This window comes from Eucalyptus grandis, chromosome 1, assembly GCF_016545825.1.
Source record: "Eucalyptus grandis isolate ANBG69807.140 chromosome 1, ASM1654582v1, whole genome shotgun sequence".
NCBI classification, from domain to species: domain Eukaryota; kingdom Viridiplantae; phylum Streptophyta; class Magnoliopsida; order Myrtales; family Myrtaceae; genus Eucalyptus; species Eucalyptus grandis.
Genome location: NC_052612.1, coordinates 34,275,705 through 34,347,179, shown reverse-complemented (window position 1 = coordinate 34,347,179; position 71,475 = coordinate 34,275,705). Strand labels below are relative to the sequence as shown.

Genomic DNA, 71,475 nt, shown 5'->3' with positions numbered 1-71,475 from the left:
CTAAGAAATTATGTAGACTCTGAAACAGATTTTCTTTTTTCTTTTTTTCCGCTGGGGAATGTCACGCTAGTTGTATCATTAACACAGTCCACAATTGTCCTAGATCGCATAGACACCCTTCTTGCTTAATTTTTAATAATAATCAGGTTAAGAGTGCTGAGAGCAGCCTACATTATAGTTTTATAGTACTTTGACATTCATTAACAAAAATTTAGTGTTGCAAAACAAGCCTTATTCATTTGAAATGATCTCAATCCTGTTGAATTAAAGGAGTTGCTTGGAGTAAAGTGCAGATTGGAGGTTACATTTGGCTAATGTCTCTGGACTTGATGTCATGTGCTCCATCTTCTCTTTCATATGTGGTTGCAAAAGTGATGATGGAATTTATGTTGTGCCAATACTTATAAACTAGAATGTTCTATCCAAAAATTAACATTTCTGATCCACTTGTTTATTTATCTTTATATTATTCTTTGTAACAGGACAATTTGTCCTTTCCACTTCTATGTCCAGGCTGGAATGCAGATGAAGAAATGTTACTTTTGGAGGTGTTACTATTGTTTTTTATTCTACTTCAAAATAGTTCATTGTTTTCAGCTCATTATATTCACAAGGTCGGTTCTTTCTTATTTAGGGCATCGAAATGTATGGATTTGGTAATTGGGCAGAAGTTGCTGACCACATTGGATCTAAAAGCAAATCACAATGCATTGCCCATTACAATGCCATGTATATGAACTCCCCTTGCTGGCCTCTCCCGGTAAGGATTTGTCACTTAAATTTATGATAACTAAATCACTAATACACCTTTTAGACAAAGTACTTGCAATTATGATATGTTCCACATATTCATCTAGGACTTGTCTCATATTATGGGCAAAAACAGAGAGGAGCTTCTTGCTATAGCCAAAGGACAAGAGGAATTAAAGGAAGGTACTTTCAGGATTAGTTGATTAATGTTGTTTTTTAATCTGGTTTATCTTCTATAGCTTGAGAGAGAGTGATTATGAGCAAGTTCATGCATGCAAGAATTTCATGGTCTCTTTAATCATATAACCACATTTGAAGCTCAGCTGCTTTTCCCATGAGCAATGGGCACATACTGGGCACAAAAATACTCTCTCTCAGAGTTGCAGATTCACCAAAAGCTCTTATCTTGGAACCAAAAATTGCATGTGACTTAAGCTCTTCTTTTACAGAGTCATCTTCAGTTGGGGAGCCTCTCAAAGAAGAGTCAGCTTCTTCTACAAAATTCAAGTATGGCTAAACACTGTTGTTTGTCGACTATTATTTTATACCGCAGTTTGCTCATTCCTCTGTATGTGTTCATTCAGATCCATGGAATCATTAAAAGAAATTCCAGTTCATGCACCTTCATCCGGCTCAATTGCTGGGAAGAGGGGATGCAACATCTCACATGCCAAGGAAGAGATTAAAGATGAAGGTAATACTTTTATGGAACTTGTTGACATGGTTGTTTGTCAAGTTGAGGAAGCATCATCCTCAATTGGCTTCAAGAATTGCTTTAAAATATTACTTGGTAGTTAGCCTAGGGCTCATTTAGAGAAAGAATTACAAGGAATAGGGCTTTAGTAGAGTAAGATTGGAGTCCATGCTGACTTTGTGTGTTTTATCTGGTTTGCTTGTTATGCATAAGATAGATTACTGAGGTTAGACAACTGTACTTTCAATTTGATAAAATATGCAGAAGTATGATTCATTTTGCATTATTTCTTCTCTGTTTCACAGAATCCCAAATAAACAGGAGCATTGGAGAGAAAAAGCCTAGAATTTCTGGGGATGAAGGTCCATCTGCAACAGAGTTCAGTGGTTATAATTTCAAGAGGCAGGAATTTGAGGTTGAATACGACAATGATGCAGAGCAGTTACTAGCTGATATGGAATTTAGGGATACTGATACAGATGCAGAGCGTGAACTGAAGCTGCAAGTGCTACGCATCTATTCAAAAAGGTATGGTTCTATGCTCTCTTCATGACGACTCCTAAAGGGAGCTTGTTGCTAGACATGCACTTGTGAGAGGCTGATTTAAACAGCATACGAATCCAAAATGACTATAGGGGGTGGGAACTGCATGTTGAAATAATCTTTATAATGCTGTTGACATCGCTGATCAATTAATGGATATCAAACTTCGTATTGCAAGCATTATCTGGTATTGATTAACTTAACTCAACCAAACTGTCGAAGCACCCAGCTCAAATCTCTTGAATGAATCTATGACTGACTGAACTTGACAGATGCGTTGAGTCATGAAATGATGGAATGCATCACGTGAACTGACTAATTCATTGATCTAGTGCCTGGTTCAGTCATGCATCATATTACAGCATCCAGTGTCTGGTTCTGTCATGCATCCTGTTGCAGCTCTGTCTTCTCAAAAGTACTTGTTGTATAGCATGATGGCTTTTTCACATCCAAATAGAATTTGTTGAATAGCCATTTTTTTCTAAAAGTTTAAGTTATTAATAAAAGTGTCCATAATATATCAGCTAAATAATTTTACACTCTAGCTTGTTATAAGCTGGAACTTACACATGAAACAAAAGATGTATATGTAGTTACGTTAATGACAATGGGGGGACAAACAGGAGTAACAGACATAATGGCCAGAAGAGTGTCAACATTCACTTGACGCTTTGATATTAGTTGACTTGCCTTTTTTCTAATGCAATAGATATGAAGTTTATATATGAATGTTATTGATTAAACAAATTATGCATCCTGATATATTCTTCTGTTTTGGAAACAAGTTACATGTTATGTTGGTGCTTGGACAGTTTGGTTCATGAATTATGCACTTTGACCTGTCTCAAATAGGTTTATTAACCATTTACATTTAACATAGTAAAATTTTACTGATTTAAAGTTTTAAGTATGAACATTGATTCTGACCCTAGATTTAGTTTTCTTGTATCTTGTTAAAAACTTTCCATTAATGCTGCTACCATCATTTGTTTAAAATTGCTAAATGAATTTGCAACCTTCCTTTTACCAGTTGGACTTTATGTGGCATGTAATACAGAATGATACTATTTATTTGACCCTTTGTTTTTGTGGAATCTGTCAGTACTGGGTATTAGTTCTGTTGAGAAGTGTTCTTTTATCATTTGTTTTGAGGTGAGTAATTTCCCTTTCTTGCCCTTATCTTGAATATTTGACAGGCTTGATGAGAGGAAACGTAGAAAGGATTTTATACTGGAGAGGAACCTGCTATACCCTGACCCATTTGAGAAGAATCTCTCTGCAGAAGAGAGAGAGATATATAAGCACTTCAAGGTCTTCACGCGGTTTCACTCAAAAGAAGAGCACGAAGAGTTTGTTAAGAGTATAATAGAGGAACATCGGATTGTCAAAAGAATACATGAACTCCAGGTCTGATGCATGCCTATTAATAGCCTGTCCTTTCTTATCTTCTGATTCATTCTGTGAGTTCTGCATCTTAAAACCAACAAATTAGTTTATAAACTGGGTACTCCATTTTTGCAGTGCCGCATCTCCTAATTCTAAAGGGAAAGTACTTTCTCCGTGACATAGCAATGTGCCAATGCACATACATTAGTGTCATGCCACATTTAGAAACTTTGTTGCATCATGAAGTTTATTTTATGCAAACTTGGTTGATGGTGGATTAGGCTGCTTGACCATTTTCTGCTGAAGGTCTGCCCACTGCCATACATTGAGCTAGTTCCTTTCACTATAATCCACCTGAAACGCAGTTTATGCAATAGAGCCATTTGGGCCTAAAAATACTCCGCATTTATGGTCTTCATTTTCTTTATTATAACTGCCAAGGTTTGCTATACTTTGTTTGAGTAATTCAGATCATTGGAAAATCACAAGATTATTGCATATTTGCGGAGAGAACTCGCTGAAGTTTGACTCATTGGATAGGAAAAACATCTAATCTTCTCCAGTCGAAAGTTTCCATCTCCTTACCAACCTTTGATGGAAAATTCTGATGCATCTTTACAATTACTACCTTTACTTTGATGCACTTCAATCTGCTTAGCTTTATATAGTGGTGCTCGCTCTTATGTTTCTTTCACCAATGAGCATGTAGGATGCCCGAGCTGCTGGCTGTCGAACGGCTGCAGAGGCAAATAAGTTTATTGAGCGGAAGAGAGAGAAGGAAGCAGAAGGAGCCCAGAGAATGAAAGAAATTTCACAGGCTGGTCCAAGTGGTAAAATTTTTCCAAAGTCTAGTCATGTCAAAGTTGAGCCGGAGAGCAGCCCTCAAGGACTTGTCAGGAGCTCCTCGAGCCTACAGTCCAGTGGCAAGGATGCAACTTTGACATCGCTGGATACTCTACACAGCTCCCTGGATGATTGGGATATTAGCGATTTTCCTGGAGCTGATCTATTATCCGAAACTGTAAGTACTATGAGTGTGAGAACAATAGGTCTTAAATTTTCATTTGAGAAGTGATTCTACAGAAACTAGTCAAATCAGTTGCATTTCTCAAGCTAACATCACTATTTCTTGAGAATCTCCCCCCATCGAAAGATGAACTCATGCGACTCCCATGTGGGGATCTCACTTAGCAGGACATTGGAATTTAGAAAAATGATAGTGTCTAATGCCAGCATTTTTCACTGTTTCTCTAAAGCAGAAACTTTTACTGTTTTGAGTGCTCTTCTCTTTCATGTAGGAGAAACGTCTTTGTGGTGAGATCAGAATATTACCAGCGCATTATCTGAAGATGCTACATGTTATGTCGATAGAGATGTTGCGGGGCAACCTTACCAAGAAATCTGATGCCCATGGCCTTTTCAGAGTGGAACCAAGCAAAGTGGATAGGGTGTATGATATGCTTCTATCCAAAGGAATTGCTCAAGCATGATTTTGTGTGGGCATGCTTGATGTGTAAATAGCTTGTGCTGTCTTTTCACCTTTTTCTTAGATCTATTTTATCTTCTACTTTTTCGGGTTTTCAGAGGGAGGGAAGATAGATGTTTTGTTTGGGCAATTGTTTGCTCATATAATAGCAATTTTTTAGTATCGAGCGGTTTATATATGCCCGCTAGGAAGTCAAGTATCGAGCATTCAAGAGTTCCCAATATTTTTCTGTTCGGCAGTCGTGCAAGAAACTGGAAATGTACTTTGCCAAAAGCTTCTGAACAGGCTAGATCCGGATTATCGTGTATTGAAAGGTTATGTTAAGAAAGAATCGAGAAAACTTTAGATATCCTTTTTGCTTTTGTCTGGAGTTGTGCCATGAAATGGCGGCGATTGATGATTCTAGAAGGCCGAAGTGAAACAGAAGCATGCGCCCTGCGGTCCTGTTACATTGACGACCTCAAGTGCGGTGCTTACCTCCGGAATATGCGAACAAGTAGCTTGGTTTAGGTTGGCATGTTGAATTTTCCTTTTATTGTGAATGCTCCAAACAGCGGATGCATTGACTTCATTACTAGGCCAAGGCCAAGTGGAGGCTGGAGAACCGGAATGAGGACAGTGTAATCCACGTTCAATTTACGGAAGTGATCGACATACTAAAGAACGCGAATGGAGTTTATGGAGACTGCGAACGGTGCACAGGCAGAAGCTCGGATCAGAGGCGAAGATTTGTTTAACCCCTACGATCCTAGGCAATGCTAACAAAAACCCAGCAATCCAACACATCTATACGCATTCCATTTGGGAGAAGGTTCAGGAATTAGGACTTGCACGTCAACCAAATTGGAATGCAACAACGAAACCCATTACAAATATGGAGTCGACAATGACTTCTGCTTTACCGAAAAGAATACCCTGAAGATTGATTGGAAAGTCGGAGAGAAAGCTACAACGCCCGTAGAACAACATCAACTACACCAAGTTTTCCCAAATTTCGACCTACACTTTTCCTACCACCCACCCTCAGCAGCAGAAACAATTACCCCCACCTAGACGTATCTACTGCCCCCCCTAAAGCCTAAAACAGAATTGCCTACACAAATTGCAAAAGCGGTAGAACTAAAGAGTGTCAAATGCACCCGCAAAAGATAGGTTATTTGCTCCTCCCTCTCGCTTTACAGACACAAGCGAATCACTTCACTGTTCCCGTGTGCCCGAGACTGTACACCACCATAGCCCCTTGTAGTCAGAATCAGTGTCAAAATGGTCCCTAAAACGACTCCCCAAAACGGCGTACCTGCCCTACCTTCCAAACTAAGAAAACACTGTAGCACTTCTGCATATCCCTCCCTTAGGTCAGTCCTCAAGTTGTAACACCTGAGGCGTTAGGATAGTGTCTAACCCTACTCCGCGCCGAAATCCCATAGATGTATGGTCGAATCATTAGAGTATGCCGCCACATGGCGCTCGCTGGCCACAATCGCGCTGACCTCGCCTATCCCCACCGCAAGGTCGTACAATTGGGCCCCGCGTTCCACCTCCCAGACCCTAATCGCACCCGCTAGGCACATTAGCGCGTACCCCTGGTTCATGCACCCCATGACTCGACTGTGCGCTGCCCCCCTCACGTTCAACCTACATATATCCTCCCGCCTGCCCACATGGCGCACAACGGCAAGCCCTCGCGTGTCGACGACAATGTAGGCATCTCCATCGGCGTCGACCGAGGTCACAATGAGCCCTCTTCTAGTGTAATTCAGATCGCGCAACGGCGTCCCGTGGCCACTCAGGTCGATGACAAGTACTCTCGTGCTCGTGGCCGCCACCGCTGATTCTTGCCGCGTGACGCGGAGACGACCCACGATCTGAGTCAAATCAGTCAGCATTCGCCACCCCGCTACCGATTCCCCGTCGGTCAAATCCCCGCCCACGTAGACTTGCTCCTCTGTATTACTGTCCCATATGTGGAAGGCCCTGCCCGGTACGCCCGCGTAGAGGCCCACCCACCACCGGCCGCATCCCGCAAATTCCACCAATACCCCGTCGGTGACCAGATCACCGACGTGGGCCCCACGCAATGGGGCTCCGCCGTCGATCATGACCACGTGGATATCTCCACCCAGCGTGGCAAATACGAGTCGCGAATCACTCATGACGATGCCGGAGACTGCACGTGAATGTAGACCGAGTCCGCCCCGGTGGGGGGCTTGGTAGGTGGCAATGTGGAGGCGCGTGGCGAGGTCGAAGAGGCGAACGCTCCCATCGGCAAAGCCACAAGCAAGGTGGAGTTCAGACAGAGTGAGGCAGCGGCATATAAGCCCATACGGATCCCCGTTCACCTCCGAAGGGTCGAAGTGGAGGGTGGCATAGACGGATCGCCGAGACCGGAAATTCGCAGCCGTCCGATGGCAGTAGATGAACTCGTCGCGCCATGTGGGATGGGTGCGGTGTGTCCGGCCCCATATGCGTTGGGTGAGACCGGCCCACAGGAGATCCGAGCTCGAAACATTTCGCCACGTGGAGCACACCTGCACTTCGCATTAAGGCATAGTTATGGCTGGTATGAAACTACGTAAAGGATCTGACAAATATCAATAACTACGTAAAAGGCGACAGTGGAACTTCGGCACCATGAGCAACCGGAATAGTTCATATAATGCATGCATGTGATTCCGATTCGTACAGCACAAAACACAAAATCAGGAGCTTAAACATCAGAACCTGGGCTAGGTGACAATGTTCAGAAAAGAAACTTACCATTTCCATGAAGTTACAACATCGTCGAGGTATTAAAATCTCTTAAATCTCAGGCCTTCCAACATTCTACGACTATAGTGCTTCCTTCCTAATAATCATAATCTCAGCGTTCACCATGTTTATTTATTAACACGTCCAAACTTACAATCGCAGAGGAAGGCTCGAGTCTGTAATCCTTACTAATATATCATCACTTCTCTCCCTAATGAATTTCGAGTTCGAAGACAGCCGCCCCCAACCCAAATGACGACCTTCAGCTAGTAAATTTTCAATCATAGACAAGTCAACGAAGAACACGCACATTCTCTTCATAAAATACAGATGAAATCACTTAGCTTATAGCATGAGGTCTGGATAATAGTGCTATCAACATCTCATATCTAGATAATTCTCATAATCCTTCGACAGGTCTATCTTGATTTATCATCCCAGAACTCGTGATCATAAGTTCAACAGAAGTGAAAACTACATGAATGCCAATTCCAAATTCAAAAATGATAATCACAGAATAAACGACGAATTCCAAGTTTGCTATATTGAATGGATGTTCTCTTCTTTATACGTATTAAAGTTAACCATAGGAATTTAAATTGTTTGAGAACTACACAAATTTCATACATAAAAATTGGCAGGTAAATCCTACTAAACAAATATCGATCTTGATTCCAAAACATTAATTTCTCACTGAGAGAAGATTTTGTACTCAATATATTAATTAGTTAGTTCAATCTCATCCAAAACCTTCTTTTTGTCCAATCGAATCCCTGAACAGTAAACTATTTTGTTCAAGTTAATCTTTCCATCAAATACATGAACGGAAAATGTCGACACAGAAGACCAAGATCCACCTCAACACTGTGCTCCTCCAACTCTTTGCTGACGCAGAACTAGAAATAAAAACAACACAGAGAAGAGAAAAGAAACAGAAATGTTGGAGGAAGTGCTCGCCGGTGGAAGAGAAGATGGAGGTGGTGGCTGGGTGACGGTGATGCAACCCAGCCACCAGCAAAAGTCCACGGACCCTCGTCATTGTTTAGGCCCATTCCCACACGCAGGAGAGGGAGAGGTGAAATGCGATACCCACCACAGATATGCGCGAGGGCCGTGCCCTTGCGAGATCAACAGCCCCAGCACAGTCCGTTATCTACGAACTCACCATGCAATCATGGCCTAGTTGATTGTAAGCCAGATGATTCAACAAACAGCTTCTTGGAAATTTCTGTGAGTTCTGCTGTGAAGCACGGGCAGCGTCTGGGGACCTTGGAAGTTAAGGAATGAATGGTGAAACGAAACTTTGGTCGGCGGTCCTCGTGATTTGGGTATATCGTGAATTCTTCTACTGCTGAACTCTGACTATGTACATAGTCTGGGTCATACATCTTGGGCACTACGTGGTATTTGAAGGGGTCAATTGCTTGTGCCGTGCTCACTTGGTTTTCAGACGTTGCTGTCTCGATAAAACTTAACAAGGACATGTAGCACGATGTTGCTGGGGGCTTGGTCTTGCTAGAGTTGTTTGGTATCGGCTATTGTGGTCATTTAGTTGCCACCAAGAAGGCTGCATATTTTGACCCAAAAAAGAGGAAGGCTGCATATGAGCTTGGACCTTCGCCAGAAACTGGCGACGGATAGGCTCAGGGATATGCCGGCTCTTTGCTGGAGGTGGGTGGTGCTACCACCTACAGTAAAGCTTGCTCTTCCATTCTCGTCCATTTTGGTCTTTCATTTTGTTTTATGTGATGCCATTTTCTTCTGAAAATCTAAATATTTGTTATGCTTTATGTTTTGACTTAATAGCAACTTAACGGCCAAATTAGGATTTCCCTAACTTCTTTGACATAACCGGATGACTATCTTGAACAGAAACTTATATAGTTCAAGGACCTACTCCGACTAAAATAAATTTAAGAATTAAATTGAATAAATTATTTTTAAAAAGAAATTGTTCAGAGGCTATCGTGCCTTCATTACTCCCAAAAAAAAGTACATAGATCTGCTTGAGGTAATCTGATGGAGAAAATCACTTTCATGCTTCGAAGAACGCTCCTAAGGCACTCCAACCACTAATTCGTAATCCAAACCTCGTCTGGAAAAGGAGACGTTTCAGCCTAACGATTAAAGATGGGACTGGGTTTCCGTGCTGAGCTCAGTGAAAAGGGCTGAACATTGCTCAGTGATGGTATTAAACTCGAGGAGAGGGTCTGAAGCATTTGGTTCTATTTTGGCTGATGACGCAATTAACAAGCATGAAATGAATGCGACAGTCATAAAAAAAGAGTGAAAAACCCTAGAGGCAAAACACAAAGATTAATCAAAGAGCACATTAGATACAAAATCTCATCGATCAGCGAGAAGACTATGGAAAAAAGCTTAAAGTTGCATCAGCTGGGGGGCAAAAAGGCTGAAGTCGAAAGACGAGACGAAGCAAAGCGAAGCCTTTCAAAAGGCCGAAAACCCTGATCACCCAAAGGAAATGCCGCTCCTGGGGGATTAAATGTGTAACACTGTAGCGGACACTTGGACGGGACCCAAAACCCTCCACCCAAATCAAAACAAACCAAATAAAAATCGACTTTCAAAATCAATTCACACATGGGTTTTTTCTGTCTGAACATTTGTGCAGAAGGGTTTTGTATCTTTTTCAACCCTTAACCCTTGACAAGGATTTTTCTTCCCTTTTTCCGTCGCAAACTTGTCAAACTCAGAAAAAGTCAAAGAGAGAGAAATGTACAGGCCTCAAAGCATCTCTGGTTGCACTTCAAAGTGATAATCAAAGATTCTTAAGAAGTTCGAACTTACTGTACAAACACAACAACAAATGCCTCAAAAGCAATAACCCAAAGATGGGAAAAAGAGAGAGAACATAGCAAATGCAAAAAATGCATGCATGCATGCGCGTGGAACCGTGTTTAAATGAAATTTTCTTTTCTTTTTTTCTTTTTCTTTGTGACGTAGACAGACTAGACTGACTGAAGAGACTAGGAGCTAGAGGCAGCAGGAAACTAGTGTGTACTATAGTCTTGTACCAGTCGCAGTATAAGTAGATTTTTGGCAGGTGCTTGTTTCATCCTGATTTGCCTTCTCCTTTATTTTGTGTGTCAGTCGAATAAATAAGCAACAGAATTGCAATTAATAATTCATACATCAAAATATGTTTATATTTTGTTGGGGTTTTACGACAGATAACTTTTTCCCACTGTAAAAATCTATATTTGTTTTGTTCTGTATATTTTACCGAACAAATGAGTTATACAAAGACACCATCAAATCTCCTACCGTCTATATCTAACATCCAGCCCCTGTAATCATACATAAGCTGTGGCTACGATCTATCAGAGTTCAGTTTCTAGAGCGTGACGACCTACGCAGTTACAAGGTACATGGCTAGGGCACAAGCCGCACGACAGAGGCATGTTCTCTACCCACACATATACGGTGGTAGTGATTTTTTCCAGTCACATTTCAGTGAAGGAATAGCTACTCTGCATTCAAGATCCGTCTCAGATCATTCACAAAACTAATATTACCAGTCAATTGCCATACATAGTTGTTGTACTACGTGAAAGGAGGGACGAGAGATCTGAAAAAAGTTCAGAGAGCCGTAGGAAACGAACTACCGAAGTCGCGTGATGCAGAAACGAAACCGTAACAAAGTATAAGTGAGAGCTGCACGTCTCACGAAGACCAAACTCAAAGAGATCTTTATCCATTCAAATAAAATTAATGTGGGAAGGAGGAGATCTCAATGGTTCATGACCTCTTCGAAAATAGGACTATCGGTGTGGTCCCTTGGATGTTCGTATACATGGGAGGCGAAATCCCTGGGTATTTCTGGAGATTTAGAGAGAAAGACGGACAGAGAGTGTGTGCAAAGACAACATATATACAACACAAAGCGTGCTCTCTCTCTCCCTCTCTCTCTCTCCACCCCCCAAAATTTTCTCTCTTTTCATTTCCAAGAAAAGAGTCGGTGACCCCAAAAGGCCTGCGTCTCTCGTTAAAAGCAGCGAATCTTCAATGATGCTCTCTCCCTCCAACTTCGCTTCTTTTTTCCACCCTCTCTTTGACCATCACAAGTCACAACTGCCCAGTGTTCTTCACCTGTGTGTCCTCCCGTTTCTTTCATTCATTTTATTTTTAAGCGATCCACTCTCGTCAAACGGTGAAGAATTTTAACTAATAAGAATACTTGGGGCGGGAAAGGGTTTTGATGAGGATAAAACCCTCATCGAGAAAACCCTACTTGCACAACACAACCTGCCTCACATAGTACTTCACCCTGTACACCATACAGCGCTAAGCTTGACTTTCAACTTGCTAACCCTATTATCTATAATTTAAGAAGAGCTTTTCAATTAAGTGCTGGAGAACATGACCGAAATATATAATGAAAAGTACTTACGCCATCCAGTGCATTTACCAAAAATGGTACTTTAACAACACGGATACTTTGAATCTAGTTGTGGGGTGCCCTTCAATTAAATTGCAAATTCATTAATACCTCCATGAATTTCTTTCTTTCTTTTTAGTGGGGCATCGAATCCTACTCATGACATGAGACCTGTTGGTCAACTTAAAGAGTTGGGTGGGTCAAGAACTCGGTTAACCCGATCCCTTGCCATCCCTATTCAACACCCAGGTCGATGGTTCAAATGCAGAAGCATCGACTATGTAGAGGACCGAACCTATGTATGTTACACGCTTAATCTCCACCCGACATGTACTTCTTTTATCCCACTAAATTAGATTCTAAGGAACCCATAAAAGAATGCTCTCCTACCACTCCACTAGGAAGAATAGGATGAAACAAGTTTAATCAGAAGAGGATCACAAAAGAGGATCTATGGGGATCATGCATGAGAAGGAACAGTCCCTCATCAAAAAATTAAGCATTGGGCTCCATGTGCCTTTTGGCATTTGCTCATTGCACTCGCACATGCTGGCTTTTGACCGTTCCCTACTCGAGGCTCTCCGACAATCCAAACCTATGGTAATGGATTCCGAAATCACCCAAAATGGAGTGAAAGGGGCAATTCGTAATGGAGAGATGTACGTGGAGAATATGTGCACCATATCGTGCAAAGTTGAAAAGGGAGAGAGAGGCTTCTGATCTGTGTATCCTAACTAAAAATAGAAAGGAGAGACTTACGTAAGTATGGGGCTCAGAAACAAGACTGAGGTCTCACTCATTAAAAAACACCCAACAAAGCTCATGTTACAGTAAAGTTCCTCCGTCTCCCAATGGATTCTTCAATGGGGAGGGACCAAGAAAGTTCAGTCAAAAGGCAGTTAGATTTTCTAGAGCTTAGGGAAAATTACAAAGAAAAAAAGACAAAAGAAAAGGAAAAAAATCAGATCCAAAAAAACCCTTTTCATTGAGATACGGAAATAGGCCCGGAAATAGGCATTTCTAAAGCAGTGAAAACGAAGAGTGGAAAAGGACAAAAAAGGGGAAAGAACCCATCACCATTTTTCTACGAAGAAGAAACGGCAACCCTCAGAAAGGGACATGGATTAGTTAGAAAAGGACCCATCGAAAGAAAAAACCACTCGCTTTATAGAAAGATAAAAAAAAAAAAGGAAAAAAGCAGCTCCAATTCAGTTTCTTTGGATGCCAAGACACATCAACATCATATCCCAAATCCAACTATATTCTTCCGAATCCAACTTCTCCATATAGAAGCTCGATCATAAAACCCCCCGTACTCATTCGAATTTATCGCGTGGAAGAATTGGTCAACCGGCCACTTTAGTTGCTTTTTGATGTTTCTGCTACTCGACAACTGTTGATACCTAATGCTGAACTCATAAAAAGGTCCCTTCTTTTTCTCCTCCATTCTTGAGCAAGAACGTTGACATCTTTCGAGATTGGTCAACAATGCGGATGTTTCGAGAGAACTTTACGTTCTCTTCTTCTTTTCAAGGGGATCCAGTGATAGGTGCGGAGAAAAACGGTGACTCGAGCGACGAAACTTAAACCAAGAATTGCGTCCTAGCTCACGGTACTCGTGATCACGAACAGATTTGGTTCCATACGACGGAAATAGAAAGGAAAAAGAAGGGCGTACGTACCAGAAATAAGTTGACAAGCGAAGGAGCGACGGCGAGACGTCCCCCAGAGCGCGCCTCCTCGATGGCGACCTGTGCCGCGAGGTTCTCGAGAAATGGCTCGGGCCAAACTTCGTTGACGCCGCGGCGACGCCTCGAGGTCGAAGGGCCTTCGTAGTCCCCGCCCCTCCTCCTCGCCGCCCCGCCACCGTCTTCCGACGAGGACGACGTCGAAGACATTGGAGCGCTGGCGAGAGAGGACTGGGACTCGAGAAGGGGGAACGAAAAAGATGGCTTTCTTGGATAAAGACGCCAAGTGAGGGACCCAAAAAAGAGCAGCGAGTGATGGGTTATATGTGTGTGTGGGAGAGAGCCAATGCGAGATAAATATTCGCGACGTTAGTTTAATATAATCGTATGTATGTAATTTTCATCTGGGATTGTATTGTAATCATTTTTCTTTTCCAAATTTCTGTAATATTTTTTAAATTATCTCCTGGATGGATGGTGATGAGTGGGGCTCTGGAGGTTTCCCGCTCTGCAATGACGGCGGGAGTGGACGACTGATGGCCGTGAGTGATGGGCATTCCATGTTGTCGCAGTTGGCTCAGCTCGCTTTTCCTTCGACTTGGGGCCTCTTCGTTTGGAATCGAGCCAAAGCAAAAAAAAAAAAAAAAAAAAAAAGTACTTTTCTATTCTCGACCCAAATTTTATATATAAATCAATTTACATGTCGATATTTATATATTGCACAAATTTCCAGGTGCCTCGAATGAAAAAATAGTTAAAGCGAGCTAGTTCCAATATTTTGAGTAGAAGATATTAAATCCATATTGATTTGTTAATTTTTCATTTAGACATGTAGAGGAAAAGGAAAATCCGCTTTCTCGTTCATTATACAGCTGGATCTTTTCCTAGAGAAAAAAAAAATGATGGTAGATTTCTGTCTTAGAAAAAGATATCTACAAGCAAAGTGGTCAATTTAGTTACGTTTTCACACAATTCTTGTTGAAGTTTCTAATTCATGGGCTGCAAATATATAATTTTGATTATATTTATATGTGAGTGGTGTTTATAACTTATAAACGCTAATATTTTCCATAACCATGATAATTTGTTATAATGGTTGTGATGTTCATCTCATTATGGGTTGTCTGTTTGGCCTAAAAGTCATTTCAAATAATTACATCCAAAGTTTCCATTGAAGAAAAAATGATTAAATTTTAAAAATATGGAAAAGATAAGACACTTTAAATGAGAAATATCTATAAATTTGTAAAACTATCTCAAATAGTCAAAAAGGGAGCACGAGAAAGAAAAAGGCTAAATTACATATATATATATATATATATATACGTAATATGTATGTACGCACGTATGTATGTATGTTGAGAAGGAGGGACCCGGAGATTACTTTTCTCTGCAAAGTTTTTTTCCCCTCCAGGTGGTAAGCAAAGCATGCCTCGATGAATAATGATCAGATTAAAAAAAGCTCTTTGCTTTGACTGGCACAGGTCAAACTTTCATTAATTACGGGTAAAGAGACAAAAAGTGCAACTAACCGAAAATCATTGAATAACGTCGCATTTTTCCATGCACAGGAGTGGTGGGTTCGCTTTCTATATATATATATTAAAGATAATATATGTAGAGAAGGAAAATAGATTCTCAGTATATCAAGCGCATATGCGTTAGATTATGTCGCGTTTTATCAACTGAGTAGTACAGCCATGGTCATGCTGCTGCTCGACCTGCTTTCAAGAAATCCAGCGAAGCTAATCAATGCTCGATGCTTTTTGGACTCGAAAGAGAGATCAACGTGCGCATTCATCAAGATAAGTACAGCGTTAGAATCAAGAAACTTTGTCCATCCTTTTGGCCACATCGACAGGCGAATCAAGAACGAGCCGATAAGAACCCTTGCCTTGTCGCAGCAGCGGTCTCTTGATGTTTCTTTCGATGGCGAGGGAGAGAGAGAGAGAGAGAGAGAGAGAGATGAAAGAGCCCAACTGCAGATTTGCCCCTCCGGCTATCATCCCGAGCAAATGGGCGTAAATTAAGACAGCAGTTATAAAGGGAAGCAAGCGTGCAGATGCTGTCTCTCATTTTCATGTCGCGGCTGACCCGTCCATATAATTTACATGATTATTAGGTTTACCACAACTTGCTCGGGGCGTTCCTGCGCTCTGATGATGAGTGTGCATGGAATTGGGAATATGTACTGGCTTATGTTGGAAACAGAATCAAATCGACCAAAAGGTTTCTTGACCATAAAGATCATGTACTTATAGATCCACTAAAGAGGAAAAAGAAACATAATCAGCATGTCGCTATTTCCGGCGAAATGAAAACATTTTCAAACCCACACTCACAATGTAATAGACATATGCAAGGTACGTATTTATACATTGTTATGTAATTTTATCGGATTTGTCATGTGTATCACTAGGAACACATATTAATATGATATTTGCATGAAGTTCTTTCACAGACAATGTGTGAAAAAAAAAAGGAGGGAAAGTTTTCATGAATATTACAAGTTATTTCTCGTAAATCATTTAAGATAATACTTTGCTTTAAATTCTTGAGGTTTGCCGTTACACCTAAAGGTCAAAAGGCTAATCATCTCTTCTAAGTATCTTTGCTTACATTAAAGGATAGCTCTTTTTAACAAGTCCCAATTTTTTCACAATGATAAAATTCACTTTTGGTAGATAAATTTTTAGGTCATAAATTAGCATCTTAAATAAGTAAAGCGTGAATTCAAAACTGAAAGGGTGGTACAGGAATTGTTTTTGTATCGAAGGTCAAACTCATGAGTCCATTCCACTATTGAGTCAATCCATATCATTAAACCTACGGCATTTATCAAAGCGTAAAAGTTACACTAAAAGGCCCAAATGCAAGAAGCATCATAGCATGTACAATTGGTATTTTCATATACCGTGTGTAAAGAGAAGAATCGTGTGGTTTTCAGTAACCATTCCTCAAGAAAAAATGCCAATAAACTTGCCATCCGATAATCATTTGATTTTTCAAGAAATTACATCGAATGATAAAAAAAAAAAAAAACACTGCTTAATGCTTTCGAAATACTCATGATGAAGTATTTCAATTTTGAAAACTATAATCACGCTCGAAGCAAGCCTGCCTTTCCTCAGTTGCTTATCTACTCTCATCAAACCCCTTTTGTCACGAAAATTGTCACTTTTATTACAGCATTTTCAGGGTCGAAAAAGGGAAAGATATAAAAACAAGAAGAAATTCTATTTCCGGAGCGTGGAGACCACGGACCTGCAGGAGAGCGTGAAGGGAGAAGAGGGGGGGCATGACAAAGAAGTGGGGCCTACATACATTCTTTTTCATGGTTTTTCTGAGTCAAAGAGGAGGGAAGAGTGGGCATGCTCATGTCTAATCAGCGATTCTCTTTGGGCTCGAAGATTTTGTCTTTTTTTACTTTTTTCAATTTCGAAAGTACAAAAGGCTTTTCTCTCTCTATGTCTGTCTGTCTGTCTGTCCGTGTCTCTCTCTAGAGGTAGGGATAGAGTAGTAGGCCTCTCTAATCGAAGCCCATGTATCGTCCCTTTGACCACAGAGAAAGAGACAAACCCCCTGGCGGGATTAAATGTGATTTCGTTCGATTTTCATTAATTAGCTCGAAAATGACAGGGAAAGCTGCCCCTCCTTTTTATTTAAATGGATAATTGGGGGCCAGCGGTTTTCTTTTCTATATATTTTTATTTCTGACTTTTACTTGCTTTATATTTTGTTCGAAATTAAGGATTTTGGGAGTCTGTTTGCGACTCCACGCGGCTCGATTGGAACCTCTCGAAAGGATTTTAGGTATTTTGCATTAAATAAAAAAAAAGTCCAGATGTATGTGCTCCAACGTTTAAGAAATTTTGAGCACCACAGTCAGTCCTAATAGAAAGAATTGATTAGGACTTTCTTGCGATCGATGACGAGCCCTTCTAATCGACACGGCTAGTCCAAAAGTCTGAAATTGATTAGTCATAGGATTTATACGGTGTTTTATTTGACCTTCAGGTAACATCTTCCATGGTGCGCTTTATTGATCTTGGACTCGTGATATTTGAATCCTTGCGATTTCATTATCTAGTGTCCCTTTCTCTCTCTAACAACATGCAACATGTACAAATTATTAGTATCTTTACTCGTGTTATTGATGTTTGAATCGATGATCAAAATCCTAATTCTAGTCAAGTTTTAAATGAAAGGAAATTTAATGACCACAATATATGTATTAGAAACAGATAATCGTTTATTATATATCTAAATATCTTCTAATACACACACGATGTCTTTCCACTTAATAATTTAAGCTATTGAATTGTTCATTTATATATCTATTTATTTTTATTTTTGATATTTACTTGTTGTGTAACTTAAAATTAATTTATAAGAAACTATTCACAATTAATTATGTGCATCTCTATCGAAATCTTTTAAAAGATTTTTAAAGGTGGGTGATTCAATGTCTATAGAAAGTCGTAAAAAAATTCCTAATAAAAAGAACCACTAAGGCCTGTGGTCCTAGTCAATGAAAACACGTTCAACACGCACCTAAAGCTAACTTAGCTAACTGAGTTGTCATGAAATTTTCAATTGAAGAAAAATAGATTACCTATTTACAAGCCAAAAGTTTAAATTTAATCGGTTTATGATATTTATTGAATGTTTCTTTGACATTCAAGTAACAGCTTTTATAATTATATCTCCTAATAACTTTAAAAAGAAAATCGTAATCAAATTGACCGCGAGCTACTTTATGTGAAAGTCACATTTACAAGTCAAAAGTTTAAATTTAATCGATTTATGAGATTTATTGAATGTTTCTTTGACATTCAAGTAACAACTTTCATAATCATGTCGCCTAATAACTTTTAAAAGAAAATCGTAATCAAATTGAATGTGAGCTACTTTATGTGAAAGTCACATTTACAAGCCAAAAGTTTAAATTTAATCGGTTTATGAGATTTATTGAATGTTTCTTTGACATTCAAGTAACAGCTTTTATAATCATGTTGCCTAATAACTTTAAAAAGAAAATCGTAATCAATTTGAATGCGAGCTACTTTACATGAAAGTCACTTTTACAAGCCAAAAGTTTAAATTTAATCAGTTTATGAGATTTATTGAATGTTTCTTTGATATTCAAGTAACAGCTTTTATAATCATGCTCCTAATAACTTTAAAAAGAGTCACATTTACAAGCCAAAAGTTTAAATTTAATCGGTTTATGAGATTTATTGAATGTTTCTTTGACATTCAAGTAACAGCTTTTATAATCATGTCTCCTAATAACTTTAAAAAGAAAATCGTAATCAAATTGACCACGAGCTACTTTACGTGAAAGTCACATTTATGCGTCTCTATTGAAGTCTCTTAAAAGATTTTGAAAAATAATTGTGTGACAATCTTTAATGTACCGCGAAAATAATAGTATATTCTGGATCATAAAAAATCAAATAACAAATAATTATAAATTATTGTGAGATCAATTTTTTAAAAAATTGTAACTTACAATATACTGTTATTTTTATAATACCCCAAGGACTGTTTTGCTATGTGAGTGCTTCAACATCTATTTAAAGTTAAAAAAAAAAAAATCATTCCTAATAAAAAGAACCACTAAGGCTTGTAGTCCTAGTCAATGAAAACATGTTCAACAAGCGCCTAAAGTTGGCATAGCTATTGATTTGTCATGAAATTTTCAATTCAAGAATTATAGATTATCCGTTTAAACAATCAAATTAGATGCGAGCTACGTTAGGTAAGAGTCGCTTTTACAAGTTAAAAGTTTATATTTAATTGATTTATGAAATTTATTGGGTATTTCTTTAACATTCACATAATGACTTCTATAATCATGTCTCCTAATTATTTTAGATAGAAAATCGTCCCCCCTAATGTCCCCTTGTTGGACAAAAGCACGAAATGTGTATCATGCTACGGTGCGCTTTAATGACCTCGGGCTTGTGATATTCAAATCCTTGTGATTCCATTACGTAGTGTCCATCTCTCTCTCTTTCTCTCTGTGAATGTGCAACATGTATGAATTATTAGTATCTTGAAAGGAAATTTGACGTCCGTGATAAGATGTGTATTAGAACCAAATGATTGATTATGTATATGTCAAATATCTTCTAATACACATGTGATTTCTTTTTGCCTAATAATTTAAGCTATATTTTTTCTTTATGTATCCTTGTTTGTTTATTTCTGAGATTTACTTGTTGTGTAACTCAAAATTAATAATCTGTAAGAAACTATTCACAACTAACTGTGTGTCTATTCTGAAATCTTTCAAAAGATTTTAAGTATGAGTGCCTCAACATCTAGGGGAAGTTAAAAGAAAAAGAAAACATAAATTCATTCCTAATAAAAGGAACTACTAAGGCCTGTGGTCCTAGTCAATGAAGACATGTTCAACAGCCAATTGAGTTGTCATGGAATTTTCAATTGAAGAATTATAGATTACCTATTTAAACTTTAAACTATTAAATTGAATACAAGCTGCTTTATGTAAGAGTCCCATTTACAAGCCAAAAATTTAAATTTAATCAATTCATGAGATTTATTAGGTGTTTCTTTGACCTACACGTAATAGCTTCTATAACCATGTCTCATAATTATTTTAAAAAGAAATTCGTCCCCCGACCCCCCCACCCCGATGTCCCCTTCTTGGACTAAAGCATGAAAAAGGTATTATGCCACGGTGCGCTTTATTGATCTTAGACTTGTGATATTCGAATCCTTACGATTCCAATACCAGTGTCCTCCCCCTCTAATAACATGCAACGTGTGCGAATTATTAGTATCTTTACTTATGTTATTGACGTTTAAATCGATAATCAACATCCTAATTTTAGTCAAGTTTCAAGTGAAAGGAAATTTAACAATCACGACAATATGTGTATCAGAAACAAATGATTGATTGTATATATATATATATCTAATATCTTGTAATGTATATGTGAGTTCTTTCCGCCCAATAATTTAAACTATGAATTGTTTATTTATTTATCTCCTTATTTTTTATGACATTTACTTGTTGTGTAACTCAAAATTAATAATTTATAAGAAACTACTTGCAACTAACTCTACGTGTCTCTATTGAAATCTCTTAAAAGATTTTTAAGTGTGAGTTCTTTGGGATCGATGGAAAGGTTTTCTTTTTTTAAAAAACGAATTCATTCCTCATAAAAAGAACCACTAAGGCCTGTGGCCCTAGTCAATGAAGACAAGTTCAACAAGCCCCTAAAGTTGGCATGACTAATTGAGTTTTCATGAAATTTATAGATTTCCTATTTAAACTATTAAATTAGATGCGAGTTGCTTTATGTAAGGGTCACATATACAAGCTAAAATTTTAAATTTAATTGATTTATAAAATTTATTGGATATTTCTTTGACATTCACATAATAGTTTCTACAATTATTTCTCCTAATCTCCCCCATCCCCCCCTCTCTCTCAACAATAGTTTAGCAATCCTTGCCAAAGCATGAAAGAAGGGTCTATCATGGATTGATTTCAAACTTGTGATATTCAAACCCTTGCAATTCCATTACCAATGCCCCCTCCTCCCCTTCTCTCTCTAGCAACATGCAATGGTGTATCATTACTCCTGTAATTAACATTCGAATTGATACTTAAGGTCCCAATTTTATTTTATTTTCAAGTGAAAGGAAATTCAATGATCATGATAAGACGTGCATCTTGATCAAAAAATTGATATAATAATTCAAATATCTCTTTACGTACACCTGATCTTCCCTACCAAACAACTCAAGTTTTGAGATTGTTTATCTTTTTGTTTCTATTTGTGACATTTACTTCTTGTTTTATTCTAATTTAATAATTTATAAGGAACTATTTGCAACTGTACACGTCTCTATTGAAATCTCTTCAAAGATTTCTGAGTGTAAGTGCTCCAAAGTTTGTGAAAAGTTTAATAAAAAAAATTCTCAATAAAAGAACCAATAATAGCCGTGCTCTCAGTCGATGAAGGCACGTTCAACAAGCCCCTAAGTAGACACAGCTAATTGTCAGGGAATTTCTAACTCGGGATTTAGAGGTTAATTATTCAAACCATCTAACTTTATGCGAGTTACTCTATGTTAGGGCCAAATGTACTAGTCAAAAGTATTTCTTCGACCTTAGGTAGCGGCTTCTATAGTTGTGTCTCCTAATTATTAGGAAAAAAAAAAAAAAAAAACACTGCCAAGATGTGGAAAATATTCTATCAGGCTATGATTCGATTCATCAATCTTACACTCGCGATTCCATTACCCGTGCCCTCTTCGCTCCCCCCCCAAACCTTCTCTCGCAACATATGACTGTATACGAACTATTAGCATCATCACTCCCATTATTAACATTCTAATCAATAATCAACATTCTAAGTTTATTGGATTTTCAAGTAAAGAGGAAATTTAATGATCCTGACAAGACGTGTATTGCGAGTGGAATACCGATCATTTAAATCACTCTTAAGGACACACCTCACTCGCTATGGATATAGACAATACAACTTATTATCAGGGGTGTTGAATGTTTAACTACATCAATCTTTCCTTATTTGAAGATATCTTGCTCGTCGCATACTTAGATTTATATGTAAACGACTGATCAGCGGTTATTTCTTCTTCTTTTTTAATTTTTTAACCCATTTGTTTTGTAAAGTGAATAGGCGATTTCAACTATTTTTTAACTGTTACTTTCTTTCTAGGCAAAAGGTTGATTAAAAGTTGGGCCCTGTTCAAGCGGCCAGTCGGCCTGGCTTTCATCTTCACCATTCCTAAGGTCGATACCGGCTTTCGAGCCATAAGTTTCATTGAAACCGGTGGCTAGGGAAGAGTACTAACTTATTTTTTGAAGTGAGGTGTCATAGGTTCATTACTACGTAAGATCATTAACCCCATCGATGGCCCGGAGGGAAAACAATTCAGTATGACAAATAAATCAATCCGAATTGATTCGATTTCAAAATGTTTGATAACTCTATAAAAATAGGGTTATTTTACCTATTTTAGGCAATAATTAATGCATTATCTGTGAGAAAATATTTGGATTTCCTTCTAATTATTTGAATTTTAATTGTTTATGCAGAATAATGAGATATGAAGAGGATAAGGAAAAGAATGGTAATTATCGAATTCAAATAAAAGCAAAGTGGAAGATGGATATCAAATCAGAAATTCTTGATTTTGTTCCCTAATATTATCTGCAAGCGTTGAGAGTTAGATATCTTGGATATATCCTATAAATAGAGACAAAGAGAGACAGCTAGGAGAGAGAGGGGGGAGAGTTAGATCGTTTTCCATTGTTCTGAGAGTTTTTCAAGTATTTTGAAGAGAAGACAAATTCCATTGTTCTGAGAGTTTTTCAAGTATTTTGAAGAGAAGACAAAAGTTGTGACAGAATTTTTGTTCTTTGATTCAAGATGCTGGGTTTGATTTATATTTATATTTTTCTTTCTACTATGTTCTAATTTTCTTTTATTAGAGCTACGATGTAGCATAACCATGATGATGTGAATTTCATGATTTTTATGTTCTACAATTGATTTCATTCATGTGAGTTATATATTATTGCGTTTAATGTTTTTGAGTGACTGGCTACCACTTGAATGATCTGATGTGCATGTTTGAGATTGAGAGGTGATAATATACAATTGCTCATTATAATATATAACCATGAATTAAACGTAGATAGAAATATACTGCGTTATTTGTGTAGCTTTCGGTGATAATGTGATCCAAAAGACTCATTGTAAACCGGGAATATTCATAGTTTTTAATGCACTCATGTTTATTTTAATTCACATAGAGATATAGTGGATTAATAAGCTGAGTAGGTTTGCTATACCTAGAGATAGGATAGTAAATATTTCCGCTATCACATGTTTAATATCGTTCTTGTATTCACAACAATCTGAAATTCATATCTAGTGGTTATAGTGAAATCGGATGCTCTAACATATTTATCTGATTGATTTTACTGCATTTAGTCTTCAAAGTCTTCAAGTTTCGTTTTTAATTTATTCTTAATTATATTTTGATCTGTTAGATAAATTTTAGAATTAATCTATTTTAGTATTTAATTAGTTTATTAATCATCGATCTCCGTGGGACAATACTTTATCTCATCATTATATTACTTGCTCGATACGTGCACTTGCGTTTAGAATTTTACGAACAAGTTTTGCAAACGGAATCGACTCAATAATAGCAGGTAATTAAACCAAACTCTGTCCATCCTTTTAATGATAATTTTTTTTTTTTTTTTCAACAAATGTGGCTGGTTTAGAGTGACCACTTTGCACAAGACAAATGACTATGTTGATCTTAGCCGAATTACACCTATCATCTGTCTATCTGGTAAATTTGAATCAACTTGCTTCATAGACTCTAGGGGATAGGGGTACATGTAGATTCTTTTAGTACATAAAATTCTCAATCTACATCTTTTAGAAAGCCAAATCCTTCTCATCAAATCTATCGATTTTATCTTTTCATTCTTCCATCGCAACCGATTCACTTTAACGTAGCCAACTCTAGCTTTGATACTAATTCTTGCAGAAAACAAGCGATCAATAATGAAATAAATTGGAAATCAAATTTATGTGGTTCGATTTGTATGACATAGGTTTTTGGAAATCAACATAAAAGTTTAATATAGATTAAGCGATACAATAAATATTACAACAATACTTGAGACACTCAAATACTCTTACTATTTTTCAACACCCAATTACACCTAATAATTTGCACAATGTTTAGCCCTACAATTTTTTACGAGATAATCTTTTAATCTCACAAAGGAGTTACACAAAATATTAACACAAGATTTCCATAGCTTCAAATATTCAAGATGTAGTTCAAGATCACAAGCTCCTCTTAGATGCTCTTTGTGAAGAAAACTCACTTTTATATTGAAGAGAATTGGATTCAAAATAGGAAACCTACCCACATTAGGTAAACTCTCAAATAGGAAACCGACTCTAATCGGGAAATCTATTCAAATTAGGGAAGTTTTCTTCTCGGCCCTGGATTCAGGACTTGTTCTTGACATAAATAAAGCCGAGGGACTAGGGTTTGGTTTAGAGGAATATAGCACGTTAGTAAGATGTTGTAATTGTAAGGGTACGCTAAAACCATGGGATCATTTTGCGTTAAGAGCAAAACGTTTCGTCTCTTCCGTCTAAGTCTTCACTCTCGAGGCAATTTTAATCTGTGTACTTTTCCGAGAAAATTAAACAGGAGTTAAAATGAGGATCAAAGGGAAGGTCTGGCGTGAATAATTATTGCTCTTTTCTAATGGTTATTTTTTTAGCTTCGAGATGGTCAAACGAGATAATTAATTATTCGTTTTTTCTTTTCCTCATCTTATGCGTTGTTTACCTTGTAAACTACCTAGCTCTGAACTATTGGGATTTGCCCCAGTGGCCACCATTCCATGTTGGAAGGGGAAAGTGGGGGATTCGAATCTCTACCTTTTTAGGGAGTTAGGGTGGGGATGATTTAATTTCAGAAGTGGGTTTTGACTCCCACGCCCTGTAAGGAGAGAGCGCAAAAATCTGAGAGTAACAGTTAGCATAGAAATAGAGCACGACCGACAAAAAAAAAAAAAAAACTATCTAGCTCCGCTTAACAATTGCCAGCCAAATTCTTGCACTTCTTCTCAGCAGAGGATCCAGTAATCGGACTGTCTATATTAGACCTTGCTCGCTCCTTCGTCACCAACCACCCACGAATAACAAAGAAACTGGCTAACACAATATCACGCCAAGGTAGTATTATAAAGTATGTCGAATCTTATTAACAAGAATCGTCTCGATTTTCGAACTACTTGATGCACGTAGCATGGATATATAATAAATCCCCGGTACTGCAAACTTTTCTTATTTAATTGCTTAATAAGTCTCCAAGGCACTTATTAACAAAAATCCTGACATTACAATTTGGCGCGATATTCATTTTAGAATGGCGAAGACAAGATGATTGGGACGGTGTCTGCAGTCTGCATTTTGGCTCAATATTCAACTTAAAAACCTTCACCGAAAAAAGACAAAATAAAAAACTTCGCCGGCAGAGCGTGCATGATCGACTAAGATAAGTTAAACTAATCAACAAGTATAAGTTATCCATTTAATTGCTGTTAATCTGCTATCTTGCTCGAACCAGTTCATGTACATGTTCCAATCTTACACCACAAGATATCTCCATATAAGCTGGTCGGACCTTCGGGGACGTGCAATGCAGAAGGCGGATTTTTCGTGGTACCTCAATAACTGAAGCTTCCCAAGGTATAGATGCCTCTTTCTTTTTCTTTTTTGGAGCCTCTCGTCGTTCCTTTTTTCCTTTTCTTTTCTTACTTCGTTCGGTCTCGATAGAAGAACCATAATCATTAACTGTCTTGATCTGTGAGCATATGCATCGAATCAACCTGTCTCCTTGAAATCCAATTCCTGTAAACTGATCCAAATTGATGGATTTAAAGACGGATATAAAGGTTTGTTTTCTTTCTAAGCGACCTCGTTCTTTTCAAGGTTTAGGCGTACTTTTATGAAAGATATTCCTACGTATATTTTAACGTTTTGATCAAACAAACCGTTGTATATCATAGAGCGAGCACTCCTTGTTATTTTTCTGCCAAACACGAGTTTCTTCCATCACATGCAGTTCTTTTTTCATCCAAGAAGTTCCCGAGCTGCAACGATGGAGGCATCCATGATAACGAACGGCGGTGCTGTGACCGTGAAGAAGTCACAACCCGTCTTGGTCCAACCGGAATCAGCCACACCCAACGGATTTTACTTCCTGTCCAGCCTCGACCAGGCTATTCCCATCACTATGCAAGCGATATATTGCTATCAGAGAAGCGGAGACAACGTCGGAGACGTGCTGAAAAAGGCTTTAGCCAAAGTCTTGGTTCATTATTACCCGCTCACCGGGAGGTTGGCTCCTACTCCTGAAGGTAAGCTCGCTGTGGCATGCACCAAAAGGGGCGCGACCTTCATCGAGGCCATCGCAAACTGCGATATCAAAATGTTGGGCGACGTTCGAGTTCCCAAACTGGACATTTCAAGAAAGCTAGTTTGCACGGATCCTTCCATCATGGATTTATTAGAAGTTCCCCTTCTGACTGCTCAGGTATTGAAGAATCCCGGTTTTGTATGCATCTACGTTGACTAGAGTTGTGGTATAGGTTCTCCGTTAATCAATTATTGCCGACGAGAATTAGGTTGATTATATTGAGCTCCTGGGAAAGAGAAGGCGACCCACCCCAAGCTCAACGGTGGCGCAATCGTTACCCAGTTAAAATTGTTATTTGCCTTGTGTTTCAACCGGCATGGGATGGGTTAAGTAAATATAGTGACATTCTGTGGAGAAATTGCAACTTAGTTTCTATATGTTTGGCTTATGTTCTTGTCCTTATAGAGATTGTTTGGCTGCGTTTGGCAACCACTTTACAAAGCTCTTTGGACTTCTAAGGCCCTGTTTGGTAACCATCCAAACATGGCCAAATTTTGATTTTTTGTTCCCACAATCAGTTTGGGTTTAGAATTGCGTTTGATAAAATTTTTGTTCTCCGGAACAGATTGAGAGTGGAATCAAGAATAATAATAATAAAAAAAGTTGATTCTTGTTCTAGAATTAGAATTGAGAATCAAAACCAACAACTCTTCTTATTCCCTTTGGCCATCTCGCGACTGCCATCCACCACCATTTGTCGTCGCTAGCCGCCGTTCGCCGCCGCCGGTCGCTATTTGTCGGAGGCTCACCAGGCCAGGCCGAGGTCCGGCGAGCTCGCCGGAGGCAAGCCTTGCGACGCCCAGCCCCATCGATGGCCGGGCGGGCCTCACCCGGCCTCGGCGAGGCGGCCTGGCTGGGGTGAGGCTCGGCCGACAAGGGCCATCACCCGGCCTCGGCGAGGCCGGTCGCTACCGGCGAGGCTCGGCCGACAAGGGCCAGCCTCGCCGAGGGTTGACGATGCTCGTGAGTGAGGTCGCCGGCCACAAGAAGAAGAAGAAGAAGAAGAAGAAGAATATGAGAAAAAGGAACAAAGAAAAGAAAAAAAGGAAAAAGTAAAAAAATTATTTAAAAATTAAAATAAATTAATTTGGAATAGAATTAATGAGCACGGTACCAAATGGCTTAAAATGTTTAGAATCAGTTCTTGGGAACAGAATAAAAAAGAATCATTTTTTATCAGAATCTACTCTCGGGAACAAAATCATTACCAAACGCACCCTAAAGGTCCTTGGGCAAATTCAAGTGTGTTTTGGGGCGTTTGGCAAAAAAATTCAAAGCCCCTTTACAAAATGTCAGCCTTGTGAAGGCTGAAAGCCTAAGGTAGGTTGGGGTCGCCTTGGGCTTTCAAAGCATTCTCGAATCTTGAGCCAAGGGTTTAAAAAAAAAATTCTTCCCAAATTATCCTCGTTGATTTTTCATTTTTTCGGTTTTGCCCTACTACTATTCATCGTCTTCTTCTTCTTCTTTCACGAGCGATCGCCGGTGAAGGGCAGGCAGTTGCCGGTGACCGTCACCCAGATGACCGTCGTCGGGGGGTGGCGTGACCGAAGCTCGGGGGGGCGGGGTGGCGATCGCCGCGCCTTTTGGGTTGCGGCGAGGTCTGGGTCGCCGCGACCTAGATTTGGGGTGGTAGGGTCATGGGAGGACCTTGCCGCCCCCGATCTGGGTCGCGCAACCTCGCCGCTTGACCCCGTCGCGACCCAGATCCTCCCGTGACCTCACTGCCCCAAATTTGGGGGCGGCGAGGTCCTCCCGTGACCTTGACGCCCGGATCTAGGTCGTCGAAGGTCAAGGCAGCATCGTGCGACCTCGCCGCCCCAGATCCAAGGTCATCGGAGGTCGAGGTAGCATCACGTGACGCTTGCGACGAGGTCCTCTTGTGACCTAGACACCCCGGATCTAGGTCGCCGGAGGTCGAGGCGGCGTTGCGCAACCTCGCCACCCCAGATCCGGGGTTGTGGGAGGTTGAGGCGGCGTCGTGCAACGCGTGTGACCTCGCTGCCACAGATCCTGGGTCGTCGGAGGTTGCCGGTGGTCACGACGGCCGCTTGCCCTTGCCGATCAAATGTTTTTATTTTTCTTTTGATAATTTTTTTTATTACAAAAGTCTTTTGTCCCCCAAACACCATTTTGCTCAAAAATACTTCACAAAATACTTTCAAATTACAATTTACCAAACACAATTTGAATTTTAAAAACATCTTTAACTCAAAAGTCTTTACATTTTCCTAAAAGTTTTGCCAAACACAGCCTTTTGTTTGTGCCTTTTGGGGGTAACAAGTCAAACTAATAATTTGTCGGAGATCATTGAATTACGAGTTTCCTCTCTCTCCCGTTCCATACAGATACGATAATTGCGGGATAAGTACACTAATGGTGCCATAAGTTGTGTACGGCGCTCACTTTGGTGCCAAAAGTTTCCGTCGGATCACTTAAGTGCCAAAAATTTGAAAAACGCTCACTTTGGTGCCAACTCCGACGAAATTGGCCGGAAATCCGACGTGACCTTTTTTATTAATTTTTGACGCCGACGTGGCTCGTCGAGAGCCGAGTCAGCATCCTAACACCAAAACGACGCCGTTTGGTGTCTCCCCCAATTCAAAACCCTAATCTCCGGCCGTCGCCGTCCTCGACGGTCCTTGCGCTCGGCGGCCACGGCTTCGACCCCGACCTCGACCCCAACCCCGACGATGGCCACTCAACGGCAGCGCTCCGACCTCGACCCCGACCACCCCGACGATGGCCACTCGGCGGCCGTAGCTCCGACCTCGACCTCGACCTCGACCCCGACCGCGACGATCGCCGCGGCTCAAACCCCGACCTCGACCCCGACGATGGCCACTCGACGGCCGTAGCTTCGACCCCGACCACGACCCCGACCTCGATGATGGCCACTCGGCGGCCGCAGCCGACCCCGACTCCGACCCCAACCCCGACGACGGCTATGGCTTCGACCTCGCCAAACCCTAATTTCTTCCCCATGTGAGCTAAACGGCGTCGTTTCCATGAAGCCATCCACGTAGGACGGCAAAACGACGTCGTTTTCTTAAGGAGGACCGAAAACGACGTCATTTAAAGGCTTATCAATTTTTTTTTTTTAAAAAAAAAATCATTTTGGCCGGAATCTTTCGCCGGAGGCCGGAATCTTTCGCCGGTGGCACCAAAGTGAGCGTTTTTCCTCCGATTTGGCACTTAAGTGATCCAACAGAAACTTTTGGCACCAAAGTGAGCGCCGTACACAACTTATGGCACCATTAGTGTACTTAGTTTGGGCATTTAATTAAAGTTGAGTATCATCAAAACAACTCAGTGATGGACACATAGACATGAAAATGGAGACTCGCGGACGCATAAAAGCTCGAAGGCATTTCATGTCAACTAAGCTCAATAATCAAAGTGGGAAATTTACCCCACACGAGCTCAAACTTCAATAAATAAAACAATATGCATATAAATTTAAATTTTTATAGGATATCGAATCTTTTTTTTATCTCTCCTCTCTTGATTTACATTTTTGTATATGCAGTACTTAGTAAATATTTTTTTTTCTTTGATCTTTGTTTCTCGATAAGGTGACAAGGTTCAGATGTGGAGGTTTTACACTGGGGATTGCCATGAGCCACTGCATAACCGACGGCGCAGGAGCCATGACCTTCATCAACTCCTGGGCCCAAACCGCCAGAGGCATTCCCATCACTGTTGTCCCTTTCCATGACCGGACGATCCTCAAATCGCGCGTCCCCCCTCAGATCAATTACACCTACAAGGATTTTGTCTCGATCACCGACGTCTCCGACATGGCCATGCTCTTTAAGCAACGACCCACGATCTACCAAGCCTTCCAATTTGACTCCCACAAGCTTGCAACCCTAAAGGGAATGGCCATGTCTGAGGACAACGTCACGAGCTGCACGAGCTTCACTGCCTTGGCGGCCCACGTGTGGCGGGCGCGTAGCCAAGCACTGAACATGAAGCCACGCCAACTCACAAAGCTTCGCATCATGGTTGACTTCAGGTCGAAGTTCGAGACGATGGCGTTGCCGGTGGGTTACTTTGGCAATGCCGTGACCACCGTGAGCTGTCTCTGCACGGCCAGCGACCTGGTGGAAAGGCCCATCTCCTTCGCCGTCGGGCAAATAAAGAATGCCATTGAGTCCGTGACGGAGGACTACGTGCGATCGAGGATTGACTATGAGGATGTCTATAAGCCTCAGCTCTTGTCGGTTGGCACTCTGGTAGTAAGTTCGTGGACGAGGCTGGCTTTCGACGCGGCAAACTTCGGTTGGGGAGCACCGGCACAGTTTGGTAGCGGTGGCCTGGTGGAGGAACTTGGCCTGTTCTTGCCGGAGGGGGAAGGGAAGAAGGGCATTGTGGTGATCTTGGGGTTGCCAATTTCAGCCATGAAAACCTTCCAAGAACTTGTCAAGGTGTAATGCGGGAGCCGGGAATTAACGTGGACGGTTTTAAAAGAATAAAGGTGTCTGATTCTTAATCTCAACATATAATTGTTGAGATGATTTTTGGGCTTTGCTAGTATAACAATTTTTGGATCACTATGAGAATCATAATTTATTATGAGTCACAAATTCATAAATGAATGGACCCTACAATAATATTTAATTATTTGTTATTTTATTTTTTTATCTAAAATATATTTTTATTTTCGAAATAAATTAAAGATTATCATCTAATCATTTCTAATGATTAATATATAAATATATCATAAATGTTACACTACGTAAGGAAATAATACAATATTGAAAATAATATATGACGAGATCATTATATTACTATAGTTTCCAATCCCTTGGTTGCTAGTAATTTTGATTGATGTCTTCAGATTCTTTTCCCTTGATTGATAAATCAATGGCTTTACTCCCCCCTCAAATTGGGTATGGTCGAATCCAGAATTTCCAATTTGCGACATAAGGTTCCAAATGTATTTCTTGACAATGGCTTTGTGAAGAGATTAGCAATTTGATGCATAGATGGAACATACTTAGTCACAAGTGTTCCGAGAGACATTTTTTCTCGCATCTAATGATATTCCAATTCGATATGTTTAGTTCTTGCATGAAACACTTGATTAATCGACATATCAAGTGCATTGATTTTATCACATAATAGTATTGATGAACTTGAGAGATGAACACCCAAATATCTCAAAAGGAATGATATCCAAGTGATTTAATGCTAGTGCATGATACTCTACCTCAGCATTAGATTGGGCAATCGTTTGTTACTTCTGAGCACTCCATGATATATATTTGCTACCTAAGAAAGTACAAAATCCAACTGTCAAACTTTGAGTTAAGCGGTGACCTGCCTAATCCGCATGACAAAAGGCATACAAGTCCGAAGTTGAAATAAATAAGATTTGCACACCTCAATATGTTGTGTCATTAACATAAAGTAAGATGCGCTTCACAATTTGAAACTAACTCATTGTAGGTTTGATGCATGAACTAACGGATAAAATTAACTATGTATGAAATATTTGCCCATCTAATTGTGAGACATTGAAGAGCAATACTTTGATATAACTTGGGATCCAAAAATAGTTTTGCATCTATACTTATTGACATTTAAAATTTTACAACCCATTTGGGATTGCATACAAATTGGGGATCGATTACAACTCCTAAACATAAATATTGGTTAAATTGCATATAAATATTATGAACATTTTACATCTAATGGTGTTAAGCCCACATAAATTTATATGGATTAGAACTAATGACTCATGCATGGAGGTCCGGAACAAGATTAAGCCCATACATATAGAATTCAGCCTAGTCCATGGTCGAGAATCGCATTGTGCCTTGAAGTTCACATGAATGTTGCTTTATAAGTAATAGGGACATATTGAGGACTGAGAGGGGAAGAGATATTGGGCATTAAATAAAAGATATTAGGCAATATATATTCATCTAAAGCAAGTATCTCAACAAAGGAATATACCCGCAGTCATATTCACGGCAAGATTGAAATGAAAGAGAGATAGAATTGACTAGAAGAGAAACCATATATTTGGCCATACAAGAGCATTATCTTCTAATTCCCCAAAAAGAAAGAGGAATCTATACACTTGGAAAGAAGAAATTATTTGCCTACTGAAGGAAAATAAAAAGCTGGGCTTATAGAAAGGAAAAGTAGGGCAATATCTCTCCTTGAGAAGAGAAATATTTGGAAACGCATTGGGCTCTCTTCTCGGCAAGAGCACACGAGGAATCCCCAAAGCCATCACGGCCTCGCCGGCTGCAGGTCAGCGTGCAAAGGCCCTCGCCAACAACCTTTGGCCCACCCAAGCCAAAATTAAAAAATAAGAAAATATAATAATATAATAAAAGAAAAGAAAAACAAAAAATTGTTCAAAAATGTTCACATCTATGTCAATCGTGCCAAATGAATGGCTGACATCAATGTTAGCGATTTCAAACCGAAATTAGCCGAATATATTTAATTAACAAAATGTGAAAATATTTATAACTAAATTGACTAAATTAAAATGTTTATGATGAAATTGATATAAATGTAATAAGTTTAAGACTTTTTCTTGTACTTTCCCCTCAAGGTTTATGTATCTCTTCAAGCATTTATTTCTTGCTTTGATTATTGAGTGTTAATGTTTTGCTCGCACATATGCATGATGACCCATTGCATATTAGTCACTTAAGACTTAAATTGATGAAGATTGCTTGCAAGATATTTTTTATAATAAAGATATAAGGTATTGAAAAAGTGTTGGATTTATTTAACGTTTCGTAAAAGTAGAGTGTAGGAACACTCTTACCTTTTTTTTTGGTCAAATCCCACATTTTACTTAATTATCCCATAATATATTGATGGGGACTTATAAATAAAATAATTTGCATGTTAAATTTATTAAATCAAAACCCTAAAATTGTGATTGGCATTTGAAAGAATCCGTGCTAAGCTTTTAAGTTAATAATCCATTAACTTTCTTTTTTACGGTTAACCATTAAGGTCTCCACACGGCTCCTCATCAATTGCAATCGAATTGGTTGAGAATTATTTGTTGATTTTTTTTTTTTTACAATCTTTATTTAAAATAACGACTTCTACAGTTGACTTTAAGCACTAACCACCTGCCCAAATTGACATATGATCCGTCCGATAGATATATTTCAATTTCTCCTTTCCTTTTTCTTTATTATTTCGGTAGTATATCTTCACCCTTTCTCTCTACTGTTTCCTTTTATATATATTGATGGAACTACTCATCTCCTCAATGGTCACCCAATTAGATACTTCCTTGATTAAAAATGAAACTTAAGACTTTTATTTTATTTTATGTTTTATTTATACTTTTTCAGGAAATGAGAAAACTATAATTTTATGTCAACATCAGTATGCACCATATGATCTGCCACTTAAAGAAAACAAAAATTGCTTAAATCGAGGTTCTTGGTGAGTTTTGAGATTACTAAGAGCCCGTTAGATTGATTATTGCACAGGATGCTGTACCTATAATCGGGCTAGTCAAATTAAAATATTCTCATGAAAAAGTAAAAGAATAATGCCAAATAATTTTAAAATTGCGGTTTTCTCTTATTAACTAATTGAAGTTACCAATTCAATTTGTGGCAAAACTGTTCTCCAGGAAAAAAACTTACTCTCTTCTTTAATTGAATCTTCACCAACTGAAGTTTTGGAACAGTATTGATTTTTTTTTTTTTTTGCTTATGAATCATCTATTTAGTTATAAGAAATTAATGCATATAAAAGATTATGATACAAATTCTTCTAAAACTCTTCAGAAACAAGAATTAGTAGAATTTTGCAAGATAGGGTTGACAACTAAACGAAGAGTTTTATCTAAGAGTTTGTAATAGTAAATTTATAGGGATGCATGTTTGCTGGCCTGATAAACATTCTATCAAAAGGTTTCGCAGCTTATTTCGGCTGCGTTTAACAATCAATTTCCCAAAGGCCCTTCAGTAAATATAATTACAATTTGGCAATTCTTTTGGAGAGTCATGGGAAGATGTAATTGCATTTTCAAAGCCATCTAGAGTCTCGCCTAAGACAGGTCTTTAAGAGATCTATGAAACCCTGCTACATTTTTTTCCTTCTAATTTGACACTTGCTAAATTTTCAAAATTCTAAAACTACCCTTACCATTTTTTATTGTGTGCGTTGCCGACAATGCCAGATCTAAGAACAAGGCAACTTCGCTTGGGATCGCTTTAGGTCGATGCAACTTCAGGCGATAACCGTTGAGGAACACCTAAGGTTGGGAGACCTTAAGTGACGATCGTCAATGCCAGATCTGGCTTATCATTGGCCCAATCTCTTCTCCAGCATTCGACAAAGGGTTTGAGTTCATTTTATATACATATATACATACATATGTACGTACGTACATACCTACACACACATATACACATACATAAGTGTGGTTTTTCCAATACCTATATTCCCAATACACTTTCAAATTAAACTTTACCAAGCATGATTAGCACTAGGGGCAAATTTTACTTGGAACCTCAAACCTATTAGTCTGAACATGTTTATCATTTTTTGGGCACCTAGAACTTCCTTTGTTTATTCTAGAATCTAAAACCTACCCCGTTATAGGTTCAAGGGCCTATTCAAATTTCACATGTATTATTTATTGAACAATTGTAGTGAATCATTAACCTTAATGATTATCATTTGCTATTACAATCCATTGACCGTAACTAATATTTAGACACAAAAGAATCTGAAATATTAACAAAAGAAAAGCCTCAATCATGAAATAAAAATTTAGACTTGTGATTTTAGATTATCCACTCATCATTGGATGTTATGGAATACTCAGGATTGTGTGAAGACATAGATTAAGAAAACTACAAAAACTTATTTTAGGTTTGGGAAGGCGCAATAGAAATCCAATACCTTCACCTAGGGAGACTGCTAAAAAAGAGTTTAATTTCGATCCTATCAACATACTCAATTGAACCCACTAGGCCAACTAAGATATATTAACTGTTTTACACCAGTTATTCAATGTGAGGCTTTTCTAACATAGCTCACACATGTATCCTAACACTAGGTTCAAGTTACCTAGAACTAAGAACTTATCTATCGAAATAAGTTCATTTTTTTTGGAACTTGGAACGTACCTTACATATCTTGAAACCTAGAATCGAACAGATTCTTGTTAGTCCGATTTTCCAATTTTAGGTTCTATCCTGAAACTATACTCTTTCCTAATTTGCATTTTGAAAAATCGCTTTAATCTAATTTTGTTTTTTGCATTTTCTCAAAAGGTTTTTTCAAAAGTTCAACCAAATGCAGTCTTCAACCTGGACAAACCGAGAGACGAAACCAAACTCATGCATATTTCAATGAAACGAAATCAATCTACGCCACGTGAAAGTTTGCTTCCATTTCTAGTTGGAGTCAAGCCATCGGCTTGATTGCAGGCACCAGTAGCAGAGACCCCAGAAATGATTCCAAGACGGAGACGCGCATTCCCACACCACTGACGGCCCAATTGTATGAGACTTCCAAATGGCTACCCTTCGATTCCGAAAAGCTAGCCACCATCCGGAACTTGACAACGGTCGATGGTTATCTCGTGCAAGTTGGCAACATTCTCTACTACGAATCAATGCAAAAATTGAAAATTGTATATAACATTGGAAATCAATTCTTTGTCATTTTATAGTAGAAATATCAATTTTATCTAAATAATATATACACATGAAGAGTTTAAAGTAAGTTAATTACGTGAATATGGATTTTCATAAGTTGAATTAAATATAGAAGCATTTTAGTAAATGAATCAGATTGGGTTAGGTATGAAATATGGGTTACTAAATTCGTACTACATACAAACATATCAACTTAAGTTAAACCATTTTCGATTTGACACTTCCCAACCATTCGACGGCCCTAATCCCATGTAGCCTGGTGGATCGATATACTATGATGAAGCAAAAAGAAGTTGTCTCTATTTTAACTCTCTCTCTCTCTCTCTCTCTCTCTCTCTCTCTCTCTCTCTCTCTCTCTCTAGGTTTGTTTGTTGACCAAGAATTTGATAATACACGAATAATTGAAGGTTTTAATATATTTTGTGACCTTATAATAATGTAGGGGACAATTGAATGCCATCCTTTTATAATTGTTACAATATGCAAGTTGAGCCATCCTATCTTTTTAAGATGCCGATTGCGCATAATACAATGACCATAGATGCAATTGAAATCTGTACAATTTTCTTAATTAACTGCTTCATAAGTGTTCATAAGATACTCATTAACGTAATTCATCATAAGGAAAATAAGGTAAAAAAGGTTCCATCTTCGACATCATGTTAAAATAAAAATGAAAATAAAAACATGTTTGCCAGATTTTATAATTTGTTTGTTTATTATTTCTATTACACAAATAACATGTTATGGAAGCTGTCGAATATTATAATGACCATATCTTCTTCTTGGCCAATGTTGCTTAAAAGATTAAGTCATTTTAATATATGCACAAGCGACCTCGTCCACCATTCATTTGAGAGAATTGGTAGTTACAAGTCTCAAACCAAAGTTGGATGTGGTCACTTGTGTGAAGCTTGCTTCCCTTTGACCGTGTATGCACTGTTTTTACTGATTATTAATTCTGTAGTTTTTTGTCTTTTCGTACGATGCTGTAAAATTGCACTTGGCAATTTGTGTGGTAATCAAGGGTTTTTTGCAGTACCATGTGCGTTAGTCGCATGTGTCCGAACGATAATATAAGAATTCGGGCATCGTTAGGTATCACCGCCAAGCATATGTATTCTATATGTTGAAGAAAGAAGGCCATAAGTTTCAGGCTCCAGAGGCAACAAATTTCCACTTCTATATAAGGTCCTCAAATTTCCACTTCGACATGCAAGTGAAGCCATAAGTTCAAGCTTTCAGGTTCCATCTCTCTCTCTCTCTCTTTCTCTCTCAAGCATGTCATTTCCTCATCTCTTTAGATTGGTCTTTGGACTGTGATTACCCTAGTATTCTCTAGGTCGATCGACGAAGCACTTTTGGCCAAAAACCCATGAAGTATAAGGGCGATTTGCTGGAAATTTCCATAATTTCGGATTGGTATGGTCACGTAGACGTGGAGAATAGTATGATAAGATGATCAGTAGGGCAAGACTGGAATGTTCGCAAGTGACGGTTCCAAGTGAAAGAGAGGGTGTGTGTGCTGTCAGTGTCAGTAGTAAATGGAAGCAAAGATCATGTGATTGCTTCTCTTTTCGTTCTTCAAACTCCAAACTGAAAAACGCATGATCGTAGAAATAAGGTCGGATCACAAAGCCCGACAGCACCGAGGCAGCCGAAGGATCGGTTTGAAGCAAGTATAAAAGCGTTGACAAAGTGCGCGTCATAGTGAATACGTAAAACCGTAGTAATCCGCATAAACGTCTGCTTGAAGGGTTGCTTGCATTTTGTTTTAGGGTTTCCTGATTTACTGATCTATTATTTTCAACTTCGCGGAATAACAGAGTGATCGTTGAGATCGTGCTGTTTAGAAGTTCGATATCCCGCTACAGAGGATTCAACATGGTTTCGCAAACGGTAATAATCCACGTACATGTATAATCAAGGGCTCAACAACCCAAGATCGTATTATCTTCTTATACCTATGCTGATTTTCTTTCGTAGATTTTGCGCCATATCATTTCGCGGGGGTCAAGTCGATCGGGCCGGTTATTAATTCGAGGTTAATTTTTCTTCCCCTTCTCTTTTAATCACGCTCATGGAGCTAACTATTCACGCTATTCTGGTCTAGTGTATACATATTTTTCCTTCTTTTTTTTTTGGCTCGGTCAAGGAATGGTTGCACTTTATGTGCTAAATCCGCTATAAATGACATGCTTCGATTTATTTAAAATGATTCGCATCCTACCACATCAAGGGTTTCGGAGGGAATGACGTATAACCCCAGGAGAAGTCGCTTTTCCATTGCTTGCTTAGTCTACGGGAACACACAAAGTCCCCACACATTTTTCTACCCTTGCTATTGATTTTGGTAAAAAATTATTAAAGTGGCCGGCCAATGTTGATGTCACACTTTTTAATATTTTTTTAATTTTAATTTAATTCTTTTTTTACTTTTCTCTTTTCTGTTTTTTTGGGGGTGGTCTGGGTTAGGGCCAGCCAACCCTTGCCGGCCCTGCGTGAGGGCTTAGCCACCCTTGCCAGATCTGGCCAGGCGAGGCCGACAACCTCGCTCAAGGCCCTCACCTAGCCGAATTCGACGAGGGTGTCGTGGTCCTCGCCCTCACCCTCGTCCAAGGCCGGTGAGGGTCAGCTACCCCTTGTCTATGTCTAGTGAGGGCCACTGGCCCTCGACTATGGCCTGCAAAGGTCGGTCAATAACCCTCGTCAGCCCTAACCCCAAATTCAAAAAAAAAAAATAAAAATCCACAAAAATTATTAAAAAAATATTAAAAAGTGCTATATTAACGCCAACCGGTCACGTCAATAATTTCCAGTCAAAATTAACTGGATTGATTCAATTGACAAGAAGTAAACAGATTTATTATTGAATTAACAAAATTGAAAACTTTATAATTGAATTGATAAAAGTGTAATAAGTTTATGATTTTTTAGATAATTTTTTCATTAATGATGTGGTTGGTAAAAATGCATTTGTTGTCATTGTCTTACCTAACGAATCTTGAATTTGGAAAAGTGCAGGTGTTATCCCTCATCAATGGGAATCGAATTTCAGTGATGCATCCAACGCTTAAATCGCAATATACACGGTTCCATGTTGTTGGTCGTACTATAGAAAAGCAATTACATTGTTTTCGCATGGGTCATATATACGCTATTTAGATAAACTACGAAGGATAACGACGTTAGACCTATAAAAAAAACTCATATAAATGTTAATTTTATCTATAAAAATAACTCATAGAAATGTTAATTTTATCTATGTCAACGGCTGTTAAGATAAATAAATGCTGCCAAATGAGCAGGTATAACCACTAGGTTATGTATCCAAATCTATAGGGGTGACTTGTTCATCTCTCACACGACTGGTGATGCGGACATGACAGCACTTCACCTACTTCCCCAATTTCTTTCTTTTGAACGTTCGTTTGACAGACCTATCTCAGCTTAAGCTCCAACTTATGTGACTTTAATTTTAGTCAGTCAATGGACTAAATTAATTAGATCAAGCACAATCACATTTTAAGAAGTAGCCACATTAATTAATGTAAATTCTCGTGCAACTTTCAAAGTGTGATTGGTTTATCATCATACATTATATGACCAATTAGGGTAAATCCGCACTATATATATATATATATATATATATATATATATATATATATATATATATATTTTTTTTTTTTTTTAGTGGTGGACCTTCTTGTCATGGACTCACGGGTTCCAACAATGCGTAGGCTTTTCGACGGCGACGGAAGCATTGGCGGTCAATGGCAGCGCGTTGGCTGTGCGTAAGTTCGAGCCCATCGTGGTCCAACCCGAGTCCAAGACCCCAGACGGGTCCTACTTCCTGTCAAGCCTCGATCAGGCAATTCCGTTCACCATGAAGACGATCCACCGCTACGAGAAAGGCGGTGACAACGTCGGGGACGTGCTCAAGCAGGCTCTGTCCAAGGCTCTGGTCCATTACTATCCGCTTGCAGGCTCCATGGCCATAAGCCCGCAAGGGAACTTCATGGTGGACTTGACGCAAAAGGCCGCGCCGTTCGTGGAGGCGGAGGCTGACTGTAGCCTGGACGTGCTCGGCGACGTCCGCATTCCCAATCCCGCCGTGACAAACAAGCTCACTTACTCCGATCCCAATGCCAAGAACATACTCGAAACGCCATTGCTATCTGCACAGGTCGAGAGAACAAAACCTAAGAACACGTCACTTTGATCCTGGTACTTTGCATCGCGCGGTGTCTGTATCCATAACGTATCTATCTGCATCATACTTTTCAAAATCAGGTGACGAGGTTCAAGTGCGGAGGATTCACCCTGGGCGTCGGAATTAGCCACAGCCTGGCCGACGGCCCCTCCGGGATGAACTTCATCAACTCGTGGGCCGAAATCGCGAGGGGGAAGCCAGTGTCCGCTGTCCCTTTTCTTGACCGAACTCTGTTGAAATCGCGGATGCCTCCTCGGACCAAGTACCCCTACGACGACTTCGTCGAGATCACCGACACGTCCGACATGGAACAGCTGTACCAAAAAGATCCCATGGTGTACAAGCTCTTCTCCTTCGACCCCGAGAAGATTGCGGCCATAAAGAAACTGGCACTATCTGACGGGAAGCTGAAGAGCTGCTCGAGCTTTGCGGCCGTCTCGGCGCTGGTGTGGCGCGCGCGGAGCAAGGCGCTGAAGATGAAGCCTCAGCAGCTGACGAAGATCCGCATGCTGGCCGACGTTAGGTCCAAGTTCGAGAAGCCGTTGCCCCAGAATTACTTCGGCAACGCCGTGGTGACGACCGCGGGCCTTGCCACCACGGGGGAGCTCTGTGAGAAGCCGATCTCGTTTGCCGTCGAGCAGATACAGAAGGCGGTCGAGTGCGTGGACGAGGAGTACGTGTGGACGAGGATGGCCTTCGGGGACACGTACAGGCCACAGCTCTCGTCGGTCGGCACGCTGGTGATCAGCTCATGGACGAGGTTCGACTACAGCATGTCGAACTTCGGGTGGGGCAACCCGTCGCAGTTCGGGTGCGGTGACCTGGGGAGGGAACTGTGCGTGTTCATGCCGGAAGGGGAAGGGAAGAAAGGGATCGCGGTAGTGCTGGTCTTGCCGCACTCGGCCATGAACACCTTTGAAGAGCTGGTCCAAATTTAAGGCCTAGACAAGAGATTATGCGCTTAATCGTCTTTGCTTATTCCAAAAAATAATTAAGAATTTGTGGTTTTTTTTTTTTTTTTAATGTGGCGATAAATTTCTTTCGGTGTAAGCATTGAATTATACATGTGTCTGGCGAGGGGCACGTCAACGTTGTTTAATATTTGAATTGAATATATGTTTCTTTATTAATATTGTCTTTGGATGAAAATATTCTCTCTTGGGCTATTGGAGAGGGGCAATCTGTAGTCGCTCCTTACAAAATTAGAAATATCAGACGTTCACGTTTGAATCTCCATGAGCTAAATCCACGTCCCCACCACTTAGCAAGCAATCAATCAATCTCTCTCGTACGCTACCGTCGACGACATCCCCGGCGAGGTGGAACTCCAGGCCATGTTGCCTGAGAGATAGCCATCGCCGTCGAGACCTCAGGCGGCCGGGCTGAGGTTGCAGACAGTAGGCCTAAGACTCCAACTGAGGCCTTCTTCTACTGGTAGTGGTGATGGAAAGTAAACTTTGGGATTAAAGTAAGTGAGCATCACAAATTACGCCACAAATTTCTTTGGGATATGTTTAGTAGAAGTCCTAAAACTTGTGCAGAAAGTGCAATTGAGTCCTAAAACTTACAAAGAGTTCAATCAAGTCCTAAAACTTGTCCAGAAAGTGCAATTGAGTCCTAAAACTTACAAAGTTCGGTCAAGTCCTAAAACTTGTCAAGTTTGTTCAATTAAGTCTAAAGTTAACACCGTTAAGAAAGTTAACGGAAATTGCTAACGTGGCGCGTCATATTTTAAATGATTTTTTTTTTTTATTTTTCAAATGGCTTTTTAAAATTATTTTTTATTCAAAATCTTTAAAAATTAGATTAAAAACTAAAAAGGAAAATCTAAATTTATTTTAAAAAAAATCTAAATTTATTTAGAAAAACAAAATTGTTCAAAAAAAAAAGGACGGTGGACTTCCGCCGCCGCCCATCGCCGGAGGGCCGGCGACCATCGCGGCCTTGGGCGGGGTGGCGGCCCTCACCGGGAGCCGGCGGCCGTCGCCCGCCCGGGCGAGGCCTCGTTGGCCCTCACCGGGGAGCCGGCGACCGTCGCCCGCCCAGGGCGAGGCCTCGTTGGCCCTCGCCGGCCCCGAGCGAGGGCCGACGAGGCCTCGCCTGGCGGGCGACGGTCGCCGGCCCGGTGAGGGCCGGCCACCCCACCCGGGGCCGGCGATGGTCGCGGCGCCCTCCGGCGATGGGCGGCGGCGGAAGTCCACCGACCTTTTTTTTTTTTGAACAATTTTGTTTTTCTAAATAAATTTAGATTTTTCTTTTTTTTTAAATAAATTTAGATTTTCCTTTTAGTTTTTAATCTAATTTTTAAAGATTTTGAATAAAAAATAATTTTAAAAAGCCATTTGAAAAATAAAAAATCATTTAAAATATGACGTCAGCGCCACGTCAGCAATTTCCGTTAACTTTCTTAACGGTGTTAACTTTAGGACTTAATTGAACAAACTTGACAAGTTTTAGGACTTGATTGAACTCTTTGTAAGTTTTAGGACTCAATTGCACTTTCTGGACAAGTTTTAGGACTTGATTGAACTCTTTATAAGTTTTAGGACTCAATTGCACTTTCTGCACAAGTTTTAGGATTTCTGCTGCACATATCCCAATTTCTTTTATGGAAACTTGAAAACCTTATCATTTAGTTTTCTCTCAATGTTCTGCTGGCACGGGAGAATTGAGTCGGGTTTGGATCGAACTATGGTCCAATCCAAATAGACTCATTTAGTAGTTTTGACCCATTTTTATGCAATAAAAATGAATGACTCATATCCAACTTGTATTAGACCCGACTCATATTACTAAAATATTTCCATACTTAACCCAATCTACGAAAACTCAAAGTTAGACTGATGTGAGAGTATAGAATGAGTGAGCGTGAGATTGAGTAAAAGTGACTGAAAAGAAACTCGTAGAAACAAGAAATGTTCAAGTAAGTTGTAAACCCGTTTATGACCCATTTAACACTTATATTATGTCTAAACTCATTTATGATTAATTTACTCAACATAATTGACCAATTTATATCTCATTCAACATCTATATGGATTAAGAAATGTATTTAAGACCCATTTTGACGGATCTAGCCTTACTCAGTTCACATAATATAAGGGAAAAGTGTCAAAAAAGCCTTAAACAAGTTATATTGTGTTAATTTAATTCTAAACTCTTTGACTTAGCGTCAATTTAATCATAAACTATTTGTCTTAGTGTTAATTCAATTCCTTATGCTATTTTTGACTGAATATTGTTAACATGGATGCCGATTGGCATACATCATACATCAGGGCTAATACGGACAACTTTTAATAATATTTTAATATTTTACAAAAAAAATTATTTTATTACCTTTTTTTTTTTTTTTTCCTTCTTTTTTCCTCTAGCCAATCACCAACCACTAGTGAGGTTAGGCCTTGCCCATGGCTAATGAGGGCGAGCCTCACTAGCCCAATGCAAAGGTGCTTGTGGCCAATCGTCAAGGACTAGTGACTAACGAGATGAAGAGGAAGAGAAAAGAAAGAAAGAAAAGAAAAATAAATTTAAAATAAAAATAAAAATAAAAATAAAATATTATTAAAATTGTTCAAGCCAGCGCGTCAGTATCACATAAGCCAATTGGCATCCATATCAGGAATATCCAATCAAAATTAGCCAAAATAACTTAATTGGCACTAAGTCAAAATTTTTATAAATAAATTGACACAATTAAAATGTTTATGACTAAATTAATATGAATGCAATAAGCTTAGGACTTTTTTGATATTTTTCCCCATAAAAATAATGTCTAGCTCTAGCTTAACCTTCCTTTTATTGAGCATTTTTGGTGCTATAAACCTTTTCTCTCGGGAGTAATCTCCGTGAAAGAATTTTTTGTTCTTTTTTTACTTAAACAAGTCATACATCTTTTTCTTTTTCTTTTTGTCACAAGACGAAAACATAGTAAATATTCGAGATACGCATCTAATGCAAGTGTATGCCTATATATAGTATTCATGTAAATCATAAGATTTTTATGTCTAAAACCTTTTTTAACTTAAACAACGTCAAAACAAGGGATCGTCACTAGTTTGAGTGAGACACATGCGTTAATGAGATAAGATAGTTGGAAGGTGTCATTTTCTTTACCAGATAATTAATATGTTCTATTCTAATTATTCATTTCCGCACTTGATGGAGCGCCTCCTCGAACACTTGTGATCCCGCTACAAGAAACCAACATGCTTTCACGCACGTATCTAGAAACCCGACATCGTATCAAGAATCAAAGTGCACGTAACCAAGGGTTGAAATATAAGTTCATAGGTTATTTTTCCACGTCTTTTCCCATGGCAGAGTAGATATGGCTGCACACTCGTTCTTTCGGTAGTAATCTCTCTGAAACAATTTTTTGTTCTTTTTTACTTAAACAATCCACTCATCTTTTTTTTTTTTCACAAGATGAAAACATACTAAATCTCCGAGATATGCATCTAATGCAAGCATATGCCCGTTTTCACCCCCTGTCTAAACTTTTGGGACCTTTATATAGTATTCATGTAAATCATACGATTTTTATGTCTAAACCTTTTTTAAAAAACTTAAATAGTGTCACAAACAAGGGATCCTCACTAGTTTGAGTGAGACGCATGCGTTAATGAGGTAAGACATTTGGAAGGTGTCATTTTCTTTACTAGATAATTAATGTGTTTTATTATAACTAATTATTTCCCAACTTGATGAAGCGCCTCCTCCATCACCTATAATCCCGTTGCAAGAAGCCAACATACTTTCATGCACATATCTAGAAATCTGACATCGTATCAAGAATCAATGTGCGCATAGCCGAGGGTTGAAATACAAGTTCATATATTCTAGTACTTCGATTGATTTCATAGGTTATTTCCCACGTCTTTTCCGTGACGAAGTAGATCTGGCTGCGTACTCGTTCTTCGAGGTTGATTCCCCCAACCCCGCCCCCCCGGTGGCTCCCCGGCGGGCGGATCCTCATCTTCCCCATGGATCTTATCTTTTAGTCATTTGAAAATTCTCAATATCCTTTTGAGTTCAACCAGTGGGGTTGATCGTGTTTTGTCATGACGTGCCTCTTCACATAAGCCAGAACAGCCAAGTCATAACTCTTGATTATTTATTTACGTGATGTAGATTCTTTAATTATTTATTTATTTTTATCTTTGGAAATATGAAAAATAGCGCGGGCAGCATCCAAAAATAAAAAAAAATATGAAGAATAACGCGGGGTCTCCCATCCAAGCAGAGCAGAGCGCCCGCCTGATTCCTTTCTCGAGCAGGTCCCTTGATCTTATCTTTTATTCGTTTGAAAATTCTTGTTATCTTTTTGAGTTCGACCAATGAGGTTGATGGTGTTTTGTCATGGCGTGCCTCTTCTCACGTAAGCTGGCACGGCCGAGTCAGAATTCTTGATCACTTATCTCGTTTGGCACGTCGTTGCCCTGTCAAATCAATTAATGGTTGTCATCGTCTGGTTTATTACCAAGGACCTGCACGCCACCGACATCAGGGTTGGTGGGGAGGATAATGTAGACGCCCCTCGGGAAGTAGCTTTCGGATGCTGCTTTATTAATTTCGAGCACACCCGCCGATACGCCTGTTGTGTCACCCTTTGAAGAAGTCATCAATTCAACCCCTGTATCCAAGTCCTCCCGCCTTATTTTATAGAATAATAACATAAATAATTCTGAACTTTTATTAGATACGTAATTTAAATCAGTAATTTTTAATTTATTTTATATCATCTTTAAATTTTATTTTAATATTTGATATAATTTCATAATTTTTATACATAGTCAATTATATAAAAATATTCAATATTATTTATTTATTAATTTAAATTTATAGAGAATATTGAATATTTTTATATAGTGTAAGTAAATTGAATATGTATTAAAAATTGAGGAATTATATTGTGTCATTTTTCATTATTTTTTAGTTTCGGGCAGCTATATTATTTGTAGAAGGATTTATCCCAAAATTTTATTTTCTTAGAGAAGAGGACCAAGAACCCTATTCTTTGTTTGACTACGCGCTACTTTGCATCCCAAACCTAGAGATTATTAACTTAATCTTAGAACTAAACTGCATAACCTAAAGATGGATCAGCCCTCCATCAGTAGGCGCAAAAAAAAAAAACGAATGGGAGAGGTGTGGTAGAAGCATTTTTGGGAGAAAACGGACAATTATGAGTCTAACATGAAAACTAAAGGTTTGAAATGGTGGCTTTAAAATCCTCATATTCTTAGGAGGATTGGGGTGGGTACGATTTCATTTCATGAGTGATTTTCGATTTCCACGCCCTGCAGGTAGGCAAGGGCAAAAGTCTGAAAATGAGTGTTAAAGTAAGATTAAAATAGAACCGACAAAAAAAAGAAAAAGTAATCAATGTAAAGTAAGGGGCCCCATGAAGTCACTATCTCTCAGGGAGGTAATGACAAATTAGACTGCATGAGGAGAAGACGGATTATCGTCCCGACAAGGTCGCCTAAGTTCGGCCTAAAGGACTATTTGTACTTAGGATGAATGGAAATTCCACCATATTTTTCCCCGTACTGAGTTTGGCTTGAAACATGGTAGATTCACGTCGATGAAAAAAATCTCGCACTCCCCACACAAACCAACTCCCGCCCTTTCTTTTTTATTCTTTCCGTGTGTACGGAAGGTAGTACGGGTACACCCGCGATGCATGCGTGAGCACATGTTATTGGCCGCACCAAACGTACGGCAGTTGTCATCCAGTGTGTACGGAACGGTAGTACGGGTAGACCCGCGATGTATGCGTGAGCACATGTTATTGGCCGCACCAAACGTACGGCAGTTGGCATCCAGGGTCAACGCTCGATAAGCTAATGATCTGGTGGTGTGTTTGGTTGGCATTATTCAGGTCAACGGTCCGTGAACCTTTTATTAAACACAGCAAATGGCGCCTGACCGGCCGTGTGAACAAGTCGGTCCTTCGATAGGCAGCGGAAAAGGACAGGCAGATGTGTCGCGGAGCATAAGCTTATAGCATAAAATTTGGGGTCCCCTGGAAGTTTAAAATGGTGACTTGCAAAAGTGAGAGATGTAGAGCGCTTGGAGGCCTCGCCGGCTGTAAAAGTGAAAAGATAAATTCAAAAAAAAAATTAGAAAAACAATTCTCGTCAAACCGGCAGTATCATGCAATCATCGTCTATGTTAATAATTTTTAATTAAAATTGACCAGCTATAAAAGTAAAAAAATAAATTCAAAAAAATTAACAAAAAATCAAAAAATTGTTTACATTAAACCGTCGGTGTCACGTAAAATGGTTGGCGTTCATGTCAGCAATTTTTAATCAAAATTGGAATGACGGATTGTATTGATAAATTGTCAAGATGCTTAGAACCTAATTTGGTTTCATATCAAGAGGGGTCAGGCTAATTGATATAAATATAATCAATTTAAATTTTGTTGGTAATTTCCTACTGGTTTTATCCATCTCTACAGGAAGACTTGGTCATCTCGTCCCTCGCAAATTGCCATTTTTCTGGTCAAATTTTCCTAGAATGACACATTCCTCCTCCACTTGCCTATGTGAACATGGCACTCCTTCACCTACTTCCTCGGACTATATAAACTGTCACTCGATCTTCGTTCTCGCCATGCATTGGGAAAACAACCGATCTTAAGAACTGTCATATCTTAAGTTAAGGCGCTGAAGTACGTGGCTCCAAAGGTGGTCCCTCGCATGCATGAAAAATAACTCTTTCTAAGGTTTCTCTCTCTCTCTCTCTCTCTCTCTCTCTCTCTATGGTACTATGGTAGGCATTTGCGTCATGAATTGTATGAATGTGCAGGCTTTTCAACAATAACGATGGAGGCATTAACAATCAGCGGCGGCGCCATGACCGTGCGGAAGTTCAAGCCCGTCACGGTCCAACCTGAGTCTGAGACCCCCAACGGTTTCTACTTCCTGTCGAGCCTCGACCAGGCGATTCCCTTCACCATGATGACGATCTATCGATACGAGAAAGGCAGCGGCAACGTCGGAGAGGTGCTCAAACAGGCTTTGTCCAAGGTTTTGGTCCTCTATTATCCACTGGCCGGCTCCATGGCCATATGCCCGGAAGGTAATTAAAAAAATGACCCGAAATTCATCGTGGAGTTGAAGAGGGCGAACTGACGATCGAAGCGAGAAGAGGGCGTGCCATATGTGGAGGCGGAGGCTGATTGTAGCATGGACATGCTGGACGATGTCCGAGTTCCCGATCTCGACGTCACATACAAACTCATTTACACCGATCCAAAGGCCAAAACCATACTCGAGACACCCCTACTAACTGCTCAGGTTGGGCAATATATATAATTTAGATCTATTCACTTACAGCAGAATAATTGCAATATGATTTTTAAAATGATTAACATGCATAAACGACAAAGTATTTCCACAAACAAAGTTGATCAAATGACACATATACATCTAAAATCTCTAATAAGCATAAAGGGCGTGCATTTAACTCTTTTGGTGGAATTGCATACAATGCTTTTCGATCAATATTGATTTAATTAGAAATTGTAATTATATCCAGGATAAAGTGAAGAAAATAGTTTGTCAACTTCATTCTACCCCTTGATTATCAAGGGAAAAACATTAAAAAAATATTGTATTTCCCAAAAAGTGCTATGAAACTACCCGGTGAATGTATGATCCTTTTGCTATACCAATCTTTTGTCATAAGTTAACCAGGTATTTCATTTTTGGCCACTGCATTTCCTCTCCGTTCCTGATTGCGGATTTCTTCAATCATCCTTATGATCGGTTCATTACAAATATTTGAACATCACCGCATTTGACTCTTATCGAGTTTGTACGTGCGCGATGTCCATATATACAACCTGCAATCAAATCCTCCAAATTTATTAGGGACGGAGGAAAATATAACTCTTTCGATTTTGTAGTAGCTTGACATAACCATATTCATACATTAATAGCATATACGAGAGAGACAGATGCTTTATAATAGCACCTCTATTCAAACTAATAATAAATAGAAACTATTATCCTTCCAAGAGAAAATGAAGAAATTCATTATATTCCACAAATAGATATCATGTTGCTGCTGCGACCCTTCACTATTGATTGTCTACACGTCTCCATATCAAGGATGGCCTCATTATTTTCTAAAAACAAATTAGATAGTTACAATCCGGACGTCTTTTGGAGCATATTAGAAAGCTTTGTTAGTGGATTGTGAGGTAGTGATGAATGGTCGGTCGGTGGGTAAGCGAAGACTGACGATATAAATATAATAAAGTATTCGTGCCACGAACGTAGTCGTCTCCCACGCACTTCATTCTGTAACCCTAAACGTGCAAGGTAACTTCTTGTTTCGTCGCATGATGGTTTTGGACATCAGGTGACGAAGTTCAAGTGCGGTAAATTCACTCTGGGTATTGGAATCAGCCACAGCCTGGTCGACGGCGTTTCCGGGATGAACTTCGTCAACTCGTGGGCCCAAATAGCAAGAGGCAAGCCGGTGACTGCCGTCCCTTTCCACGACCGGACCTTGCTGAAGTCGCGGGTGCCGCCCCAGATCAAGTACCCGTACGACGACTTCGTGCAGATCGCCGACACCTCGGACACCGAGTCGCTGTACCAGCGGGACCCGCTGGTGCACAAGCTCTTCGTCTTCGACGCGGACAGGATCGCGGCAACCAAGAAGCTGGCGCTGTCCGAGGGGAAGGTGAAGTGCTGCTCGAGCTTTGCGGCCGTCACGGCGCTAGTGTGGCGGGCGCGGAGCCAGGCGCTGGGGATGAAGCCTCACCAGCTGACGAAGATCCGCATAATGGCGGACTTCAGGTCCAAGTTCGGAACGGAGGCGCTGCCCGAGAATTATTTCGGCAACGCCGTGGTCACGACCGCGAGCCTCTGCTCCGCGGGGGAGCTGTGCGAGCGGCCCATCTCGTTCGCCGTCGAGCAGATACAGAAGGCGGTGGAGCAGCTGGACGAGGACTACGTGCGGTCGAGGATGGACTTCGTGGACACGTACAAGCCACCGCTCTCGTCGGTGGGCACGCTGGTGATCAGCTCCTGGACCCGGCTGGCCTACGGGATGTCCGACTTCGGGTGGGGCGACCCGTCGCAGTTCGGGTGCGGGGACCTGGCGAGGGAGCTGTGCGTGTACTTCCCGGAAGGGGAAGGGAAGAAGGGGATAGCGGTGGTGCTGGCTCTGCCACTTTCGGCCATGAACGCCTTTGAAGAGCTGGTCCAAATTTAAGGCCAGGACAAGAGATTATGCGCTTAATCGTCTTTGCTTATTCCAAAAAATAAAAAGTAAAAAATTTGTGGGTTATTTTTTTTCCCTAATGTGGTGATAAATTTCTTTCGGTGTAAGCATTGAATTATACATCTACTAGCGAGGGGCATTTCAACATTCCCATGTTTAATATTTGAATTGAATATATGTTTCTCTATTAATATTATTTTGGATGAAAATATTAGAGAAATGATTGTGTGACAGTTCTTAATATACTGACAAAATAATATTCTGGACCACAAAAAATCAAACTACAAATAACAATGTAGGACTCACTTATTTAAGAATTTGTGACTCACCATAAACTATCCCAAGGACTCTATATTAACAAAGTCTAAAATATTATCTCTTGGGCCGTTGGAGAGGGGCAATCTGTTGTTGCTCCTTACAAAATTAGAAATATCGAAGGGTCACGTTTGAATCTCCATGAGCTAAATCCACGTCCTCATCGCTTAGCAAGCAATCAATCTCTCTTATCCACTACCGTCGACGACATCCCTAGCAAGGTGGAACTCCAAGCCATGTTGACTGAGAGATAGCCATCACCATCGAGACCTCAGGCGGTCGGGGCGAGGTCGCAAACAACAGGCCTAGGTCTTCGACTGAGGCTTTCTCCTTCTACTAGTGATGGAAGGTAAACTTGGGATTTAACTAAGTGAGCACCACAAATCCCAATGAGAATTACGCCACAAATTTCTTTTAAGGAAACTTGAAAACTGTTAGCTGGGTTCACTCCTATGTGGAGGAGGCCCAATAAGTTGTAAGCCAAAAAGGACTTGAGTCCATATGATAAGTTATATAGAGAAATAGGGTTTCTCACTATCTTTGAAGTAATAGTTGCAAAAAATGCAACAACAAGAGAAAAAGAGAAAGCAGAAAATCTAGGGTTGGGGCAAAGTCTGATTTACATCAAGCTGGCATCGGAGGTTGATTTGTGGTCCAATTGAGCTAGAAATTTGTCAACATGTTCGTGGCGCAATCTTCTCGAATTTGAACAGCTTGATTTTTGTTTGAAGCTTTCTACATTAGGTTTTTTGTAGATTGATCAAAACCTACGTTTTTGGTCAGATTTATCCTTAATCTCTTGTGAAATTCATTTGTATTGCCAAGAATTATGTTCTTGAGGTCTTTGTTGCTATGTACCTCTAGTATTTCCCGGAGAAGGACATTGTTCACCCAATTTTATTAATAGTGAAGATTTTCCATGGTTTTTTGTCTCCTCACATCGATGAGGTTTTCCACATAAAAAATCATCTTGTATTTGCGTGCTTGGTATTTATTTTATTCTATTATATTGATTCATATTAGGTTTACACAAAATGGAAGATTATTTTATTCCGCTGTGTTAATTTGATATTGTTCGAATTGTTACTGTTCTTCCATCAGAGTGGTATTAGAGCTTCTGCTTATTGCTTGATTTTTCTGCCTTGTGTTAAACAATGGAAACGAATATGAGTATAATGGTTTCACTGAATGGTTCAAATTACCATATTTGGAAAGAGGAGATGGAAGAATTTTTATATATGAAAGATTTTTATTTGCTCATATTTGCCAAGGAGAAACCAAAGAATAAAACTGATACTGAATGGTTTATATTTCATCATCAAGTGTGTGGTTATATTAGGCAATGGGTGGATGATAATATTTTGAACCATATTATTGAGGAAACACATGCACGCAATTTATGGGATAAGCTCGAACAGTTATATGCTCGAAAGACTGGGAATAATAAATTATTTTTGATAAAACAGATGATGGCTTTGAGATATCAAGATGGCATTCGTTTGACTGATCATTTAAATTCTTTTCAATAAATTATAAATCAGTTGGCTGCGATGGGAATCAAGTTTGATGATGAGATACAAGCACTATGGTTGCTTGGTACTTTGCTGGACTCATGGAAGACATTCCGAATATCTTTGTCTAATTCTGCCTCGGATGATACGATTACCATGGATTTGATCAAGAGTAGTATTTTGAATGAAGAGATGAGAAGGAAGACACAATGATCGTCATCTTCACATTCTGATGCCTTGGTTGTTGAGAAAATGGAAAGAAGTGAGTTTTGAGATCCGTTAAATAGGGATAAAAGTCAAGATAAAAGTAGAGGTAAGTATAATAAATTTACTAATATTGAGTGCCATTATTGTCATTAGAAGAGACATATTCAGAGGTTTTGTCGCCAGTTAAAAAGGGAGAAACAAAAGGAGAAAGGTAAAGAGAAGAAAAGTGATAATGACACTGATGACAATTGTGTTACTACACTTAAAGAAGACTTTATTATCATTTTTTTATGGTGATGTGGTGAATTTTGTATCTCATGAGATCAGTTGGGTAATTGATAGTGGTGCATCTATTCATGTTACGTCTCGTAGGGATTTCTTTATATCATACATGTCAGGTGACTTCGGATCTGTGAAGATGGGAAGCAATGGGCTAACTCAAGTTGTAAGCATCGGTGATGTTTGCCTAGAAACCAGCAATGGTAGCAGGTTAGTATTGAATAATGTTAAACATATACCTAATATCCACTTGAATTTGATTTCAACAGGCAAGTTGGATGATGAAGGGTATTGCAGCACCTTTAGTAATAGTCAATGGAAATTCACCAAAGGTTCTCTTGTTGTGGCTAAAGATGAAAAATATTCTTTGTTGTACATTATGTAAGCAAAGTTGTCCACAGACAAAATTAATGTAGTAGACAGCGAAGATGTAGCTGAGTTATGGCATAAGAGGTTCAGTCACATCAGTGAGAAGGGTTTGTCAATATTGGCCAAGAAGAAGCTCCTTTTAAGATTGAAAAGTTCGGCGCTAAAGAAGTGTGCTCACTGTTTAGTGAGAAAACAGAACATAGTTGTATTTAAAAGCTTCCCTCATTCAAGAAAGTCATATATACTGGATTTAGTGTATTCTGATATTTACGGTTCTATGAAAACAAAATCACTTGGTGGCTCTCTTTATTTTGTTACCTTCATAGATGATTTTTCAAGAAAAATTTGGATTCACACATTGAAAACTAAAGATCAAGTATTATATGCTTTTAAGCAATTTCAAGCTTTAGTTAAGAGACAAAGTGGAAAGAAATTGGAATGATAACATGGGATTGGACCCTTTGATAAATATTGCAAAAAACAAGGTATTCGACATCAAAAGATACCTCCCAAGATGCCCTAGTTAAATGGTTTAGCTGAGAGAATGAACAGAACATTGGTTAAAAGGGTAAGATGCTTACTTTCACAGTCAAAGCTACATGGATCCTTTTGTAGTGAGGCTTTAAGTACAGTTGTGCATGTATTAAATCTTACCCCATGCATTTCTTTAGAGTTTGATGTTCCTAATAGAGTTTGGACATGCAAAGATGTTTCTTATGATTATTTGCGTGTCTTAAAGTGCAAAGCATTTGTGCATATTTCCGAAGATGAGAGGTCTAAACTTGATGTAAAAACACGACATTGCATGTTTATTGGTTATGGATAGGATAGGCTTGGCTACAAATTTTATGATATAGTTGAAAAGAAAATTGTAAGAAGCAGAAACGTTGTGTTTATGAAAAATCAAACAATTGAAGATATTAAGAAATCAAAGCTGATTTCAGCACCACAAGTTAGTGATAATTTGGTTGATCTGGATCTAGTTCCTCTTACAAATATTCCTACACAGGTTGCTGAAGAGCAGCATGAAGTCAATGTTCCAAATAACGCACATGTTCCTAAACATGTTGAAACAAATAATATTATTCCTAAACCAGAGGCTCAATTAGATGTTCCATCGGATGTTTCAGTCCGGAGATCCGTTAGAGACCAACGACCTTCCACCAAGTATTCTGAAGATGAGTATGTATTATTGACTAATGCAGGTAAATCAGAGTGTTATGCAGAAGCAATAGAAGATGAATACAAAAGCAATTGATTTGATGCTATGTGAGATGAGATGCAGTCACTTTATGATAATTATACTTTTGAGTTGGTGAAGTTACCTAAAGGTAAAAGAGCTTTAAAGAACAAGTGGGTATATAGGTTGAAGCAAGATGAACATACCTCACAACCACGGTACAAATCTAGATTGGTTGTTAAGGGATTCAGTCAAAGAAATGGTATTGATTTTGATGATATATTTTCTCCGGTAGTGAAAATGTCTTCTATCCGTGTGGTACTAGGCTTGGCAGCTACCCTAGATTTGGAAATTGAACAAATAGATGTCAAAACAGCTTTCCTACATGATGACTTGGAGGAAGAGATATACATGGAACAACCTAAGGGTTTTAAAGTGAAAGAGAAAGAGAATTATGTGTGCAAATTGAAGAAAAATCTCTATGGTCTAAAACAAGCACCGAGGTAGTGGTACAAAAAGTTTGCATCAGTTATAACAAAACAAGGCTATAAGAAGACTGTCCTCGGATAACTATGTGTTTGTCCAAAATTTTTCTGATGATGACTTTATTATTCTCTTGCTTTATGTTGAGGATATGTTGATTGTTGGTAGGAATGCTTCAAGAATTAAGTTATTGAAGAAACAATTGAGCAAGTCTTTTGCCATGAAAGACTTGGGCTCGGCGAAGCGGATTCTTGGCATTAGAATTACTTGAGATAGAGATGCTAAGAAGTTGTTTTTGTCACAAGAATTGAGTTATTGAAGAAACAATTGAGCAAGTCTTTTGCCATGAAAGACTTGGGCTCGGCAAAGTAGATTCTTGGCATTAGAATTACCCGAGATAGAGATGCTAAGAAGTTGTTTTTGTCGCAAGAATTGAGTTATTGAATAAACAATTGAGCAAGTCTTTTGCCATGAAAGACTTGGGCTCGGCGAAGCAGATTTTTGGCATTAGAATTACCTGAGATAGAGATGTTAAGAAGTTGTTTTTGTCGCAAGAAAAATATATTAAGAAGATCATTCAGAAATTTTACATGGATAAGGCTAAAGTAGTTAATACTTCTCTTGCTGCCCACTTTAAGTTAAATATGAAGCAAAGTCCTACGATTGATAAAGAAAGAAAGATATGGAAAGTGTTCCATATGCCTTGGCTGTAGGAAGCTTAATGTATGCGATGGTATGTACATGCCCAGACTTGGCGCATGCAGTTAGCGTTGTTAGTCACTATTTGTTAAATCTAGGCAAAGAACACTGGAATGCAGTGAAGTGGATTATGAGGTATTTTCGGAGAACTTCAAATTTGAAACTCAGTTTTAGGACTGAGAAACTTGAGTTAGTTGGATACACAGATTCCGATTTGGCAGGAGATATTGATACTTGTAAATCTACTTCTAGTTATTTGATTTCTTTTGCGGGTAAAGCTGTGTCATGGAAGTCAAGATTGCAGAAGTGTGTTACACTTTCTACAACCGAAACTGAATTTATTGCAGCAACTGAAGCTAGTAAAAAGATGCTATGGATGAAGAAGTTATTAGAAGAGTTTTGGTTCAAGTAAAAGAGGTATGTGTTATTTTGTGATAATCAAAGTGCAATTAATCTTAGTAAGAATTCATCTTTTCATTCTATCGAAACATATTGATGTTAGATATCATTGTATAAGAGATGTTCTAGATGAAAAGTTGTTGGAACTTGAGAAAATTCATACGGATCATAATGGCTCTGATATGATGATGAAGACTTTACCAAGAGAGAAGCTTGAACATTGCCAATTGATAGCGGGGATGGTGAATCCCTCTACATTGTCATGAGAGGGAGATTTGTTAGCTGGGTTCACTCCTATGTGGAGGAGGCCCAATGAGTTGCAAGCTCAAAAAGGGCTTGAGGCCGTATAATAACTTATATGAAGAAATAAGGTTTCTCATTATCTTTTAAGTGATAGCTGCAAAAAGATGTAGTAACAAGAGAAAAAAAGAAAGCAGAAAATCTGGGGTTGGGCAAAGTCTGATTTACATCAAGCCGGCATCAAAGGTCAATTCGTGGTTCGATTGAGCTGAAAATTTGTCAGCATGTTCGTGGCGCAATCTTCTTGAATCTAAACGGTTTGATTTTCTTTTGAAGCTCTCTACATTAGGTTTTTCGTGGATTGATCAAAACCTAAGTTTTTTGTTAGATTTATCTTTGATCTCTGTGAAATTCATGTGTATTGCCAAAAATTATGTTCTTGAGGTCTTTGCTGTTATGTACCTCTAGTATTTGCTAGAGAAGAACATTGTTCACCCAATTTTGTTGATAGTGAAGATTTTTGGGTGGACTCCGATGTTGTGGTTTTTGATCTCCTCACATCAAGGAGGTTTTACACGTAAAAAATCATCTTGTGTTCGCGTGTTTGGTATTTATTTTACTCTACTATATCGATTCCTATTAGGTTTACACAAGAGAGGAGATTATTTTATTCTGCTGCGTTAATTTGATATTGTTCAAATTGTTATTGTTCTCTCATCAAAAACCTTATCATCTAGTTTCTATCGATGTTCTACTGGCACGAGAGAGTTGAGTCAGGTTTGGGTCGGACTATGGTTCAATCCAAAGAGACCGATTTAATAGTTTTGACACATTTCCACGCAATACGAATTAGTGACTCATACCATATTTGACCTGATACATACCTAACTCGTGCCCAACTTTACTCATATTACTAAAATATTTCCATACTTAACCTAAACTATGAAAGATCAAAGCTAAACTGAGGTGAGAGTATAAAATGAGTGAGCGCAAGATTAAGTGAAGGTGAAAGAGACCGACAATAGACTCATAGAAACAAGTTATGTCTAAGTTGTAAACTATTTATGACTCATTTAACACTCATATTATGTTTGAACTCATTTATCACCAATTTACTCAATATAATTAACTAGTGTATGCCCATTTAACACCTATATGGCTTAAGAAATATATTTATAACCCATTTTGACGGATCTAACCTTACTCAATTCACACAATATAAATGAAAAGTGTCAAAAAAATCTTAAACTTATTGTATTTGTGCCAATTTGGTCATATATTATTTGACTTAATGCTAGTTTAGTTCTTTCGGTTACTTTTGATTGAATATTGCTGTTGTGGACGTCGGTCGATGTACATGGCATGTTAGGGCTAAGGTGAGCCTCACTAGCCTAGCGTGAGGCGGCCCTCGCGACCTTTAGCAAGGGGAGGTTGGATTTGGACAAGTCGAGGCTTGCCCTTGTCAGTGGCCGCTTGTTGAAGACTAGTGACCAACCGGAGGAAGAGGGAGAAAAAAAAAAGAGAGAAAGAAAAGAAAAATAAAATAAAAATTCAAAATTTAAAAAATTTAAAAATTTAAAAATATTATTAAAATTGTCCATGTCAGCGCCACATGTATTACGTAAGCCGATTGGTATTCACATTAGCAATATCCAGCCAAAATTAGCTGTAATGAATGAATTAGCACTAAGTCAAAATTTTAGGAATAAATTGGTACAATCAAAATATTTAGGATTAAATTAGTGTAAATGTAATAAGTTTAAGATTTTTTTGACACTTTTTCCTATAAAATGATGTCCAATCTTGCTACAACTTCCTTTTATTGGGCATTTTTGGTGCTATAAACCTTTTCTTTTGGTAGTAATCTCTTTGAAATAGTTTTCTGTTCTTTCTTTTTACTTAAACAATTCATTCGTGATATCTTCATCATTTTATATTATTTAAGATATTCAAAACTAGTTTTCTTCTTAGAGATTTTTGTCACAAGACGAAAACACACTAAATCTTGAGATATACATCTAACGCAAGCATATGCCTATCTTCACCCACTGACCAAACTTCTAGGAATTTTATATAGTATTCACATAAATCACAAGATCTTTATTTTTTAAACTTTTTTAACTCAAACAACGTCACGAACAAGGGATCCTCGCTAATTGGAGTGAGACACATGCATTAATGAGATAAGACAATCGGCGGGTGTCATTTTCTTTACTAGATAATTAATGTGTTCTATTCTAACTAATCATTTCTCAACTCGATGGAGCTCCTCCTCGAACACTTGCGATCCCGCTGCAAGAAACCAACATGCTTTGACGTACGTATCTAGAGACCCGACATCGTATCAAGAATCAACGTGCGCATAACCAAGGGTTGATTGAAATACAAGTTCATTTATTCTAATACTTCGATTGATTTCATAGGTTATTTTCCACGTCTTTTCTCGTGGTGGAGTAGATCTGGCCGCATACTCGTTCTTCGAGGTTGATTCCCGCCACCCTTCTTCTACCCCAGCTACCCCGCCCACTTCACATCTTCCTTCCCCCCGTCGATCCTCATCTTTCCCCATGGATCTTATCTTTTATTCATTTGAAAATTCTCGATATCTTTTGATTTCGATCAGTAGGGTTGATCGTGTCTGGTTTTGGGGCCCATCTTCTCGCGTCAGCCGGCTGGGACGAGTCAGTTATCTTGATCCCTTCTTTTGTTTGGCACGTCGTTGCCGCGTTAAAGCAATTAATAATTGTCATCGTCTGCTCTGGTTTATTCCCGACCTGTATGCCACCACGTTAGGGTTGGTGGAAGGTGATGTATAAGCCTCTCGGTAAGTAACTTCCAAATGCTGCTTTGTTAATTTCGAGCACACCCAGCGATAAGCCTTTCACGTCATCCTTTGAAGAAGTCTTCAATTCAGCCCCAATGTACAAGTCTTCCCGCCTTATTTTATAGAATAAAAATACAAATAATCCTGAAATTTGATTCGATGCGCACTTTAATTTATAAATTTTTAATTATCTCTTAATTTTATCTCTCGGGAAGTAACTTCCAAATCACACCTAGCGATAAGCCTATCATCATCCTTTGAAGAAGTCTTCAATTCAGCCCCAATGGATAAGTCTTCCCGCCTTATTTTATAGAATAAAAATACAAATAATCCTGAAATTTGATTCGATGCGTACTTTAATCTATAATTTTTTATTTTATTTAATATGATCTCTTAATTTTATCCTAACATATAATGTGATCTCTAAACTATTGATACATGTTCAATTTAATTCATGAACTATATTTAAAAATATTCAATATTACCCGTCTATTAATGTGGCATCTCAAAATTTCATGGCAACCTCTGGATGCATTACGACCTATGAAAAGGTGATGGAAGTGTTATTGATTTATGTTATGGCCTTTAGACCAAAGAATTTTAATAGATTAATGCCGAGTATTTTAATGGAGAATTATTTGGGTAGAAATACATCTTATGTTAATGGATGATCAAGGTTGGTGCTATAGGACAATTTGGTAAAGAAGACTTTGTTCTTGACTATGCACTTTATAGATTTGATTTTATGGATTAATGTCACAAAGTCTTTTGGCCATTTTATGATGCAATTAGGTATTTATTTAAATGAGGATTAAGATGTATTATTAAAAATAAACTTGGGCCATTTAAGTTTGGACCTTAGGCCCAAGTGAGTTGGGCCTAAAGTGGGCCAAGAGGCCTGGCCCATAGAGCTCATGAGGTTGTCAACGCATGGAGGGGGGAGGAGGAGCCACATGGCCTCCTCCAAGTGTCTTCGGCAAGGGAGACACTTGTCTCCTTCTTGGGGACAAGTGTCCCCCATGCAAAATGAGGATGCATGCAAGCTTTCTTTTCAACAAAAAGGAAAAAGGGGGAAGGGGGTGGTCGGTCTAGGTGCCGAGAGAGAGGAGAGAAAGAGAGAAAGAGAGAAAGAGAGAAATAGAGGAAGAGAGGAAGAGAGAAAGGAAGGAGGAGGTTCATCGCCGCCGTGCCCCGCCGTTGAGCCCGCCTAGCCCCGCCGTCATTCTTGCTGCGTTTTCCTTTGATTTGAGGCAAGTAGAGTCTTAAAACCTACCATTTGCTTGCTGTAAAGTGTGTGTAGAAGATGATAAATCCTGATTGTGGTAAGTAGTGAAATTTCGGAGCTTTGGGGAGAGGTTTGTTGGCTTTGCATGCTGTTTCTGGAAAACAACCAGCCTGACTGTTCATGAGTTTGGGGGTTGCATGTGACTTTTTATTTGGGATTTCACTTCGACCTCTTCATGAAAGTTGTAGAGAACATCTTGAAGTATAACATACTAAAATTTGAGATAAAATGGAAAATTTTTTAGGGGTGAAACCCTTTTTCTACGAAAACATTAGATCTGGAAACTGTTTTGTTGACCTATTGGTGATTTCGTGTGTTGCATGTGACTTTTTATTTGGAATTTCACTTCTAATTCTTCATGAAAGTTGTAGATAACATCTTTAAGTATAACATACTAAAATTTTAGACAAAATGGAAAAGTATTGAGGGGTGAAACCCTTTTTTCTACAAAAACATTAGATTTGGAAACTGTTTTGTTGACCTCTTGGTGATTTCGTGTGTTGCATGTGACTTTTTAGTTGGAATTTCACTTCTACCTCTCCATGAAAGTTGTAGAGAACATCTTGAAGAATAACATACTGAAATTTGAGATAAAACGAACAAGTATTTCTTGGTGAAACGATTTTCCTTTGGAGAGACTAGATCTGGAATTCGTCGTGATGACCTTCAGTAGTTTCGTGGTCTGTAAAGTAACTTTCTTGTTGAAATTTCACTTCGATTTCTTAACGAAAGTTGTAAAGGACATTCTGAGGTTTAACATATCAAAAATTTAGACAACAAAAACAAGAATAGATAGGTGAAATCATGGTTTTTCGGAGGTAGTCAAATTTGGAAATTTCGGTATTGAAACAGAAGCTGTAACCATCTATATTAAATCACCTAGAACGAATTTGACTTTTATTTCTTCATAAAAAATCTACCTTAGGATCTTGAATAAAACATAGTCGAATTTCATAAAGTTTTAAGGCCATTTGGGTATTTAATCGAAAATGCTTTTAAAACCGTGTAACCTGGTATATTCGGATTTAATCAGTTTTTATGAATGGGTCATATCATTTTTTATGAAGCTCTTTCGGCAAAGTGTTCTTCATGAAGTATATTTATTTACGTCTTCCCTACAACATATTCAAATCTCATAATTTTTGAAGTTCATTTGCCTATTTAACTGAAAATGTTTCAAAAACTGTGCAAGTTAAGTGGTTATGATAATGGTGCTGTGATGTTTGGTCTATACCGCATGATATGAGGGTGTTTTGGTGCAGCGTCCTTCATGAAATATTTTCCATTATGTCTTGATTATCACATGTTCAAATTTCATAATTTTTAAAGGTCATTTGGGTATTAAATGGAATTATTTCCTAAGACTGTGCAAGTTGGAAAGAGCAAATTTCAAATGCTGTAATTTATGATTTTTTTGTTTTGGATGAGTCCCATGAATTATATTGATTTAAGTGATCAAACCTTGCTGCATATGTGATGATAATTGGCATTGCATATAGAATCAAATGTTGAATTTGACTTTGTTGCCATTACATCATGTGCCATGTTGATTGTGAGACATAAATTGGTGAATATGAATTATGATAAATGAGGAGACTGTTGGAGGTGAGCCAATAATGCCCTAGAAGTGTCAGGATGCCCGGGATGTGGGGGTGCCGGATGCCCGATGGCCTAGTGGCGTAATTCCGGAAGGTCCTCGGGAGTTTCGAGATGTCCGGTGGTATACGGTACGTAATTCCAGGGGGGGATTCCTGGTGGTATGTCGGTACGTAATCTCGGAAGCCCTGGAGGTGCGTGCCCAGGGGGGGGATTCCTCGTGATGCTAGTTGGAATGCGAGATGCCCGGAATGTGGGGGTGTCGGATGTCCGGTTGTATTTTGAATACATGCCCGGAGGTTTCTCGCGATGCCAAGTTGGGTGTGAGCGATAAATTGTGGGATGCAAACATTGGTCCTTGGAAAGAAAAACTGATGAGATCCTTGTGAAAGATAATAATTGAAAATGAATCATGTGCATGGGTGTATGCATATGGCATGATGCATGATCTGCTTATGAAAATAAATTAATGCTATTTGATATTGAAAATGCGATCATGAAGGCATAAATGGATTTCATGGTGATGTATGCTTGATAGCATGGATGATATGAATCATGGCGGTATATGCACGATGGCATGATGAGATATGCATGACTGCATGGAGGTATATGCACTTATGGCATGGTGATATATGTATGAATGCTTGATGACGAGTGCATGGTGGTATGTGCACATATGGCATGGTGATGCATGAATGCTTGATGATGAATGCATGATGATGTATGCACATATGGTATGATAACATATGCATGGCTGTAAGGTAAGTTATGCTGGAATACATGAATGATATGTGCTTTGTTATGATGCCTTGATTGTTCTGTGTAACGCAATGAGTAGTTTGGTGGATCTTTACTGCTGAGTGGTTGTACTCACCCCTTTTGGGGATTAACATTTCAAACTAGATAAGATACCTCTGCTGCCACTACCACCGATAGATGGATCAAGTGGTTTGATATGATCGTAAGGACGAGGATAGCAAATGAATGAACTTTTGGACGCCAACATTGATTGATGGACTTTAAGCATACGACTGTTAGAGGAGATGTCGGTTATCTTTTGAAGTATAGCCAAGTATAGAAAACCATGGCATTTCGATGTACCGACTAAAGATGTCCATCTGTTTTATGTAAATAAAAGTGTTCGGCTTTAACTTATATAAGATGTTTAGTTGGTGTGCATCGTTTTCTGAATATAGGGAAGGGAGTTGTTGGATATGCTTCCGTTATATGAATTGCGCAAGGGACCAATCTAAAAGATGTAAACCCCCAGGTTGTATGGACCCGTTGCAATTGAAATGGTATTAGAGTGGCATATTATTAGGGAAAGTGAAAGGTAAGCGAACTATGGCGACCCTAACGGATCGGGGGCCGTGTCAAGGGGTGCCACAATTAATTCAAATTCAGAGACCCTAAATTAAATGGGTATAAAAAATTGAGGAACCACATTGTGTCATTTTTCATTATTTTTTTGTTCGGGCAGCTATATTATCTACATAAGGATTTATCTCAAATTTTTGTTTTCTTAGAGAAAAGGATCAAGAACCCTTCTCTTTATTTTAACTTCACACTACTTTGCATCCCAAACTTGAAGATTACTTGCTTCATCTTCGAGCTGAACTGCATAACCTAACCGATCAACCCTCCTTAAAACGAATGGGAGAGGTGTGCTAGAAGCATTTTTGGGACAAATGGGACAATTCAGTATAAATAAATCAATTGGTGATAGGATAAATTACAAGTCTAATACGAAAATTCTAGTTTCAAAATGGTGACTTAAAAAGAAATCAACGTAAAGTAAGGGACCCCGCGAAGTCGCTGTGTCTCATAGAGGTAATAACAAATAGATTGCATGAGGAGACGATGGATTATCGTCCCAACAAGATTGCCCAAGTTCAGCATGCAAGATTCATCTTGACGAATAAAATTTCGCCTCCATTTCTTTTTTCAATTCTTTCCGCGTGTACGCATAGGAACCCGGATAGAAATGGTGACCGGAACGGGTAGTTCCGGTAGACCGACGATGCATGCGTGAGTATATGTTATTGGCGCACCGTACGCACGGCTAATGTCATCCAAGGGTCAAAGCTCAATAAGCTAATGATCTGGTGGAGTGTTTGGTCAGCATTATTGAGGTGAACGATGCGTGAACCTTTTACTAAACACAACAAATGGTGCCGGATCAGCAGGTCAACGGGTCTGTTGGGTCGAGCTCTTTTCTCAAGGAGAACCTGTTCGTGCACTCCGCCCGGCAGATTATCGTTCTTTTTCCGTCGGATTTACGCTAACCAGAATAGATTCCTCCTCGACTGGCGACGTGAACGAGTCGGTCGGTCCGTCGATAGGCACGGAAAACGACAGGCGGATGTGTCTAGGAAGCATAAGCATATCGCTCAATGATAGGATAAAATTTGGGGTCCCAAACCGAAACTAGAGGTTCAAAATGGTGGCTTGAAAATGTAAGAGATGTAGAGTGCTTGCAAGCCTCACCGGCTGTAAAAGTGAAAAAATAAATTCAATTTTTTTTTTAAAAATTATTCACATCAAACAAGAGGTGTTATGTAAAATAATCACTGTTTACATTAGCAATTTTCAATCAAAATTTGCTAGCTGGAAAAGTTAAAAAAATAAATTCAAAAAAATTAACAAAAAATCAAAAAATTGTTTACATCAACCGGCGGTGTCATGTAAGATGGCCGGTATTCATGTCAGCAATTTTTAATCAAAATTGGAATGACGGATTGTATTGATAAATTGTCAAGATGCTTAGAACCTAATCTGGCTTCATATCAAGAGGGGTCAAGCTGAATTGATATAAATATAATCAATTTAAATTTTGTCGGTAATTTCCTATTGGTTTTATCCATCTCTACAGGAAGACTTGGTCATCTCGTCCCTCGCAAATTGCCATTTTTCTGGTCAAATTTTCCTAGAAAGACACATTCCTCCTCCACTTGCCTATGTGAACATGGCACTACTTCACCTACTTCCTCGGACTATATAAACTGTCACTCGATCTTCGTTCTCGCCATGCACTGGGAAAACAACTGATCTTAAGAACGGTCATATCTTAAGTTAAGGCGCTGAAGTACGTGGCTCCAAAGGTGGTCCCTTGCGTGCATGAAAAATAACTTTCTAAGGTTTCTCTCTCTCTCTCTCTCTCTCTCTCTCTCTCTCTCTCTCTCTCTATGGTAGGCATTTGCGTCATGAATGGTATGAATATGCAGGCTTTTCAACAGTAACGATGGAGGCATTAACAATCAACGGCGGCGCCATGACCGTGCGGAAGTTCAAGCCCGTCATGGTCCAACCTGAGTCTGAGACCCCCGACGGTTTCTACTTCCTGTCGAGCCTCGACCAGGCGATTCCCTTCACCATGATGACGATCTATCGCTACGAGAAAGGCAGCGGCAACGTCGGAGAGGTGCTCAAACAGGCTTTGTCCAAGGTTTTGGTCCTCTATTATCCACTGGCCGGCTCCATGGCCATAAGCTCGGAAGGGAGATTCATCGTGGAGTTGACGAAGAAGGGCGTGCCATATGTGGAGGCGGAGGCTAATTGTAGCATGGACATGCTGGGCGATGTCCGAGTTCCCGATCTCGACGTCACAAACAAACTCATTTACACCGATCCAAAGGCCAAAACCATACTCGAGACACCCTTACTAACTGCACAGGTTGGGCAATATATATAATTTAGATCTATTTACTTACGGCAGAATAATTGCAATATAATTTTTAAAATGATTAACATGCATAAACGACAAAGTATTTCCACAAACAAAGTTGATCAAATGATACATATACACCTAAAATCTCTAATAAGCATAAAGGGCGTGCATTTAACTCTTTTGGTGGAATTGCATACATTGATTTTCGATCAATATTGATTTAATTAGAAATTGTAATTATATTCCGGATAAAGTGAAGAAAATAGTTTGTCAACTTCATTCTACCCCTTGATTATTAAGGGAAAAACATTAAAAAATTTATTTTATTTTGTAATTATTTGCTATGTTGTCAGAAAAAATGCGTATTTCCCAAAAAGTGCTATGAAACTACCCGGTGAATGTATGTCCTTTTGCTATACCAATCTTTTGTCATAAGTTAACCAGACCCTGTTTGGTATTTCATTTTTGGCCACTGCATTTCCTCTCCGTTCCTGATTGCGGATTTCTTCAATCATCCCTATGGTCGGTTCATTACAAATATTTGAACATCACTGCATTCGACTCTTATTGAGTTTGTACGTGCGCGATGTCCATATTTACAACTTGCAATCAAATCCTCCAAATTTATTAGGGACGGAGGAAAATATAACTCTTTGGCTTTTGTAGTAGCTTGACATAACCATATTCATACATTAATAGCATATACGAGAGAGACAGATGCTTTATAATAGCACCTATTCAAACTAATAATAAATGGAAACTATTATCCTTTCGAGAGAAAATGAAGAAATTCATTATATTCCACAAATAGATATCATGTTGCTGCTGCGACCGTTCACTATTGATTGTCTACACGTCTCCATATCAAGGATGGCCTCATTATTTTCTAAAAACAAATTAGATAGTTACAATCCGGACGTCTTTTGGAGCATATTATAAAGCTTTGTTAGTGGATTGTGAGGTAGTAATGAATGGTCGGTCGGTGGGTAAGCGAAGACTGACGATATAAATATAATAAAGTATTCGTGCCGCGAACGTAGTCGTCTACCACGCACTTCATTCTGTAACCCTAAACGTGCATGGTAACTTATTGTTTCGCTGCATGATGGTTTTGGACATCAGGTGACGAAGTTCAAGTGCGGTCGATTCACTCTGGGGGTTGGAATCAGCCACAGCCTGGTCGACGGCGTTTCCGGGATGAACTTTGTCAACTCGTGGGCCCAAATAGCAAGAGGCAAGCCGGTGACCGCCGTCCCTTTCCACGACCGGACCCTGCTGAAGTCGCGGGTGCCGCCCCAGATCAAGTACCCGTACGACGACTTCGTGCAGATCGCCGACACCTCGGACACCGAGTCGCTGTACCAGCGGGACCCGCTGGTGCACAAGCTCTTCGTCTTCGACGCGGACAGGATCGCGGCAACCAAGAAGCTGGCGCTGTCCGAGGGGAAGGTGAAGTGCTGCTCGAGCTTTGCGGCCGTCACTGCTCTAGTGTGGCGGGCGCGGAGCCAGGCGCTGGGGATGAAGCCTCACCAGCTGACGAAGATCCGCATAATGGCGGACTTCAGGTCCAGTTCGGAACGGAGGCGCTGCCCGAGAATTATTTCGGCAACGCCGTGGTCACGACCGCGAGCCTCTGCTCCGCGGGGGAGCTGTGCGAAAGGCCCATCTTGTTCGCCGTCGAGCAGATACAGAAGGCGGTGGAGCAGCTGGACGAGGAGTACGTGCGGTCGAGGATGGACTTCGTGGACACGTACAAGCCACCGCTCTCGTCGGTGGGCACGCTGGTGATCAGCTCCTGGACCCGGCTGGCCTACGGGATGTCCGACTTCGGGTGGGGCGACCCGTCGTAGTTCGGGTGCGGGTACCTGGCGAGGGAGCTGTGCGTGTACTTCCCGGAAGGGGAAGGGAAGAAGGGGATAGCGGTGGTGCTGGCTCTGTCGCTTTCGGCCGTGAACGCCTTTGAAGAGCTGGTCCAAGTTTGATTTTTCAAATGGGGCCAAAGTTTCCTTTCTTTATTCAGATTATTATCTTCCAAATGTAAGCACAGAAATGGAATTGCGTGTTCAGCAAGTTTGATGCTATTCAGTTTCCTTTTCTACTCGATATATCTGTAATTGGCTGGTCGTAGCTAGAGCTCGAAAATAATTTCATATTTATGTAATAATTATTTTATGGTGGACTTCCGTACCAGTTAGCGGGGATAGCTCAGTTGGGAGAGCGTCAGACTGAAGATCTGAAGGTCGCGTGTTCGATCCACGCTCACCGCACATCTCTGTGTTTTTACCTATCTTATTAGCGGTGAACCCCTTTTGGGCTCTCTCGATTGACGTTCAAATTTTCAAATCACGGTCCATTATCCTCGAGCTCCTTGTTGTGGCACATGATGAATTCGAAATTTTTGGAGTTTTGCTTCGGTTTGGTGCAACCGAACTGGAGAAATAAGATGAGAGAGCGATGAATCAATCAATTAGATTGACCATGATAGGTTCAAGGGATTCGGATTCGGATAACATTATGTTAGAATAGAATAAGACCATCCGATGCGGTGAAATTCAACCCGTCTTATGCTCAACAGCGTATTATTCATTAATATATATATATATATATATATATTATTTTATTTTGTTTTACATGATTTTGGACCTAACAAGAGAAGAAATGGTATGAACTTTGTTTCACTTTACTTAGCATTAAATAGAGATTACTATTCTTAATCATATCCTAATTAAAAGATTAATAAGAGCATGAGAGTGAGTCAAATTATTTTCACCTACCTATAACAATAATTCCGGTGATGCACATCATAGTCACATGATAGGACATTATCGCTCTAGGGTGGGGGAACCTATCTTTCGATTTCTATCCAATTCAATGCTCAAGATCCCAAAAAAAGGCCACTTGTTCCATGTGATTTTTATCTTGAGAAGCATATGTCGATTCCTTTCATACCTATAATTGGCTGACACATAATTGCCCAATCATCACCAAAATTACCATACTTTAGTATTAAATTTACTAAAAGAATAATGATTGTAATCTATTGTGTATTTTCTCGTCACAATACATTTTTTTTTTATTCGATATAATTTATGTCACGTTCAAATCATGTTATCATGCAATATCCATGGTGGTCAACCATGGTGGTCCATTTGACCACTCGTGGGATTTATCTTTGGCTCAAGCTAATTGGCTCAAGCCGATAACCTGTGCGACCGGCTATGGTTGGTGAGAAACCGGCGTTTCCCGGTGACATTCAATCTGTTATGATCCCATAAGTGAACCCCAGCCAATAGAGAGAACTAGATTTTCCTACCTTTCACTTTTTCTATATGGAAGCAAGGCGCTGAAGATGAAGCCTCGCCAGCTGACGAAGCTTCGCATGGTGGCCGACATTAGGTCCAAGTTAGAGAAGCCGTTGCCCCAGAATTACTTTGGCAACGCCGTGGGGACGATCGTGGGCCTTGCCACCACGGGGGAGCTCTGTGAGAAGCCGATCTCGTTCGCTGTTGAGCAGATACAAAAGACGGTCGAGTGCGTGGACGAGCAGTATGTGTGGACGAGGATGGCCTTCGGGGACATGTATAGGCCACAGCTCTCGTTGGTCGGCACGCTGGTGATCAGCTCATGGAGGAGGTTCGACTACAACATGTCGAACTCCGGGTGGGGCAACCCATCGCAGTTCGGGTAGGGTGACCTGGGGAGGGAGCTGTGTGTGTTCATGCCGGAAGGGGAAAGGAAGAAAGGGATCGCGGTGGTGCTGGTCTTGCCGCACTCTCCCATGAACGCCTTTGAAGAGCTGGTCCAAATTTAAGGCCAGGACAAGAGATTATGCGCTTAATTGTCTTTGCTTATTCCAAAAAATAAAAAGTAAAAATTTGTGGGTTGTTTTTTTTTTTCCCTAATGTGGCGATAAATTTCTTTTGGTGTAAGCATTGAATTATGCATCTGTCTAGCGAGGGGCATTTCGATGTAATGTATTGGACAGAGTCCTTGAAATAGAGTGAGTGTTTTGTGAAAATTCTCGATGGCTTTCTAAACTCCTTTTCTTCTCCAACCTGGTAGGATCCTCTGAGAGATGCAGCTCAGATAGTTAGAAATGTTACCATCCTGGTTCTATTTGAGTGTTTCTAGGCTCTGAACTAAAGGTCGGGGTGGTTTTCTACTAAAAGACTATCCTTGAAGGGCTTGAACGGGAGAGATTCGCCCACTATGGGAAAGCATACCTGCAGGAAACTAACTCCGTCCTTCGTGGTTCTAAGCGATGAAACTAAGATCTCTGAAACTCAACTTCCCCTGTTGAATCCTTATTCTACTTTTGCTAAACCCACTTCGTCATTTTCTCCCATCTGCTTCATCCGCCAACTCATTCGCCAAACCCCAAAGGAAGTAAAAGAGTATGTTCAGTCCTCCAAACTCCACCAACATCCCATACCTGCCACTGAAAATGAGTACTTTGTTACTCTCCAGATTCCTCTAGAGTTTCCTAGGTAGTGAATTCAACAAGGATATTCTCATGTTCATTATGGAGCTGTTCGTCTTGCTCTTACTTTTCATGATTGCAAAGGCTTGCCAGTTGTGGCAAGAATTGTGCTATTGGATACTAGTTTGCTAGAATACTAGCATGCTTGCATTGGTACTGTCCAAACCAATTTGAATGTTGGAACAGTCTTTTTGACTTTGTATCCAAATTTCAATATTGCTCTTTTAGATCCATAGTTACTTTCTTTTCTAAAAGTCCAAATCCAGCTTACTGGAGCACCTCAGACTGTTGACTCCATTGCCGCAACACTGCACTACCAAATGGTTTATAGACTACAGAACCATGCTCTTGACTTGAATTTCCACAATGGAAATGAAGATGCTTTATTCATTTCCATGTAGAATGATCAAGAATCCTGCATTCATGTATCCAGATAGATCTCGAAGGAAAAGTTGGCCAACCTCCTTCCAGAGACTTGGATCACTAACTATAAAAAAACTGCATCAGAATAACAAGCCTTTCCAGTTTTCAAACTCTGAATTCATCAGAAAAAAAGATGGAACTATTTCCATCAAATTTGGTAAGGAAAAGGAAGAAAGTCATTCTATCTTCCAGACCATTTTTATGATTGAACCATGTGTTCCCGAATCAATTTCCGAGCCAGACTCGAAAAAGCTTGTCAAATACTTCAAAAGTGATGGGCATCATGTCCATTACTACAAAGACCAGTACGGTCACTGTTTTTGGGATCTTTTTTGTCAATGTTCTTATTGTACAAATTTTCCCGATGAGGTAGATCCATATGCAAAACCTTCACCTCGACAAAACCATAAGAAACCAAAGGACTTATGTACCAAAGGTATTTGAACGGAGATCCCTCCGTTGATACTCTTGGTGAGGGTGACAAATTCTAGTTTATAGTTTCATATATACCAACTCCACCACCAGAGTTCATTGATCCTCCCTCAATCTCACCAACTCCACCACCATCACCTCCTCCATTTCCTCCTCAGAAAAAAAACCAGCTCTTTCCCCGTTTTATAAGCCAATCCTAAAGTGGACGAAAAAACACTTTTACCCACTTGA

The 71,475-nt window shown here is 39.4% G+C and overlaps 6 protein-coding genes and 1 non-coding gene across 9 annotated transcripts in view; 6 read left to right on the top strand and 1 right to left on the bottom strand.

Moving 5' to 3' along the window:
• The window catches only part of LOC104434577 (transcriptional adapter ADA2a), a 7,299-nt gene extending 2,089 nt beyond the window's left edge, over positions 1-5,210 (top strand). For all 3 annotated transcript variants that reach the window (XM_039314062.1, XM_010047469.3, XM_039314059.1), the window contains 9 exons: positions 483-548; positions 635-760; positions 858-933; positions 1,200-1,257; positions 1,335-1,444; positions 1,750-1,972; positions 3,184-3,394; positions 4,083-4,394; positions 4,672-5,210. In XM_039314062.1, the coding sequence (XP_039169996.1) occupies positions 483-548; positions 635-760; positions 858-933; positions 1,200-1,257; positions 1,335-1,444; positions 1,750-1,972; positions 3,184-3,394; positions 4,083-4,394; positions 4,672-4,863 (1,374 nt within the window). In that variant the 3' untranslated portion in view covers positions 4,864-5,210. The remainder of the gene's footprint in view (positions 1-482; positions 549-634; positions 761-857; positions 934-1,199; positions 1,258-1,334; positions 1,445-1,749; positions 1,973-3,183; positions 3,395-4,082; positions 4,395-4,671) is intronic.
• Positions 5,211-5,683: 473 nt separating this feature from the next.
• Positions 5,684-13,954, bottom strand: LOC104434564 (transcriptional regulator STERILE APETALA). Its single transcript, XM_010047463.3, has 2 exons — positions 13,689-13,954; positions 5,684-7,387 (listed from the first exon to the last, which is right to left on the bottom strand). Exons 1-2 carry the CDS (start codon positions 13,902-13,904, stop codon positions 6,263-6,265), a joined length of 1,341 nt encoding a protein of 446 aa, XP_010045765.2. The 5' UTR covers positions 13,905-13,954; the 3' UTR covers positions 5,684-6,262.
• Positions 13,955-26,408: 12,454 nt separating this feature from the next.
• Positions 26,409-31,159, top strand: LOC104454602 (omega-hydroxypalmitate O-feruloyl transferase). The gene is made up of 2 exons (XM_018877113.2): positions 26,409-26,843; positions 30,299-31,159. The coding sequence occupies exons 1-2, from the start codon at positions 26,409-26,411 to the stop codon at positions 31,157-31,159; spliced, it is 1,296 nt and encodes a 431-aa protein (XP_018732658.2).
• A 6,376-nt stretch (positions 31,160-37,535) lies between these two features.
• Positions 37,536-41,714, top strand: LOC104434553 (omega-hydroxypalmitate O-feruloyl transferase). Its single transcript, XM_010047458.3, has 5 exons — positions 37,536-37,636; positions 38,218-38,290; positions 38,378-38,435; positions 40,132-40,577; positions 40,685-41,714. Exons 2-5 carry the CDS (start codon positions 38,276-38,278, stop codon positions 41,540-41,542), a joined length of 1,377 nt encoding a protein of 458 aa, XP_010045760.1. The 5' UTR covers positions 37,536-37,636; positions 38,218-38,275; the 3' UTR covers positions 41,543-41,714.
• A 6,728-nt stretch (positions 41,715-48,442) lies between these two features.
• LOC104454582 (fatty alcohol:caffeoyl-CoA acyltransferase) lies at positions 48,443-50,846 on the top strand. Its single transcript, XM_039298698.1, has 3 exons — positions 48,443-48,698; positions 49,308-49,315; positions 49,986-50,846. Exons 1-3 carry the CDS (start codon positions 48,443-48,445, stop codon positions 50,844-50,846), a joined length of 1,125 nt encoding a protein of 374 aa, XP_039154632.1.
• A 14,437-nt stretch (positions 50,847-65,283) lies between these two features.
• On the top strand, positions 65,284-67,759 carry LOC104454573 (omega-hydroxypalmitate O-feruloyl transferase). Its single transcript, XM_039298692.1, has 4 exons — positions 65,284-65,379; positions 65,467-65,915; positions 67,032-67,358; positions 67,475-67,759. Exons 2-4 carry the CDS (start codon positions 65,484-65,486, stop codon positions 67,757-67,759), a joined length of 1,044 nt encoding a protein of 347 aa, XP_039154626.1. The 5' UTR covers positions 65,284-65,379; positions 65,467-65,483.
• Positions 67,760-68,103: 344 nt separating this feature from the next.
• Positions 68,104-68,176, top strand: TRNAF-GAA. The gene has a single exon. It is a non-coding gene; the product is annotated as a tRNA-Phe (tRNA).
• The last annotated feature ends 3,299 nt before the right edge of the window (positions 68,177-71,475 follow it).

Coding starts and splice junctions, on each gene's coding strand:
- LOC104434564 (XM_010047463.3), bottom strand. CDS start 13,904: ATGTCTTCGACGTCGTCCTCGTCGGAAGACGGTGGCGGGGCGGCGAGG. Junction 7,388..13,688: donor CGCTTGTCAACTTATTTCTG/GTACGTACGCCC, acceptor TGCGAAGTGCAG/GTGTGCTCCACGTGGCGAAA.
- LOC104454602 (XM_018877113.2), top strand. CDS start 26,409: ATGGAGGCATCCATGATAACGAACGGCGGTGCTGTGACCGTGAAGAAG. Junction 26,844..30,298: donor TTCCCCTTCTGACTGCTCAG/GTATTGAAGAAT, acceptor TTTCTCGATAAG/GTGACAAGGTTCAGATGTGG.
- LOC104434553 (XM_010047458.3), top strand. Junction 38,436..40,131: donor GGGCCGGTTATTAATTCGAG/GTTAATTTTTCT, acceptor AACAATGCGTAG/GCTTTTCGACGGCGACGGAA. Junction 40,578..40,684: donor CGCCATTGCTATCTGCACAG/GTCGAGAGAACA, acceptor TTTCAAAATCAG/GTGACGAGGTTCAAGTGCGG.
- LOC104454582 (XM_039298698.1), top strand. CDS start 48,443: ATGGAGGCATTAACAATCAGCGGCGGCGCCATGACCGTGCGGAAGTTC.
- LOC104454573 (XM_039298692.1), top strand. CDS start 65,484: ATGGAGGCATTAACAATCAACGGCGGCGCCATGACCGTGCGGAAGTTC. Junction 65,916..67,031: donor CACCCTTACTAACTGCACAG/GTTGGGCAATAT, acceptor TTTGGACATCAG/GTGACGAAGTTCAAGTGCGG. Junction 67,359..67,474: donor TGGCGCTGTCCGAGGGGAAG/GTGAAGTGCTGC, acceptor GGCGGACTTCAG/GTCCAGTTCGGAACGGAGGC.